Source organism: Lactuca serriola, chromosome 4 (genome assembly GCF_051521515.1).
Source record: "Lactuca serriola cultivar US96UC23 chromosome 4, Lser_US96UC23_V15, whole genome shotgun sequence".
NCBI classification, from domain to species: Eukaryota; Viridiplantae; Streptophyta; class Magnoliopsida; order Asterales; family Asteraceae; genus Lactuca; species Lactuca serriola.
This window is the reverse complement of record NC_136411.1, coordinates 39,480,998-39,553,086: the sequence shown is the minus strand read 5'-3', so window position 1 is coordinate 39,553,086 and position 72,089 is coordinate 39,480,998. Positions and strand designations below refer to the sequence as shown.

The window sequence follows — 72,089 nt, the reverse complement described above, 5'->3', positions numbered from 1 at the left end:
AATATTCGTCCTCAAATTCCATTCACAAAATCACCAAGAGATTTAAACACGTAACTTTTGAACATCTTATCATATGGCGACTAGTTTTGGTCGATCACTAAACATCAACTATGTGAAAATTATTCAGTTTTACGGTGGTGCATATATAACAGCATTATTATGCTCTGTTATAAGTTGCTCATCACTGCTAAAAGAATTCTGATTTCTGCACCTGGTTGACGGGTTAAAATGGGTCCACTGATCGGATATCTAGTAGGTTTTCCAGCCAGTTTTCTGTTTCTGTACGTTATAATGATGATTGTTAAGTTTCTTCACAAAGTGTGGTGGATGCCTATCCGTATACAACATGCCATGAGATCTCAAGGAATCAAAGGCCCTTCTTACATGTTCTTCCATGGAAACACCAAAGAGATCTCGAACATGCGATTAATATCCATGGGTCGACCCATGGATCATTTATCCCACGAAATCTTCCCCAGAATTCTACCTCATGTTCATTCATGGGTGAACTTATATGGTAACTTCATATCCATTCATGATTCATGTATTAAACTTTCATCATCTTGTTGCTAATTAATTAGTTTGTCGTGTTTTGTTTGGAAATTCTTGTTTAATTTTAGGAAGGAATTTCTTGAATTGGTATGGTCCTCAAGCTCAATTGGTGGTTACAGAAGCTGAACTTATCAAAGAAATATTATACAATAAAGATGATGTTTACCCAAAAATCGAACTGGAAGGCCATGCAAAGAAGCTGTTAGGAGATGGTCTCTCTTCAACCAAAGGTGATAAATGGTCTAAGCTTCGAAAGCTCGCTAATGGTGTCTTCCATGCCGAAAGCTTAAAGGTAACTAACTGCTCATTTACTTCCATATTCTCCATGAAAAGATGAGTTTTTCCAGTAGAAACATGCATGTGTACTAATGGAAGTTTGGAGTATGTAGAGCATGATTCCAGCGATGATTTCTAGCACTGAAACAATGCTTGAAAGGTGGAAAGAGTACAACGGGAAAGAAATCGAAGTGTTCCAAGAATTCAGAATATTAACATCCGAAGTCATTTCCAAGACTGCTTTCGGAAGCAGTTATTTAGAAGGGAAGAAAATCTTTGATATGTTGATGAAGTTAACACTGATTGTTTCAAGAAATGTGCATAAAATCCGGCTTCCTGGCATCAGGTTAATCGATCTTTACAAAAGCTTATGATCAAATGAATCTTTAGAGATAATTAAACATGTAAAACTAGTTGATTTGTTCTTGAAGCAACTTGATCAAGACCAATGATGACATAGAATCAGAGAAACTTGAACAAGGAATCAAAGATTGCATCGTTGAGATCATACAGAAACGAGATCAAGAAAGAAACTTGAAAACAATCAGAAGCGATTTTCTTGGAGAACTACTTGAAGCTTCGCGTGATAAAGATGATCTGAAACGGATCTCTTTAGATGATATGGTGGACGAGTGTAAAACATTTTATTTTGCTGGACATGAAACAACCACATCTTTACTTGGATGGACTATTCTTCTTCTATCAATGCATCAAGATTGGCAAGAAAAAGCTCGGAAAGAAGTTTTCGAGTTCTTTGGAGAAACAAATCCTAATCAAGATTCAATCACAAGACTCAAAACAGTAATTATAAAACAAAACCCTTCATTTTTTCTTTCTATTTAACACAAATGTTCAGTAAAATATATCAACCATCTTTCTTTTATATGTTGTTAATTAGATGAACATGATCGTTGAAGAATCTTTAAGACTATACCCACCAGTTCCCGCTATAAAGAGAAAAGTGGCGAAAGAAGTTAGATTAGGGGAGATGACCCTTCCAGCGAACATGGAGCTTTATATTTCGCCATTAGCGATTCACCATGACCCTAGAATATGGGGAGACGATGTTCATATGTTTAAGCCAGATAGGTTTGAAGGGGGCATAGCTAAAGCAACTAAGAACACACCAGCAGCATTCTTGCCATTTGGGTTTGGACCAAGGACTTGTGTAGGATTAAATTTCGCACTGGTGGAAGCCAAGATTGCACTTGTGATGATTTTGCAGAGATTTAGGTTTAAATTGTCATCAAATTACGTTCACTCTCCTGTTCAACTTTTTATGGTTAGACCCCAGCATGGAGTTCAGATCTTTCTTGATGCCATTTAACTGAAAACTCAAAATCGACAATTAAGATGTGAATGTGTGACTTTATTTGTTGTTTTAAGAAAGGTTGTCGTGGGTCAAATGTCAAGAAGAACTTGCCCATGAGGGATTTTAATTTTCGCATGATTGAAATTGAATGTGCAAATGTGTTTATACTTTTTATTGCTTGTTCTTTGATGGTATTTCACTATTTTGTATGGAGTAACCGGAAAAACTTATAAGCACAACAAATATTCCAAATCATTTTAAAAAATCTCAATTATGTTTTGTCTATTCAAAAAAATCAAACGGGTTTAACTTTTTGTCAAAAAAACTCAACTAACTTACACTTTTGTGTAATTATCATTAGGGTCAACCGACTAATGAAAGTCAACAAATGACATGGCTTATGATGTGAAATTAAATATTGGGAAAATGACTTGTAAGACCAACGAAATTTCGAAATAATTCAAAAAACATCAATCATGTTTTGTCTGTTCAAAAAAAATCTCAATGAACTTAACCTTTTGTCTAAAAACTCAACGAACTTACTTTTTGCTCAATTCTCATTAGAGACAACCAGATTCATTAGGTATACAATTATTTGACAAATGACATGTCTTTATATTTAATGACATTGAATAAACATATTAGAATTGCCAGTTATATATCAATTTAGGGCTTGGACAAAAGAAAAACGAACAGCGTCTGTGATCTCTTGTATTGGTTACTTGTTCTTCTTCCTCTCAATCGTTGATGTCCAACTCAACGTCTACAAAAGAAGATATTTGATGATGCAAACTCTTGTGGATGTGGACGCCCTTCTTAGATTTGGACATTCAGGGTTTGTTCGGACAGATAGATAAGTGTAATTGAAAGTTTATCATATCATATCCATCTTCTATCTTTTATCTATCTGTATGGTTCCTTAAAAAAAAACAATAACTTATTAACACAATCATCTAATAGGGACCATTTTTAAAAATTAGAAAACACTCTTTTTACACAAACATCATACGCTTAGACTAAACAGTGTGGGCAACGCCCACACCGTTTTTCTGACGTGGCATCTCCTCAACGCCATGGTAACGGCAAAACACCGCCCCACCCATTTCGTTTACGTCCGTTGTGAGCCAAGCTGTTACCCTTCGTTGCCCCCATAACGTTTCATAATGAGTATAACGGTCCATTTTTTGACTGTTGGCGAATGGCTAATCCGTTAAAAAAAATTAACTTTTTTTTTTTATTTTACATATAAATACACATACAAACATAAGATTTTAACCATACAATCTTTTCTCATCTTCATTCTATTTTCAACTTTTAGGAAAAAAAACTCACTTTTCCTTTCAACCAAATATAGAGAAAAACCTAAACATCCCGTCTCCAAACACAAACACATCCATCCCGATGGGTTTCGCACTATACAGAAGTTATATGAACCTGTTCACCTCAAACTCACCCCCAATGCAATTCCCTACACCCCCTTACATGCAGCAAAACCCAAATCTTCAACAAAACATTTTCAGTGCTTTCACTTCCATGCAACAAACAACCACACAACCACCACCAGAAATTGTTCCTGAAACACAAACAGGAAGCAGTCGAAAAGTGAAAGGGAAAGGAAAAGGAAAAGGAAAGGGAAGGCAGTTGCGGATACGAAAGAAGATCCTCCACTATGGTGGTGGACACCAGAGGAGGAGTATGCTTTGGCGATGGTGTGGTGTTGGACTTTAAAGAATCCAATCGTAGGAAATGATATGCGAAGAGTTTGGTTTTGGGAAGTCATGCTCGGCAAATTCCACACACTTATGAAGAAAGAGGCATATCGCATTAATATCGATATGCTTAGCAGCAAGTGGACACCGATCAGTCGTCAGTGCACCAAGTTTAATGGATTTTCATGAGACTAGAATCGCAAAGGCAAAGTGGTGCAAATGATTTTGATGTTTACAAAGCCACGAAAGAACAATATCAAGTGGAAATGGAGCACGCTTTCGAGTTTTAAAAAATATAGGAGATTGTTAGGCTAGATCCAAAATGGAATAAGACGCTAACATTAGGGGAAGCACAATCAAAGAGGTCTCGCAATTCTAGTTCGTTTGACGTTTCCAACGCACGAATGAACGTTGACCTCAACGCAGGCACAGATGATATCCCCAACGACATTAAAGAGATCCCCCCCCCCCCCCCCAATTTCGACCGATCGGACGCGACAAAGAGAAACGTGCTCAACGTCACGCAGACGAAATTGATAGAATGGCACAAGAGTTGGCGGAAATGAAAACAAAGTTCGACCAACACAATCTGATCACCCAACAAAAGGTTGATGTGCAACTTGAGCACTTGGAGTTTCTTCGTAAGCAAGCGGAGAAAGATTAGATGGCGAAGGATTTAACAATTCTCCAGGCTAGTGAAGCAAATATTGGACCACGAGAAGCGCTAGTGCTCCGGAAGATCAAGGAGAAAACCCAAAGACAATATTTGGATGACTAGTTGATCGGTTTTTAGTTTTTAGGACATTTGTTTTTGTTTTTGTTTTTTTTGCTTTCAACATTGTTTTTTTTTTTGTGTAATTTTTTTTAAGTTTTTAATGTTATTGTTAATCTAAGAGTTAATTAAATTACATGTTTCGTTTTTTTATTAATCCAATGTGATTAAAAAATATATATTAGAAAAAAACAATCAAAAATAAAGAAATTGAAAAAAGTAAAAAATACCGAAAAAATAACAAATAAACAAAAATGATGACATGGAAAATTAAAGATGTTATAACAAGTTGCACGTTTCCTCATATGAGATGGTATTTTTTTAATGTGATAATACTCATTTACCAATGATTTAAAAACCGATTTTTTAGTTCGACCACCGGATTAACTGGTTTCTATATTTTTCTTGTTTTTTCTTGTTTTCATACACATACATACATATATATAAATCATGAATTTAATGTTTACAAATTTAAACATTAAAAATACATATAAAAATAAGTTTTATATAAATCCAAATACATTAAAATAATATATAACTATAACTTATAGTGTTTTACATCAATCTATATACGTTAAAAAAAATATAATACCAAAACGAAATATAACTTTAGATGAATATAAACATATCAAAAACTTTATAATATTTATCATATGTTTTTATTTAGATAAAACTAAATAGATATGAAAAAAAGTAACTAAAGTTTATTATGTAAATTGTTTTTTTATATGTTTTATTCACAGGTTCAACCGATTTATTTTGAACGGTTCAACCGTTTTTTTTTCCCTAAAATCGGCCGGTTCAATCGGTTCAAAAATCAATGTAAATCCAATGAAAGTTAAACCGTTCTTTATCATGTTCCCAATCCAACCGGTTCGACCGAAATGTTAAAAAGGTTTTTAAATCATTGTCATTTACTAGTTACCTACACCTCCACACCCAGGTCTTACCTAGAAGCCACATAGTTAAGCCAATAAAAATTAGCCACGTAAGATTTTAATTTTTATCCGGACTTTTAAAATAATCTCCTCCCAAAACTTGACGCACAAACCATTGTGCGTGAGAAGACCGAGGAAGAAGACTCTCGAATTGGGTAAAATCTTCAATGGCTTACGTCGAAAGAGGTGCGTCCGCTAAGACATCAGTTTTCATAATTGCTTTATCAGATTATGTTTTGTCTATCTATGAATATTTGAATTGATGATCTTTGAATTTCTTGTTTTTTCGTGGCGGAAATCTTCCTCAATTGTTGATAATTTGTTTAAAATCAAATTTCCCCGATCTGGTATTATGAATAATTAGGTTGACTCGAAATTGGGAACCCTTAGTCTCTGATCCTAATTCTACTTTATAAGGATTAGATTAATGCTCTTCTGGAGCATTTGATTTCGTAAATTGGTAAAGTACGAAGTTACATCCTTTGTTAGGTCCTCTTTATCATATTCGTACCTAGGTTAAAATTACATTACGATCCTGAATTTTCTGAAAGGTCATTGGATTTGATAGTCTGATAGAAATCTTAAAAGTTCGGAGAAATTAGGGTTTGTCAATAGTAAATTGTTTACTATTTGGGACACGATGCTGATTAATTTCTCCCAAGTTCTCATTCAATTAAATTTGGATTATACCTGTCGATCGTCATTCGTGTTTATCCTAATTACAGCTGCTAGATCCATTGTACGAAATTTATCTCCTGTTTATTACATTTTCTAAATCAATATGCTTGATTCACATTAGATTATGTTTCAACATACAAGTATTATATACGGGTTGAATTTGAACTTACAGTTACTTTTTGTTTGATTCTTCAGGCGTAGTGAAATCCAATCGATCCTTATGGCGTCTGAGAACAATCACTGATTTCTTTTGGGCAATCATCAATTTCATTTCTGTTTTCTTTGCTACTATGTTTTCGGTAATCTTGATTCTTGAAATTCATCACCATATGAAATGCTAAATTGCTAATAAAACTTCTCACTCAATATGCAATGCATTTGTAATTGTAGATGGAGAAATCTGATGGGTATAAGAAACAATCCGGCTCCGGGAAGAAATGGGATGGTGGTGGCCCCGGTGGCGGCCCATACGGTGGTGGTGGTGGCCCACGTGGGCCGCCACGTGGACTAGACAATGTTAGAGGCATAGACCACAGTATGTTATTTACTTTTTTCAATTTTTTTTTTCTATGACATGATTTATTTATTAATTCTGACATTATTGATATTATCTTTCTCTCTGTAGACTCGCTTCCGGCCTGTGGGTCCTGCTGTGGTGGTTAACAGGTATAGATATAGATATAGATATTCTGATGACATAATCTTGCTCTTGGTATTGTCAAGTGAAAACAATAAAGTTCTGTAAGAAGTTTGTGTTTTGCGTTATTATGAAAAGTGTTTTGAAGGTTCTAAGAATATTATGTGATTACATTTTTATATATCCAAATGTGAAGTCATATGTTCCATTTTTTTTCCTCCCTAACATTGATTATATCAACCTACTTCCATTTTTTTTTCCAAATTGTTTTTTCAAAGAAACCTATCTATTTATGTCCGAATGTCAATTTGGAAGTGTTTAATGTCACTGTATTTCAATCAAATGTCTGATTTTATATCCTAATATCGATTATACTTCACAATTACTACCTGTGCTAAAGTTTTTATTAGATTTAAGTAAAAAATAATTTTTTTTCTCAAAATTCCAGAATTATTCATCGGATTTTTGACTTGTTTTTGAAATTTCAGATTATTTATTTATTTATTTGAACTCCGAAATTTTAGTTCGAAATCCAAAATGTTGGTCTAGAATTCAAAAGTTTTAGTGCTATATATATATATATATATATATATATATATATATATATATATATATATATAGTGATTAGATTATTTAATTTTCCTTTCTTATATAGTATTAATATAACTTAAAAATAAGTAATAAAAGTTGAACTAGGGTAAAATAGTATTTTTAGATTGAATATGTGATAACATGAAATTACAACAACCATCCATACATCTCTTGGAAACTACCGACACCATTCACATCAAAAATTAAAAATGCAACTTTTGATCAAGTACATGGATTATTTATATAATTTTGTCTTTTTAAATTAAAGTGAGCTAAGCTATGATTTGTTAAGTTTTGTTTGACAAAATAGGCATCATGTTTAGGCTTGATTGACAAATCGGGTCGAGCTCGAGTTTGTAGATTATTAATAAGGCGAGCTCGAGTCTCATTTGAAAGACTCAGAGCTTGTGTTTTATAAATTTTAACAAACAGAGATCGAGCATGATTAGGTTTTAGGATCATTTTGGCTTGTTTACACCCTTACCCTGATGTCTGAACAATATAATCATCATTAGATTATACTCTCATATGAAAGCGGGATGAGCTTTGAGAGAAAAGGTAAAAGAAATATTGTATATAACATTGTTGGCATATCAAGGCGTAAATAAGCATTTAACCCTAAGCCAACAAAATTTATACTTAAAAGTGACTTATGGTAAAGTCATACGTCCATATGTTTAACGAGACTGAAATCCCAACCCGCATATTAATAGAAAAACCAAGTATTGTTAAGCCAAGGCCATGTAAACCGCATGGACCACATATTCAATTATTACACACAAAATTTGGTCCACCAAAATCTAAAATATTTGAGTCACATTATGATAATGATTGCATATTTATTCATAAAAAAGGTACGATCAAACTAATCATTGCTTTTAGATATATGATGTTTATTGAGTGGTCCATCCATGATCGCACTCGTTACCAAAAAACACATCCTTTCATCATCCATGAATATCGGTTTACGATTTGATTAAGAGATAACTATAAAATACCAATGTCATATCAATAGTACTACAATAGTATATAATAGTGCACTCATGAGTCATAGTGATGTTAAAGGACAAATATACTCTTATAATAATTTATTAAAAGAAAAAAAAAGTTGAATCATTTGGCTATCTTTTATAATTTATAGAGTTCGAAGTATGCAGGAAATGGATTTAACAATATCTTCATCACCGATCCTTATAACAATTTCTTATTAATAAACAATAAACACAATTACATCTTACAAACATAACAATCAAAACACATAATAACACAAACAAAATCCAATCATTATTCAAACCTTATGAGGAATAACTTGAACACCTTTCTTTGGGGTGAGTATAAACACATCAGCTGGAAAATGAACATAATTACTCGAAAGACTCAACCTATAACGCTGCAAGATCATCGAAAGTGCAATTTTTGCTTCATTTGTAGTAAAATTTAAACCAACACAAGTTCTAGGCCCCATCCCAAAAGGCAAAAATGCTGCAACATTGTTCTTGGTAGCTTTCGCGACACCATTAGCGAATCTGTTGGGTAAAAAACAATGAACATCTTTGCCCCATATCTCTTCATTGTGATGAAGTGCAAGAATTGAAACGAAAATATTTATTTTAGCAGGAAGAGTAAGGTTTCCGAGTTTGATCTCCCTCTCTACTTTTCTTGTCATTGTAATCACAGGAGGGTATAGCCTAAGTGACTCATTGATCACCATGTTCATCTGCATTTTCAAGAAATTTACAATTTACAATTTAAAAAATCGGTTTAATTTTGATGTGAAGCATATTTGAGGATCTAGCAAAAGCATTTATTGATAAATGGGGATGACAAAATTGTAGAAATAGACAAAACCTCAAACATGCATAGTTTTTTATTAGTTAGGAGTTTCGAAAACCATTTTATATGAACAGAAAGTTCTCAACGAGTCGGAGCTTCATGTGATTTTGTTTTTCAAAAAAAAAACATGTGATTATATATCTACTTAGTGTGTTCATTTTAAATTTCTAAAATCCGGCAATATTTATATTTAGTAAATTTAGCTCCGTTGATTGTGAACTTTTAGACACCGCGAAATCAATAAATGATTTCCTTTTATGAAATCTTGATCACTTTGTTGTATTTAATTTCATTATGTGTCAAATTTAGACAGAAATGAAACAATTTTCTTACAGTTTTAAGTCTTGCGATGCCATCTGAAGTTGGGGTTTCGCGACCAAATAACTCGAGGACTTCTTCTCTTACTTTTTCTTGCCATTCTTGATTGGTTGCTAAAAGGAAAACAGTCCATGAAAGCAAGTTTGTGGTTGTTAGATGTCCAGCACCATATATCGCTTTGATTTCATCGATCATTTGTTCTATTGTGATCTTCTTCTTTTCATTAAAATCGTTAGCAATTTTCACAAGTTGTCCAAGATAATCACTTCCAAAATTACCAGCATCTTCGTCTGCATCCGCTTTTCTTTTCTCTACAATGTCTAGAATCGATCTCTTTATCGCCTTTTCAAGTTTTTCAGCTTCAATTTCATCATTCGTCTTCATTATCCAACTAAAAAACCATATGCAAATCATTCCAAAACACTTAGCGACAGATTTAGCGATCCGTTGCTAAACTATGGACATTAGCAACGGATTAGTGACCGAATTGAGATTCAATTTCCATACCTAATACCTGGAAAGCGTAATTTATAGATGTTTCTAACAGTTATTTCTGTTAGTTTCGCAACCATCTCAAATATATGCTTCCCTTCAACATAACTGCTTCCAAAAGCAGTTCTGGATATCACTTCAGTTGTTACTAGCCCAAATTCTTTATGCACATCGATTTCTTTACCTTCATAGTCCTTCCATTTCTCTACCATTTCTCCAATGCTTCTACTCATCTCAGGAATCATATTCTGTGAAACATATCATATTCATCCTAAAATCACTACTAAAAAACCAAGCATTAGCAACAGACGAATCCGTCGCTAAAAATTAAGACTTTGAAAATTGATGATGATCACCTTCAAGCTCTCGGCATGGAAAGTATGGTTAGCAAGTTTTCGAACTTTTGCCCATTTTTCACCTTCGTTAGTTATAAGAGCTTCACCTAATAACTTCTTTGCATACCCTTCCATGTCCATTTTAGGGTAAGCTCCTTCTCGGTTATTTAATATTTCCTTTATAAGCTCCGGTTCATTAACAAAAAGTTGTGCTTGCGAACCATGCCAATTTATAAAATTCATCCCTAGAAAGTACAAAAAAAATGTATAATCGTGTATATAAGTAACATTGGTTTATGTTTTTATAGAAAATTTTACCATAGGTTTTGATCCAGGAGTAGACATGTGGCTGAATTCGTGGAAATATATCATGTGATGTATCCATGGATTGGCTCATGGATTGGTTTCTCATGGCTGTGATTACTTTGGTGTTTCCATGAGGAAATGTAAATGGAAGACCTTTGATTCCTTGTGATTTCATCATCTTTTGTATTGTAATCGGAGTCCACCATGTGTTATTCAAATATGTAAAGAGAGATCGAAGGAGAAATAGACTTGATATGATGATTATAAGAACCAGAACTAGAGCCATGGTTTTGAAGATTTAGCTGTTTTTTTTTTTTGGAAAAAGATTTGATGCATTATTTATAAGGGATTTTAGTGTTTGGAATAAGGACAAAGACTTATGATCCATGGTGCATGACACCATCTGTTTTAACATATTCACGATCACTCTACATTGATTCAATTATTGCCCATATAGAATAACATTGTTGGCATCATTTGAAGCAAATTCAAATTCTTGTTATAATTCATTCCATAAGCATATGATCAAACACGCATTCTGTGTAACAAATTGGTAAGAATTTTGTTCCAAAAGGGTTTCACAAGGTTTGATTGATGAAGAAATGTGACTTTGGATGGATGAAGCAAGATAACAATAAATTATGAGATTTCAATCATTTGTACTAAAAATACTCCAAATTACAACCACAACTAGGGTTTTGTTGTTAAGCCTGGAATTTTAGGAACAAACAACTTGACTTAAATCTAATGATTTTTCGTTGAAATCATAAATCGAACCTATGAACACCAGATGAAAAAGGGAATCCCAAATCCATTATCCATCACAAACGTAGAATATGTAACTATACTGAATAAGAAAAATTATTAGGCTGGCCACGAAGGTCACGGAAGTAACCTCTAGGGTTAGCTTCAAAAGCAGCCCTTGGTAACATCAATGGAGATCTACCTGGTGCTATCATCATCATATATTCATCCGAATCTGATCTTCTTAAGCAGCACAAACACCGACCGAGTGAGCACAGGGCGTTGAAGCAGCGGATGAGAACGGCGGAGATGCACCAGAACAAGCAGTGGGAGACGCACAGGCACGTGATGAAGGCGGCGGCGGCTATGAGATAGGGTGCGGCGACGTCGAACCAGGGGCGAGGAGTGTCTGGTGGGAAATCCTTGTTGAATGCACCGGTCAGATACTGGAAGAAGTTGGTGACGGCGGAGACGATTTGATTTAAGATATCGTCAACGGTGATAGTCAACTTCTCCGGCAAGTCGTCCATGGTGCTCGTATTTGGGTGAACCTCCTTGGCGTCACATGAATCAGACCTAAACACATTTTTGGGGGTAAATCGTACATGTAGACCGCACAAAAGCGGTCTTGGACCCAGTCTCCAGTCCGGTATACTTTAGGCTAGTTTGGTTTTGTTTCCTTTTCGTTTGCTTGGATCTTTTTTATTTATTTTTTATTTTTTATTTTTAATTTCAGTTTCAATTTTTTGGTTCGGATCCATAAAGAGTTGTATTAGATGGGTAGTGGGTAGAAGTCTGTTGATTCCATAAATGGTTGGGTTAGGTTCTTCGATAGTTCATAAATGGAAGTCTAGCCATTTTGACCATTTTAGTATTTTACCCCTCTAGATATACTATAAAAAGGTGATCGTTGGATTTAATTTAAAATAATGGTTGTAACCCAATATTGTTATATCATTTTGTGAAACCCTCATGAGTCGATATTTGACAAACTTTGAAGCTATGCGTTGTTTGACAGAGACTGTATGATTATAATCTGAATCAAATAAAGACTTTTAGTCAATGTTTGACAAACTTTGAAGTTAGGGGTTATTTGACAGAGACTGTATGATTATAATATGAATCAAATAAAGACTCTTAATGAATCTGCTAATAAAACATATTGTTTGGTTAAATTTTGGATGAATCATGGCTTCTTAATTTTGATGACGGTCATTTAACCGCTAAACTTGCATTGATTTACTTAGCTTACATTTGTGTTCGAACTCCTTAAATAACATGGAATTGAACCACCATCTTTTCATAGAGTTTTCTTGCTCCATATTTACATGAAAATACAGTAGATGAATCTCATGGAATAATAGATGATGTTGTTATCTTCTAAGGCTCGAAACAAATGATAATGTCGGTGGTTAGGTCGAAATCGAAGTTGAAGATGATAGTAGCAATAACTCTAAATTTGAACATATATCAACCTTGCTAATTATATTATCACATCTATGTATGTAGAGCTTCTCATGTTTTACCAATGTAATCAACACTACTAATTAACCTACAAAATGTTCATTTTGCTCATTTTCAATAGGCACCCAAAGTACCCAAAAAGAACTTCAAGGTCATATACCCTTATTCGACACTTATGTGCTCTATTTTCCAATCATCCTAGAACATTAAAATATAATTTGTTTACTACTATTACTAAGTCGATAAGTTGGTGCATAGAAATTCATATAGAATTAACATAATGTACCACGAATTTACAAATATAGCAAGATCTTCCTCCATAAGGTCATGTATAAAGTTCAAGTATAAACCTCTTATACATGATATGTATAAGATAACCTTTTGCGAACACTTCAGTTTCTAAAAGTAACGTAAATGTCAAATGCCCAGAAAAGCATCAACGTCAATAAATTAAGATGAAAGGGAAACTCTACAAATTGGTCAAAAAGAGTTGAAAGAAAATGATTTAGTGGAATGTCTTTTAATAAAGTAAAATCCATTCAAAATTCAAATTTAGATTCAAGAAAATGTGAATTAAAATGCATAGATGAAAAGCTAAAAACAAACATGAAAGAATAAAGACAAAAATGGAAAGTTTTGTCCTTGTGGTTTGCAAAAAACTTTGGATAGGGTCCAAAAAGTTTTCGACTTGGATGGAAGGTCCAAAATCAAGGTTTTTCTATGTTTTTGGTCCAAAAAAACTTGAAAAGACGGTTATACCCTTTTACTTTCTTTTTTATTTTTTTTCATTTTTTAGATACTATTTTAATTTAAAAAAAGAAAAGAAAATAACTCTCTCTCTCTCTCTCTCTCTCTCTCTCTCTCTCTCTCTCTCTCTCTCTCTCTCTCTCTCTCTCTCTCTCTCTCCTTGTGAAAGTCAACTAGGTACCACCCAAGCACCCATAAACACCACCACCACAGCCTCCCTGTCGTTCTTGGGGTTGTGCCACCGGGAACCACCCAACTCCACCCCCCTTCTTCCTTGGATTACCAACCAACAGCCCCCACCACCTTATTTCGGTGGTTTCCGTTCACCACCATCCTCTTCCTGCCCTCCTTCTCGTCGAGCTTATTAGAAACGAAGCAACAGAAGCCGTCGGAGCAGCCCCTGCCACCATATCGTCGTTGCTGTGAACCACTGTCGTCACTAGCCATTGCTTCCGTTGATCACATACATCTCCAACCAACCTCGTCACCCCTTGTGACCCCTGTAAGTCCGATTCTGAACCTTATTATTGTTTTCCTGTTCGATCAATCAAGAGGATTGACTGTTTAGTTCGTTCCTTACCTGCGATGTCTAAAAACACAGAAAAACCTTGATTTTGGACCTTCCATGCAAGTCGAAAACTTTTTGGACCCTATCCAAAGTTTTTTGCAAACCACAAGGACTAAATTGCAGTTTTGTCAAGAATAAAAAAGTACATTTTAAATGAAAATAGAAAGCTATGGGTTGGGGAGCAAAGAAGAGTATTTTAAAAGTCACTAGCCGTTTCTATCTTGGTCGATTAGCGAGTATATGGTCTAGATTAAGAGTACTCGTATTTTGTAAATTTAAAAAATAATTAATTTTGGCAAAATTATACTATAACAAATATCATACGTTCAATAAATTTTATAACAAAAATAGATAAATATCATAAATGAATATATAGATTTTATTTAAAAAAAGGCAAACTTTCCGAGTTTGATTGTTTTTTTTTTTTTGAGAAATTAAATTGTTTTCTACTTTTTATGTCTACAAATGTTCCTACCCAATTAAATTATGACAAGGGTCATCATTCCATATTTTTTTAACTAACGCATTAAGACCATATTAGGAATGTATCAAATAAAATTAAATTGAATGATGATGTGTCAATATTTCATTGGATAAGAATAATTTTAAGTATAAAATATAGGAGGTAATTTAATTTCTCTTTCTTCTTTTTTTTTAATTGGACCAATTTTTCTCCAAATTTAACTTATTTTGAAAAAAATAGCATTCCAAATACTTGGCTAAGTAGTAGCCAAGTAGATCGTGTTTTACACTACTATAAATGGAAGTGGTTATTTTTTATCACTTTAGCAAAATAACCATAACCTTACCATTTTGTATCGGCAATTTAGTGAAAAGCTATTAAAAAAAACATCAATCATTAACTTGGTTTGGAACACAATTACAACAACAATAAAAAATAAAATAAAATAAAAACTGTGCTAAACTTGAAACTTGTGAAAGGACAGAAAAAATACGTACTCAATGACAACGATGAGTCTAGAACCTCCAAACAGAAAACGTTAGCCTAATATTGTGCTAAACTTGAAACTTGAAACAATGTTCATAATTAATTATACGAAAAATCGTTAGGCCTGCCACGAAGGTCTCGGAAATAGCCTCTAGGGTTACGCTCAAAAGCAGCCCTAGGCAACCTCGTCGGACGTCTCCCGGGTGCGTTCATTCTCCCAGCCGACCGTCTTCTTCCGCACAAGCAGCGGCAGCAGCACACGCCGATGATCCAGAAGATGGCGGCAACTATGAGATAAGGTGCGGCCGCATACAGCCATTCGTAGATTTGCTCAGCGTCTTTGTCCGGCACCGATTTCGATTTCACGGCGGAGACAAGTTGAGTGAAGATGTTACCGACGTTGTTGTTCGATTTCTCCGGTAAATTGTCGGCCATAGATATTAATGGTTTGCCCTCACAACCACCTATCACCACTGGCAACTTTATATGTGAACTTGAGAGTAATTACTAAAATAGTCCCTTGGTTATTAGTCGAATGTCATTTTCAGGATACTACTCTCTCTGTTCCAAATTAATTGTCCATATTTGACTTTTGAAGTCTTTTTTCTTCAACTTTGACCTTAAATATTTTTATTTGTGTTATATGTTATTTGATGAAACTTATAGCAATGAAAAGACATTTAAAATACAATTCATTCATGTATTTTGCATCAAATATTATTTATCAAAAAGAAAATTATTTAAGGTCAAAGTTGAAGAATAAAGACTTGAAAAGTCAAATGTGGACAATTAATTTGGGACGGAGGTAGTACTATATTATCAAAGCATGAATTTTTTTTCGTTTTGCAAAACTTCAATTTACATAAGGGAAAATGAAAGGGAAAATGATTTAGGAAGGTAACTACCTTTTATTCGTATTCTCATATCGGCAATTTCTTCTTTTTTGTAGATAATAAAACACCTAACTTGTTTTAATTGTTTAAATTACACTAATATTACCGGCTAATATCTGTTTTAATCGGTAACTCAAAGGGAAAATGACTTAGGAGGGTAACTATCTTTTATCCGTGTTCACATGTTGGCAACTTCTTATTTTTTATACATAAGAAAACAACTAACTTGTTTTAACTGTGTAACATCCCAAAAATAATGACCAAAAATTTTGTTTTTAATTTAATACTAAAATCATAATTGTCAACCATTAATTTAATACTTCGACATCGGGCCCCGCCCAGCATCAGGACCTACCTGGAATCGAGCCTTGTTCGGTATACAAGTCTGTCTCTTTTAGGCCCCGCCTGTCTCCGGGCACCGCCCGCTAAACACATACAATCATATAACATGCTGACACATAAAAAAACATACCTTACTATATCCATGTTCTAAGAAACATACTCTGCTAATAATGAGATACGGAACATCGTCCGTACTCAGCTAGTGATGAAATATGAGACCTCGCCCACACTCACCTCCTTACCAGGCACATACAAGTATCATACAGACAACAAGTATAATCTAACATGCAAACATTCCTCGGGCACCCGCCCAACGTCGGACCTTGGTCTGGAATAACATACTAGCATACAATGCCTAGGGCTAACCCCCGTGTCTTCCTACTCATAGACTACATTGGCTGGCATTGTGGCCTTAGACCCATTCACATAGTGAGGAGACTCGCCTTGCACTGTTGAAGCCCTGGCGGGAACTAGTTAAGTACGGACGAAGTTCTATATCTTATTATTAGCAGGGTGTGTTTCTTAGGACAGGGATACGGTGGAGTACGTTTCTTTATGTGTTAGCATGTTATATGATTGCATGTGTTTAGTGGGCGGGGCCTAAGAGAGACAGATCTGTATACCGAGCGGGGCTCAATGCCAGACGGGGCCTGATGTCGGACGGGGTCCGATGCCGAAGTATTAAATTAATGGTTTGGCAATTATGGTTCTAGTATTAAATTAAAAACGAAATTTTTGTTCATGATTTTTGGGATGTTACACAGTTAAAACAAGTTAGTTGCTTTCTTATGTACAAAAAATAAGAAGTTGCCAATATGTGAACACGGATAAGAGGTAGTTACCCTCCTAAGTCATTTTCCCTTAGAGTTACCGGTTAAAACAGGTATTAACCGGTAATATTTGTGTAATTTAAATAGTTAAAACAAGTTAGTTGCTTTATTATGTACAAAAAAGAAGAAGTTGTCAATATGTAAACACGGATAAGAGGTAGTTGCCCTTCTAAGTCATTTTCCCTTTACATAAAAGTCCCGATAGAATAAAGAAGTTTATATTAGGCTGACATTTGTCGTTTCGTGTTTTTTTTGCCTGACATAACATGAATTACTTTTTCTTAACCCGAATATGACATTGTTGTTATGACACGTCACAACACTGTGGATTTGTTCGTTAAAACAAACATGACTCAATAAAAAGAAGAAAAACACAATAAAATTTACCATTTGCATAATCTAATACTACAAATTCTTGTAAAAATGATAATTTAAACATGACAAAAACAAGAAACACAACAAAAAATAACATAAAACATATAATACTACTAAATATACATTACTAGTTTATAACCCGTGAAACCACGGCTACAAAATTAATTAAACTTTAATAGTTAGAACACAAAATTATTAATCAATTATAATCGTTAATTTAAATAAATATGAGAAATTATATCACCTTATAATTTGTATTAATTTTATTATAATTTTTATTGCATTGTTATTAATTTACTATAATTAAAGTGAAAATTTTAAAATTTGAAATAGAGAATTAATAGGTTGAGTGGTTGACAAGTGACATGCATTAATTAAGAGGTTTAATAGGGTGACACATGGTAAAAAAAATATGTATTAATTAGGAGACCTAATATGATGACATATGTCAAAAGGATATTAAAACTATTATTTTATTAGAATAGGGATACGAACACGATGGTTTTTGCTATTATCGTATTATCGTGTTGAATTTTGAACACGGACACAAACACGACACAACACAACTTCGTGTTTCTTATAGATGACATGAATAGGACACGAACAAGAATTTAAAATTTGATTCATCCCATTTTTTCATGTAATATATTTTTGTCGTGTCGCATCGACTTCAACCATTCCTAGTTTATTAATGGGAACTCTTTTATACATTTTACAATTTGTTCGGTAGTAATAATTTCAAGCTTTTAGTTAAAACAACAAATTCAAAATTCAAAAGTTACTTCAAACAACGTCTAACAAAAAACTTTTTTAGAATTTACGATGGTTTTACGAAATACATTGTCGTTATAATTTTCAAAGATATGGTTGGTTTCTTAAAATCAGACCTTACAATTTGATACACGACACGATTAATACGACAAGAACACGATACAAGTTTTTCGTATGTGTTTTAGAAATTCGTGTTTCGTGTTTATTCGTGTCTAACACGTATTTTAAATTTGTGTTTCGTGTCTTACACGTGTCAATGAATTTACTTGTTAAGACACGTATAAGACACGATACAAATTTGTGTTGACACATGACACGTACAAACACGTATATACATATATATTTACACGTACAAACACGCCATTAAAAACGTGTCTATTCGTGTTTTTTCATGTAACACGGCTAAAAAACGTGTGTATTCGCGTCGTGTCACGTGTCACACGAATTTTTTACGTGTCATGTTCGTGTTTGATACCCCAAACACGTTTTATAATCCATGTCGTGTAAATTCGTGTCTGACACGAATACATGACACGCAGACATAAATTGTTAGATCTACTTAAAATGAAACGTACCATTTTTATGATTTTTGACAAACCTTTAATATCAAGGGAGAATTTCGTGTATGCCCTTATTAAACATTAAAATATCATATTTGCCCGGTCTAAAATCTAAATATCATATTTGCCCTTCTTAATGTTTTAAAATATCATATTTACCCAAAATCTATTTTTTTAATGATTTTTATTAATTTATAATTCTTTTTTATAATCTTAAATCATTATAAATAAAAAATTATATCAAAAGGACTATAAGGCCCTTACTTCTCATTCTAAATTAAAGGATATATCACAATTTACAATAGTAGGTTCCCTCTGCCCCACTGTCGCATCACAGCTATTAAAATTGCAGTCATCTTCTTTCTTCATCTGTTGCCGTGCTTTCCTTCTTACAACTATATGCATCAGGTAAGCTTGTATATTTTGATGTGTGTGGTCTGATTGCTTTATATTCCTTAGGATATTGGTTATTTGTTCTCAATATATGGATCCTCTTATAAAAGAGTGGGAAAAGTTATAGAAAATTGGTGTCTTGGTGTTGGAGAAATAAGAATGCAAAACCGCAAAGGCAAAAAGGGAAACATGAACAACGGTATCCATCACCATCTTCATCTGTAGTAATGGAGAAAGTAAATTAATAATACATGCATAGAGCTATGTAATACAAGCTTGTAATAAGGTTTAGAGTTAAACCCATTTTGTAGAAGGACGTGAGTTAAAACTAGCCTCAAAGCTTCTGCAAAGATTGCAAAGATTTCTGTTACTTTGTAAAGTGTCAATTATTTGCGATGTGATCTTGAGGAAGAGGGAAGCCTGCAATTGTAAATCCTCATGTGTGAATTATGATATATCCTAGCATTTAGAGGTAAGGGAATTATTGTCCATTTGGTGTGTTTTGTCAATTATAATGATCTAAGATTATAAAAAGAATTTTAAATTAATAAAAATCATTAAAAAAATAGATTTGGGTAAATTTGATATTTTAAAACATTAAGAAGGGCAAATACGATATTTAGATTTTAGACTGGGCAAATATGATATTTTAACGTTTAATAAGGGCATATACAAAATTCTCCCTAATATCAAATCGTGATTAAGCTAAATCTATTGTATTTTTTAAAGTGTGTTTTTTTAGTACTTTTAAACGAAATATTAATAAGATCTTCATAACACAAATGTTTTTTCTAAACTTTTTTTTTTTTACCAAAGTCTAGTAGTTTTATGATGATCTTTGAAAAATTAATGCATCTTTATTCGGGAGTTAAATGACTTTAATGGTAATCGGTGCCCGCGAGTGAAGATGTGACCAACGTTGTAGGTCAATATCTCCGGCAAGTCGTCTTCCCTCGTAGATACCCTAACAACCACCCACTACCAGACAACAACATTATTTATATGGGTTGTAAAATTAATTACTAATTACTTGTGGAGTGAACACAGTGCGACAGGGGTGAGCGCGTTGCGGATCAGTGCGGTTATTGGCCAAAACTTCACCACTAACTGCAAATGCGATTAATCCATTTTCAAAACCGCTTGGTGCGGTTATTTTTACGGTGCGGTTTATTTTTGTGTGTTTCGGTTATTAATCGCATAGATTTTGTGTGGTTATTTTGTGTGGTTTTTAACCGCACTTTAAAGTTCAAACAGTTTTAAAAGTTTAAACATATTACTTGTAATAATAAAAAATCATAAGGTATAAGAAAATTAACTTAAATTACAAACAACTAACATCTTAAAAACTTTAAATAACTAGTAATTAACCATAAATATCTTAAAATTGTCAAATTTCACCATTTTCAAAGTTAAACATACGAAAAAACTAACACTTTTGTCTTCTAGAATTTTATCTTTCTTTCATCCATGAAAATTGTCTTATTTTTAATATTTAATATAGTAATAATTAATAAAAAAAATTGTATATAGTATACGCGGTGCAATGCGGTTTTTTTTTGTGGTTTTTGAAAACTAATAACCACACCGCACCGTAAATTTGCGGTTTTTGAAAAACAGAGAACCTCAGCATCGGTTTTTATTGCGGTTGCGGTTTATGCGGTTTTTTTGATTAATTTTAGTTGCGGTGCGGTTTTTGCTCGCCCATACAATGCGGTTTTGTGCGTTTTTTTTAACTAAACTGCAACCACAAGTTGCAGTTATTTATAGTCAAAAATTGAAAATTGCGGTTTTAATTCGGTTACGTTTTGGGGTTACCGATTATTTTGGCGCGGTTTCGATTTTTAACCACAAAATGAGGTGGTGCAGTTTTACGGTTAAACCAGTGTGGTTTTTCATGTCCAAACTAGATTTTTCAATTGACTTTCTTTTATTTGTAGAATTTTGTTGACTTTTATTTATTTTTAAATTTTTGTTGTAAGTAAATTACCATTTTGATTCATTTTATTCTTGCAAGTTGCATTTTATTATGTTATATTTGTTTCATTTCATTCAACCAACATGTCTAACACTTAAATAACCGCCATTTACACATCAAACATTAGAGGCTTACATCTTGTTTTTTTCGGCCAATATATTTTTATTAATTAAATAATATTATTATAAATATTTAAATAATATATTAAATTATGCGGTTATTTCGGTTAACTTAATGCGGTTATTCAATATAAAACTGAACTGCACCAAAACTTTTCGACTTTTTATAATTTAAAATATTGTCATCGGTTTTTGTTTCGGTTTTGTTTTTCGGCTTCAATTTATGTAGTTATTCTGTTTTTTTGAGTTTTGGTTCGGTTTCTGCTAACCCCTAATTACTTTTTACTTTTCATTTTTAGCACACTAATATATTTATTTTAACTTATTATTGTTAGGTCCTTTGAATTGAAAATGTGTTTATGTGTTTTTGAAAATTATGTCTGAATAGCGTCACTGATTAAAGTGTCGATAATTAAAAGTTATTTATTAAAATAAGCATATGTTAAAATAATCATATATTAAATAAGCATGTTTAAAAAGCTAAATATGAGAAATATGAGCAAAAGCTAATTCTCATAATTTTTTTTTACAAATTTTAATTAAAAGATTACGATTTTCCAAATAGCCACTGATTCAATAGGTGTTACTTATAAAATTACCGTTGGACCTGTGATCAGCATAAAACAATATCGTTTTAAGAAAAAAGTTATAAAAAAATCATAGATTTAACCTACAAAAACACAAACACAATATGCTAAAAAAATCACATTTAAATAGTAATTTTGCAGTTATACCTACAAAATTACTGTTTACTTGTACTTTTTGTAGAAGAAATCTTCAAACAAATTTTCACAACGAAAGAATGCGTGTTTATAAAGTGTATTGTTAGATTGTCAAACCAACAATAAAAATATGGTATGAAATACAGTATGAAATGCAACTACATATAATAATAAGGTCGGAGGATATCTTTTTTTCACCTTTCATTTTTTTAAAATGTGATGTGATCTCATTTTCTCTTCACTCTCTTCTCAAAACCTAGAAAAATGGTCATCTTTCACTTCCCTTCATTTTTCATTTTACATTTTAAAATATATTTTATACCAATATTATACTTTTTATAGGGTTTTAAAATACAATAACTATAATACATTTTTAGACAAATCTTCTCAAAACCCAAAAAAATAATCACCTTTAACTTTTTTTTCATTCTAATGAAAGATCTATAACACCTACTAGTTGGGGTTACACGTTTAAAGGATAATAGTTATGATTATCCATATTACTGAATAATTAAAATCCTCGATTAGGATAATTGTTCTTTATCTGCGTTACGGATTATATAAATATTTATTCTATATGTATTACCTGGACAAATATTTTGGGTATATAATATTTGTATAAATCTTTTTATAAATTTATCGAACAACAATAAAATAACATTTATAAATAAAAGATTATTTAGTATAAAGAATCTTGACGAAAATTGTAGTAGTCGTGATTACAAATACTGTGAGTATAAAGAATGTTTAAATTTGACTTTGTATAAAAAAGTTATGATTTTTCAAAGTTTCGCTTTCGACAAAGTATATCAGTATGTGTCACAGAATACAAAACGAAAATCGGTTACTCGTTAGACAAAACAATGTAAACTAAAGTTCATGTCTACATAAATACGAATTTGTCAATATAGAGAACGTCGATAACGGAGTTTGTATGAAGAAGTTATGAATTTCACAAAGTCTTTTATAGTGTATTCCTTATAGACTATAAAAATAAAACGAACGGGGTCCGATGAATCAACGAACTCGTATATGTGTCTGCAAGAGAGAGTGTATGTGTGATGTGTGTTCATGGAGTTTGTGCGTGCATATGTGAAATCGAAACTGAAATTGACTCCCAAGTTGGTTTAAAAGGCATCTACATGTGTATGTGTGTGTGTTGGGGGGGGGGGGGGGGGGGGAGGGGTCTGAACTGAAATTCACTCCCTAGAGGGGTCCAACAATGTTTTTTTCTTCGTCTTTTTTTTCTATTCTATAGATGCAATCAAGTACAAGGTGCAACAAGAAGAAGGATAAGCCATCCTCCTCAAAGATCCAAATGGGATTCATTTTCTTGCAAAATTTCCCAATTCTCAGAAACTCGGTTTTTGATGTTGGGTATGTGGATCTTTCTGTTAAAACTCTGTTCTTGATGTGATTTTATTCCATTTTCACCATGTTTTTCCTCATTTTTTTGTTTTACGTTCTATAGATACCAAACCTAATCGCCTTATGATCAAGTTGTGACGTCCCAAATTTCAAATCAAAATTTTCTTATATAAATACTAAGTCAACTATTCAAAACATTTTCCTAGAATATTAAACTTATAAATCATTTCAAACACTATCAAGCCATAGAATAAAATTGTTTCTAAAAACATCATAATAACTAAGGTTAATAGAAGTAAAAAATGATGTGTGTGTCGTACATTTAAGTGGAGTCTTCCTGTAACATCTAGATATTGAGGTATTTCCATTTTACCCTAAAGAATGAGAATTAATTGCATTTTAGCCCTTGATATGAGAATTGTGGCAAATTGGACCAAAATGGCATTTTTGTAATTTTAGGGGTTTTGTTGAGCATGCTAGGCGAACATTTGGTACGCTGGGTGTACATGGCCAGGGTGCAAACCCTAAAAATTAGGGTTTAAACCCAATTTAAACATCCTTACACCCTAAGTCTTCTTCCTTTTATCAGCCTCCAGCCAAATTTCGACCCCTTTGCAAACCCTAATCCATTTGAGAGAATTTTGAGCCATTAGTGTGTGTTTTGGTGTTCATAGAGGAATGAGAAATAAAGGAGAACAACTTGGAAGCTTGGAGCAACCTTGGATTTGGAAGTTTTGCACCTTCATACATCTCCAAAAGGTATAAAGCTTATACCTTGATGATTATTTGGTTAGATCTAGCTTGTATGATGTTATTATGTGCTTTTTTCCCAAATCAATGATGTTCTTGGGTATGACATGCTCTAGACCCAAATGGATTGTCCTTCTAGACGTTTTCGAGTGTATAAGATCATAAAAATGTAATCTTGATTGTTAGTTTCCTTCTATGCATGAGTAAGAGTGTCTTAATGAGTTAAGAAGTTAGGGTTTTTATTGTTGGACACTTAATAGCCATGCAAGATCATAAAGTTGGAAACTTTATGGTTAAGGACATAAGTTTAGGACTAGATCGGGAAATTTGGCAAAAGAGCTTATGGATTAAGTTCTTAATAAGAAGGAAACGAACTTGGTCGCATATGTTCGGCGTAAGCCAGGTACGTTGGGTGTACTAGGTCAACCCAACATGTTTTTGGTCAAGTCTCGTGTACGCCAAACGTACAAGCTGACTACGTTGAGCGTATTCAGCTGTGTTGACCAAGTTGAACTTTTTAACTTTGAACTGTTTTGACTAAGTTTGACCTAAAGGGATTTTGGGTATTTTGAGTTGTATTTGAGATTGAACACTATTTGATGAATAGGTGATGGATAGAGCTGAGATTCATAGCAGAAATCTATTCAGCTATTTGTTCTGACTAAGAGGTGAGTTTTCTCACTGTTCTCATGGGTCAAAGGCACCAATGTCGATCAATTAGTTTATGTATCTTGGTTTAACATCCCAAAAATACAGTCAAAAAAATTTCTTTTTAATTTAAGTAATAAAACTACAAGTCATTAAATCATTATTTCAAACACATAAGTCTCATTGTTCTAAAACATTATTATCAGAGTATAACGTTCCAGTCTGAGTTAACAATGGTGTGTGCCATGCGATCATCCCGAGCTCTTCCCTCCACTACCGGAAGTACCTGAAACCAAAATTGAAAACCATAAGCACGAAGCTTAGTGAGTTCCCAAACCTACCTGTAACATCCCAAGTTCAGAAGCAAGAGTTTAGGGGTGTAAAGTGTTAGTAGGAGGGTGGACTCGGCGAGTTGGAGCTATGACTCGTCGAGTCGGAGCATGTGAAGAGCACGTGATTAAGTGGTTTGACTCGTCGAGTCGGCGGCTGGACTCAACGAGTCAGTGCTGGGAAGAGAAAACCCTAAGATTTAGGGTTTGCACCCTATTTAAAGGATCTATTGCTCACCCCTCCGCCCCTTACTACCCTTTTGAGATCCAGAAACCCTAAATCGTGAGTGAGAGTCCTTGAAAGCAATTTGGAGCTTAGATAAGTGATTTTGTGAAAAGATCTTAAAGATCAAGAAGCTTGGATCATGGGGATTTGTGGAGATTCAGATTATTCTTCAGTGGGAGGTCGTTTTGGAGGTAATGAATCGTTATCTTTGCCTTCTCCTTTCTAGATCCATCTTTCATGGAGTTTTAGGGTTTGTTTGGGGATAACATGATGAGATTTTGGTGCATGAGTTAGATCTGGAGTTGAAACTCCATATCTGAGTTCTATTTAGATCCAATATGCAGAAATCCCTTTGAATTGCTATGCAAAAGCCATCCCCCATGAGTTAAGTTCCTCTCTAGCTTGGTTTTTGAATTATGGGACATGAAAGCACGTAAAGGTAGCAACTTTATGTTGTTAATGCACTCTAGGGACCCAAATCTGTTGTTTGGAGCAAAGGAGTAGCTATGTATTTTTAGATTATGGGAATACCCGTATGAACTCGGCGAGTCTGGGAGATGACTCGGCGAGTCGGGTCGGGGTTTGGTTCGACTAAGTTCCGAGTGAACTCGGCGAGTCTGGGGGATGACTCGGCGAGTTGGTCTGGGGTTTCAGGCACTGAGTCGCGTAGTGATTCGGCGAGTCGGTTAGGAACTCGGCGAGTTGATTCTTGTATGGTGGGTTTCTGAGTTAAGTGAACTCGTCGAGTCACTAGGTTGACTTGGCGAGTAGGGTCAACCAGGAAGGTTGACTTTGACCAGGACTGAGACTTTAACCAAGAGTTGACTAGTTGACTTTCGAGGGTATGTTGGTAATTTGGGTTCTGATGGTTATGGTTTCATTGGAGTAATAGGTGGTGGTGTTCGTGGCGGTGATCGGGAGTTTTGATTCTATCTCTCTAGCTCGGCAAGTGCAAGGTGAGTTATCCTCACTATACTCAAGGGTCTAAGGCACCAAGGCCGACCCTTTGATTTGTATTTGAGATAGTTACGTTGTGATCTGATTGTTCTGTATCCTAGTAGATAGGATGGTTGTTGTGCTGGTATGATTTGTTAGATCAGTATTTTGGTAGAGTGGAAGCGGTTATGCTTCGTGACCTATAGTAGTGATGTGTGTAAAACCAACTAGTTTTAATCGTACTAACTTAAACACAAAGACAAACACACGAAAGGCAATGTACCTATCGATTAGCAGTTTAGTTCAGGTAAGTAGGGTATCGAACACAGGGAACGGTAAACAATTAAAATAAATGCTAATATTATCTAAATGAAACAAGTAATAGAAAGGGGGTTTTCTCTAGTTTTGCAAGACTAGAAACTTAAACAATTAAATAATACTCAAACTAAGCAACTAACAGCTAAGCAAACAAAAATCAACTAAATCTAATAATATAAGAGACTTCTATTTAGGTTTGAATCATTTATTCATATGGTTGATTTTATGACGAGTGCAATGGATTAATTGGCATTGGCTACCGATAAGTGTGATTAGGTTCACGTTCGCTATTACTAATCCTTAGAAAACATATCAATTCAAGCAGTGATCAAGTGATTAAACTAATAGATTTCCTAGTTTATTAATTCAGGTTAAATAAGACTTGTAATAAGCTAATCAAATATGCTAATTCAATTAACTCCTTGTTGATGGTTCGTTACACAAGCTCACACATTAACTTACCCATTTTCTAGTTAACCCTAGTTTCACGTTCGTTATTCCTAGGCATATAACTATGTGTTCACATAAATCATATGAGATTAGCAATTAAGAGATGTTCATACAACTTAATTATTAATTTATTAACAGAAAATAGTTATTGTTAACATATAAGGTTCTTTAACAAGCTTAACAAAACAATATTACCAAATAAAATTAATCCTAACCATAAAATCATACCATAATCATGAAGTCATCTATCCTAAACAGAAGATAATAGTTTTAACTCATGATTACAGTAAAACTAAGATCAAAAATGAAATCAAACAACTCAAACATAGTTCAACTTAAAGAATAAGTAAGAATGGACTTGAATTTGCCTTGATTCTTCTCAAAATTGGATCTAGGGTTGATTTTATGGCTTCCAGCACCTTAGCAGGTATTTTAATCGCAGCTTTACCCCCAAGGGTTTCTCTCCATGCCAGGGTATCGATCTGAAAGCCCCTTTATATAGATTTTAACAAAACAAAGGTGACTCATCGAGTCCAGTGACCGACTTGGTGAGTCCGTCACTTAAAACTCGTGCATGGCAAGTCAGCACGTCCAGAATCGTGAAAGTTCGATGTGACTCGTCGAGTTTATGGCCTACTCGTCGAGTCCGTTTGGAATCAACATTTTCTCAAAACACGAAAGTCGTCCGAAATTGTGTCTAGCTTTCAGAACATTTGAATCTCGTCAATCGGAGTTACGGTTCATGAGATATGGCCTAAACAATAACGATGGTTCAAGCTGTCCAGCAACATCCTTCTTTCTTCAAAATCCAAGATCCAAGCTTCCAATCGCTAGTTCCGCTTCCTTTTCCACCCGAGCATGTCATTGCTATTGAAAAATGAAATTCTAAAGTAATTAAGCACCTTTTGTTCATTAAATGAGACAAAAAAAACATAAAGTATTAAGATAATGCATGAATTTTATAACTAAATATGTCCATATCAAGTAGGTTTGACTGTTTGTATGTTGGTAGGAGATTACCTATTATATGTGCACATGATTGTTTGCTAGTTGTGGGGTATTCCATCCTGAGGATGATAGGACCTTAGTATGTCGGTTTAGATTGTTATATTGTTATCTGATATTGGTGTACATGTCTGATTGATAGTATGTGGGCAATCCAACCAATGGTTGTGGGCCAGGAGTATTCCATCGCGGTAGGATGATTGGACTAATAGTAGATGGGCATTCCAACCCGATGGTTGAGGGCCTGGGGTATTCCATCCTGATGGATAATTGGACCCATAGTAGTTAGAATAGATGTAGGAGTGTGGGCATTCCAACCCGATGGTTGTGGGCCAGGAGTATTCCATCCCGGTAGGATGATTGGACTCATAGTAGGTAGGGTATTCCAACCCGATGGTTGTGGGCCGGGAGTATTCCATCCCGATAGGATGATTGGACTCATAGTAGGTTGGTCTTCCCACCCGATGGTTAAGGACATGGGGTATTCCATCCTGAGGGATGATTGGACCCATAGTAGTTGTCGTTGTATGTGTAGGTGTCCGGGCATTCCAACCCGATGGTTGTGGGCCGAGAGTATTCCATCCTGGTAGGATGATTGGACTCATGGTATGTTGGCATTCCAACCCTAAGGTTGAGGGACATGGGTATTCCAACCGGATGGTTGATTGGGCCCATAGTATGCTATTCATTGTTGTATGTGTATGGTTATGTGTATACGAGTATTTTGGGGGAACTCACTAAGCTTTCAGGCTTACAGTTTCAGTTTATTGTTTTAGGTACATCAGGAGATCGTGGCAAGGCAAAGACATGATCGTACCGCTCCTCATATTTCATGATTTTGTGATTTGGTTCTAGGGATACTCTGATGTTTAAACTGTTTTGAAATCAAGTTGTAATAACTTAATGGTTTTTGAATGGATTAAAATATTTTAAATTGGCGCAAATTTTATGGGTGCTACAAGTTGGTATCATAGCCTTGGTTTGAGTGAATTGGAGGAACATTCGTGTGAATCCAATCTCAAATCAAGTAAGGACTTTCAAATGGTTTTCAAAATAAGTGAAGGAGGATGCAGAGGGTACGATCAGCCGAAGCCAGTAAGTAGACCCCAAAATACCATACAAGTGATTATGTGATATGTTAGAACAACATGCTAGTACTAGGCTAGGGATCTTCAGGAATTGCATGATAGAATTGCCCGATTACATGATGCCTGCTAGCCTAGGGTTCTCTTTATATGGAATTGACATCATTACGGTAGTTATTTAGTGTATGCATCGCAGTTATACATAACTAAGATCTTATAGCCTGAGAATGTTTGATTTAGCCTTATGTTTTGTTCTTGTTTGATTGGGAGCTTAGGGTAGCATTGGATATTCGAAAGTCTATAAGGTCCAGTGTTATGTATGACTAGCATACACTAGTGTTGCAGGGTTGGTGGAAGTTTCATAGGTGAATGGGTTGGGTGGACCGGTAGGTTAGTTATGAGATATTTTGTACCCCTCTAGGAGTGAGGATTGAGCGCTCGTTATGCCTGTATATTTGTATTGTCGGGGTGTTGTGGCGATACTTGAGACAAATATGGGTAGGTGTGGAAGGTAGTATGGTCCCATACTACTGAAAGCACAGGACCCATACACAGATCAAGGAAGTCACAACCCCTAGGGTTTTGGTTGGGAGTTGGTTCCCGAGTTGTTATGAGGAGCATCTGATACTCTTGTGGTGTATTTTCAGTATGGTGGTTACGAGGCGTTTCGGGGCAGGATCCGGTTCGGGATCAGGATCGGAGAGGGTGGTCTGGATGGGACAGTACCATCCGAGGTCATTGGTCAGATGAGTACGGATGAGTTGGATGCCAGGATTCGTGAGATCCTATATGATGAGGTTGCTGCTATGATCCGGGCTGAGTTGTCGGAGATGTTTGGGTCGATCAAGACCGCCGTGGATAATTACTTTGATGAGCGCTATGCAGCTCTTGCAGAGACGGCTTCCGCGACAGCTGCAACGGCTGTAGCAACGGAATGAGGAGGAGCCGGTCGGGGTTTTCAGTATTGGGACTTCGATAATACGAAGCCCCCTACTTTCGATGGAGTTGAGGATCCGATCATTGCTATGAGATGGTTGTTGGATGTGGAGGGTTGTTTCTTCACGTGTTCATGCCCTGCGAATCAGAGGGTGAGGTGTGCTCTAAACCTTTTGAGGATCGGGGCGAAGGATTGGTGGAGGTTGACTACGGGATCTTATTCGGACGCGCAGCGGGATGTGGTTACTTGGGATCAGTTCCGGGAGATGTTCAGTACTCGTTATGTTCCATGGGTTGAGAGAGAGAGGTTGGCTCAGGAGTTCATGGAGCTGAAGCAGGATTCAGAGTCGGTGACGGAGATCACCAGGATGTTCACAAAGAGGGCGATTTTTGCCCTGATTTTGCTTCAGAGTAGGCTCGGATATCCCTGTATCTGAGTATGCTCAAGAAGGATATCAGACAGTTAGTATCTACGCAGAGATGTAGTACCTTGTTGGAGTTGCAGGAGGCCGCCAGGTGACGTGAGTTAGAGATTTAGCTCCAGCTGAGGGAGCAGAGGCAGGCCCCGGTGCAGTTGCAGCCTGCGTCGAAACGGATGAGGGCCGCTGATTATCGACAGGGGAGTCAGAGGAGTCGCACTTGTAGGAAGTGCGGCAAGGTACATGATGGATTTTTTTCGGTCTTCTTCTGGGTTCCACAAGTGTGGCAAGGAAGGCCACATAGCCAGGGACTGCAGGCAGCAGGCTCCAGCTGCTAGAGTCCGACTTTGTTATCATTGTGATCAGGTGGGCCATATGAAGGCCCACTGTCCCCTCTCGGCTGCCAGGCCAGTGCAGGCCCCATCACCAGCCACTTTGAGGCTCACTAACGGGAGTCAGGGCTGGGCAGAGCCTCCGAAGGCTCCAGGGCGTGCTTATCAGCTTATGACCGGGGAGGCCGGATCAGCGCCAGAGGTATCAGCCGGTATGTATTTTCCCTATCTTCTGTTTATGATTGCATTGTTGGTTTCTTTTCTTTGTGCATGAGTGATTCTGGTTAAGGAATCATAGATGGTAGGATCCTGTGGTGCTTTCAAGAGAAAGATATAGGATAGAAAATCGCCATATCAGGATGAGCAGCTGTGATTCAAGGATTCAGAAGTCATCAGTGGTTAATGTTCTAAGTGGGGGAGAATTGGAAATTCTCAGATGAGGTATTGTATTGATAAGTTGCTGCCTTATGCAGTTGGATGTCGGTTTCTAGAGGGACGCGTCGTAGCGACCAGTTGCTGAAGACCCAGTATGGATGGTAGATCTATGTGCGGGTGTGGAGTATTCTGCCATGCCAAACAACGATCAGTGGGTCTGTCTTCAAGTGATGAATATGTTGAGCACGTGTAATGAGGACTCCTTATAGGTTATTCAGTTGTGTGTTCTGGACCTGAGTATATGTGTGCCAGAATAGTAGCATGTTCCTTCAGTAGTTAGTAAAGAGAAAAGTCTTGATGTTGTGGCAATGTTTGATGTTGCAAGGTTGTGGTCAAGCCTCATTGGAGGTGGTAGAGATGGGTATCTCCAGGATACAGTTTTGATCAGCGGAAGTAGAAGTAGCAGGGTCGACAGATTTGGAAGCAACCCAGATCTATGCTAAGAACCACGTAAGGGTATTCCAGCCATAGGCCGTGGACGTAGAGATTATGATAGTTATGTTCCCTGCTATAGCATGTTTGGGATAGACGTAATGTTGAGGTTTGGATGAGTTGTTCGAACTAGAGGAGTTTGAGGGGGGATACAAGGATAGTTCCTTGGGTTTCAAGTATGGTTGGAAGATATGGGTTATGTTGTAGTGGTATTCCAATCTAGGGTATTCCATCATGAGGATGACTGGACCCTATGATTGATTGGACCGGATATGTTTGGTATTCCAACCTAAGGGTTGATTGGGCCAAACATGTGTGAGGATACAAGGGTATACCATCCAAGGGATGATTGGACCCGTCATAGAGGTACCTAGAATTCCAGCCCGAGGCTGATTGGGCCAAGTATGAGTGTTATGCGATTTAGCTAGTTGTCCATCAGAGTTGTTTGGATGCTGAAGGATGTGTTATCTTAGCACAAAAAAGGGATTAGATTCAAGAGGAGAACTAGATGAGTTTCCAATATTGCGAGTACCCGGATTGTCGTCAGTTTTGGCGAGAGAAAGATAGCTTAATGCTATGGTAGATTCCAGTGGTTTATTATGGTATCTAGTTTTCGTAAGCTGCAGAAGTAGGTACAAGACGGGAATATGGTAGCATCATCATGTGATACTTGGTTGATAGGAGTAGTTATCAGGAGAAAGAAGCCGGTGGCCGGCTTGGATCAATTGACAAGGTTCGGCATTGGAAGAAGTTGTTTCATAAGAGATGCTATAAGTAATGTCTGTAGAGACCGGGGGTCGGTTGAAGGCGGGAGATTGCATTGTAGCAATGATATTTGGAATCATGTGTTGCAGCCGGCTTCGAGGACGAAGCCTAATTTAAGTAGGGAGAATTGTAACATCCCAATTTCAGAAGCAAGAGTTCAGGGGTGTAAAGTGTTAGTAGGAGGGTGGAATCGGCGAGTTGGAGCTATTACTCGTCGAGTCGGAGCGTCTGAAGAGCATGTGATTAAGTGGTCTGAATCGCCGAGTTGGCGACTGGACTCGATGAGTCAGTGATGGGAAGAGAAAAACCTAAGATTTAGGGTTTGCACCCTATTTAAAGGATCTATTGTTCACCCCTCCGCCCCTTACTACCCTTTTGAGATCCTGAAACCCTAAATTGTGAGTGAGAGTCCTTGGAAGCAACTTGGAGCTTAGATAAGTGATTTTGTGAATAGATCGTGAAGATCAAGAAGCTTGGATCAAGGGGATTTGTGGAGATTCAGATTATTCTTCAGTGGGAGGTCGTTTTGGAGGTAATGAATCCTTATCTTGGCCTTCTCCTTTCTAGATCGATGGAGTTTTAGGGTTTATTTGGGGATACCATGATGAGATTTTGGTGCATGAGTTAGATCTGGAGTTGAAACTCCATATCTGAGTTCTATTTAGATCCAATATGCAGAAAGCCCTTTGAATTTCTATGCAAAAGCCATCCCCCATGAGTTAAGTTCCTTTCTAGCTTGGTTTTTGAATTATGGGACATGAAAGCACATAAAGGTAGCAACTTTATGTTGCTAATGCACTCTAGGGACCCAGATCTATTGTTTGGAGCAAAGGAGTAGCTTTGTATCTTTCGATTATGGGAATACCCGAATGAACTCGGCGAGTCTGGGAGATGACTCGACGAGTCGGGTCGGGGTTTGGTTCGATTAAGTTTCAAGTGAACTCGGCGAGTCTGGGAGATGACTCGGCGAGTTGGTCTGGGGTTTCAGGCACTGAGTCGCGTAGTGACTCGGCGAGTCGGTTAGGAACTCGGCGAGTAGAGTCGTGTATAGTGGGTTTCTGATTTAAGTGAACTCGGCGAGTCACTAGGTTGACTCGGCGAGTAGGGTCAACCAGGAAGGTTGACTTTGACCAGGACTGAGACTTTAACCAAGAGTTGACCAGTTGACTTTCGAGGGTATGTTGGTAATATGGGTTCTGATGGTTATGGTTTCATTGGAGTAATAGGTCTTGGTGTTCGTGGTGGTGATCGGGAGTTTTGATTCTATATCTCCAGCTCGGCAAGCGCAAGGTGAGTTATCCTCACTATACTCGAGGGTGTAAGGCACCAAGGCCGACCCTTTGATTTGTATTTGAGATGGTAACATTGTGATCTGGTTGTTCTGTATCCTAGTAGATAGGATGGTTATTATGCTGGTATGATTAGTTAGATCAGTATTTTGGTAGAGTGGAAGTGGCTATGCTTCGTGACATATAGTAGGTCTGACTGTCTGTATGCTGGTAGGAGATTACCTATTATATGGGCACATGATTGTTTGCTAGTTGTGGGGTATTCCATCTTGAGGATGATAGGACCCTAGTATGTCGGTTTAGACTGTTATATGGTTATCTGATATTGGTACACATGTCTGATTGATAGTATGTGGTCAATCCAACCTGATGGTTGTGGGCCAGGAGTATTCCATCTCGGTAGGATGATTCGACTCATAGTAGATGCGTATTCCAACCCGATGGTTGAGGGCCCGGGGTATTCCATCCTGATGGATGATTGCACCCATAGTAGTTAGAATAGATGTAGGAGTGTGGGCATTCCAACCCGATGGTTGTGGGCCAGGAGTATTCCATCCCGGTAGGATGAGTGGACTGATAGTAAGTAGGGCATTCCAACCCGATGGTTGTGGTCCAGGAGTATTCCATCCCGATAGGATGATTGGACTCATAGTAGGTTGGTATTCCAACCCGATGGTTGAGGGCCTGGGGTATTCCATCCTGAGGGATGATTGGACCCATAGTAGTTGTCGTTGTATGTGTAGGTGTCCGGGCATTCCAACCCGATGGTTGTGGGCCGATAGTATTCCATCCTGGTAGGATGATTGGACTCATGGTATGTTGGCATTCCAACCCGAAGGTTGAGGGACATGGGTATTCCAACCGGATGGTTGATTGGGCCCATAGTATGCTGTTCATTGTTGTATGTGTATGGTTATGTGTATACGAGTATTTTGGGGGAACTCACTAAGCTTTCGGGCTTACAATTTCAGTTTATTGTTTTAGGTACATCAGGAGATTGTGGCAAGGCAAAGACATGATCATACCGCTCCTCATATTTCATGATTTTGTGATTTGGTTCTAGGGATACTCTGATGTTTAAACTGTTTTGAAAACAAGTTGTAATAACTTAATGGTTTTTGAATGGATTAAAATATTTTAAATTGGCGCAAATTTTATGGGTGTTACAAGTTGGTATCATAGCCTTGGTTCGAGTGAATTGGAGGAACATTCATGTGAATCCAGTCTCAAATCAAGGAAAGACTTTCAAATGGTTTTCAAAATAAGTGAAGGAGGATGCAGAGGGTACGATTAGCCGGAGCCAGTAAGTAAACCCCAAAATACCATACAAGTAATTGATTATGTGATATGTTAGAACATCATGCTAGTACTAGGCTAGGGATCTTCAGGAATTGCATGATAGAATTTCCCGATTACATGATGCCTGCTAGCCTAGGGTTCTCTGTTTTATGGAATTGACATCATTACGGTAGTTATTTAATGTATGCATCGCAGTTATACATAACTAAGATCTTATAGCTTGAGAATGTTTGATTTAGCCTTATGGTTTGTTCTTGTTTGATTGGGAGCTTGGGGTAGCATTGGATATTCGAAAGTCTATTAGGTCCAGCGTTATGTATGACTAGCATACACTAGTGTTGCAGGGTTTGTCGAAGTTTCATAGGTGAATGGGTTGGGTGAGACCGGTAGGTCAGTTATGAGATATTTTGTACCCCTCTAGGAGTGAGGATTGAGCACTCGTTATGCCTGTATATTTGTATTGTCGGGGTGTTGTGGTGATACTTGAGACAAATATGGGTAGGTGTGGAAGGTAGTATGGGCCCGTACTACTGAAAGCATAGGACCCATATGCGGATCAAGGAAGTCACAACCCCTAGGGTTTTGGTTGGGAGTTGGTTCCCGAAATTAGGGCTTCCCAACCCATACCAGACTCGCCGGGTCGGTCATTAAATCCTCGACACGGGACCCGCTCCGACTCGTCGAGTTCATCCATGCACTCGACGACTTGACCCCTTTGACTAATGGTTTCCTTTCCTTTCTTGATGTTGCTGATTTAGGGGTGTTACATAACTAAGATCTTATAGCTTGAGAATGTTTGATTTAGCCTTATGGTTTGTTCTTGTTTGATTGGGAGCTTGGGGTAGCATTGGATATTCGAAAGTCTATTAGGTCCAGCGTTATGTATGACTAGCATACACTAGTGTTGCAGGGTTTGTCGAAGTTTCATAGGTGAATGGGTTGGGTGAGACCGGTAGGTCAGTTATGAGATATTTTGTACCCCTCTAGGAGTGAGGATTGAGCACTCGTTATGCCTGTATATTTGTATTGTCGGGGTGTTGTGGTGATACTTGAGACAAATATGGGTAGGTGTGGAAGGTAGTATGGGCCCGTACTACTGAAAGCATAGGACCCATATGCGGATCAAGGAAGTCACAACCCCTAGGGTTTTGGTTGGGAGTTGGTTCCCGAAATTAGGGCTTCCCAACCCAGACCAGACTCGCCGGGTCGGTCATTAAATCCTCGACACGGGACCCGCTCCGACTCGTCGAGTTCATCCATGCACTCGACGACTTGACCCCTTTGACTAATGGTTTCCTTTCCTTTCTTGATGTTGCTGATTTAGGGGTGTTACAACTCTCCCCCACTTAAACTAGACTTCGTCCTCGAAGTCTACTACGGCGAACTGCCCTGCAATTTGCTCTGATACCAACTTTTAACATCCCAAAAATACAATCAAAAAAATTTCTTTTTAATTTAAGTAATAAAACTACAAGTCATTAAATCATTATGTCAAACACATAAGTCTCATTGTTCTAAAACATTATTATCAGAGTATAACGTCCCAGTCTAAGTTAACAATGGTGTGTGCGATGCGATCATCCTGAGCTCTTCCCTCCGCTACAAGAAGTACCTGAAACCAAAACTGAAAACCGTACGCATGAAGCTTAGTGAGTTCCCCAACCTACCACATACCCTGCATAATCACATACTGCATATATACTGGGCCACACCAGCTACTTCGGGCCTTGCCCGCTACAACGGCCCCGCCACTCGAGGCCCGCCTGGCGTCGATCTCCGCTTGGATACATATCTGTTTCTCTTAGGCCCCGCCCGCTAATCACATAATACAAACTAGCATATAACATATAACTAAACATACCCTACTGTATTCCTGTTCTAAGGCCTCGCCTGTCTTGGGCCTCTCCCATATCCTGTTACTAGTGAGTCATGGAACCCCGTCCAAGCTCCTGCTGTAAGTGAGATACGGGCCCCCGCCCACACTCACTCCATTCCTATCTCGGGCCTCGCCTCTACTCTGATACTAATGAGATACGAAACTCTGTCCATACTCTGCTAGTGGTGAGATACGGGACCTCGCCCACACTCACCCCCTACTAGGCACATACAAGTATCACATCAACAACATGTATAATCGATCATGCAAACATTCTGGGGCTCCCGCCCCACATCGAACCTCCGTCCGGATTATCATACTAGCATACCGTGCCTAGGGCTAACTCCCGGGTCTTCCTACTCATAACTACATGGGCCGACATTGTGGCCTTAGACCCATTCACATAAAGGGAAACTCACCTCACACTGCTGAAGTTCTGACTGATGCCCCTTTGACTGCGACAATTCTGGCTGCTAACTAACAACCTCCCCGAACCGCTGCTCCTCTAGCTCCCCGAGCTACTAATATCAATATAACACTTAATCCCAAACTGAACTCTAGAATTCAAACTAAGTCAAATTTAGTCAAAGTCAAAGTCCTGGTCAAAGTCAACATTCTAGGTTGACCCTGTTGGATTAGTGTCTAAGTCCATAACTGTTTTGGTATGTCGTTGACCCGATGGTGCATGGTCCTTTTGGGTTGCCTTCACCAAAGCAACTTGATAGGATGAATTATGGAGAAAAAGGATTAATTATGATTTATTAATATATTATGAGAATAATATATTAAAGGAGAAATCATATTTTTTAATTAATATTAGTCAAGAATTAATTGATAATTAATTTTGTGGCTAAAAGAGATTAATTAAACTTTAGGGACTGGAACTGTAATTATAAGATAGTTGCAATTGGGCTATGGATTACTTAATAATATATAGGTTGGACGAATTCTATGGGGAAGCCAATTAGAAATCGTCCAAGGGATATACTAAAAGAATCCATGGACTGCTTAGGGCTTAAGCAGTCAGTTTAGGGTTTCCTAGTTGAAAACCCTAATAGCCTACATGTATATATAGTACCCTTAAGCCCTAAAAACGTGGCTAAGAGTTCCTCTAGGGTTTCTAGACATTTTTGGGCAGCCTCCTCTCTCCTTGTTCTTCATCCTCTTGCTATTGGTGTTTGTGAGCCATTAGAGGAGTGACAATTGTGACTCTAAGCTTTCTAAAGTCATTACAAGGAGGAATTGAGATTGCTATTGCTACATAACAATCAAAGGTAATTCTCTAAACCCTAATTTCAGTTTATAATATGTTAGATCTAAGATTGTAAGTCTTGGATACATTGCATGTACAATAGAGAAACCTAGATCCAAGCATTGGGGTTTGTATGAGCACATAGGATTGTTCTTGTGGCTAAAACCAATCAGTGGTATCAGAGCCTTGATTGGTTTCTATTGTATGTGATGCTATGTTGTATTATTCACTGAAAATTGATTTTTTGGCCTCTGCCCGACCTGACTCGGCGAGTCTGTCTGACTCGGCGAGTCCAGGGGTCAGACAGAGGGAATATCGGGATTTCTTGCTGTTTTGCTGAAGGATTAATACCAAAAATGTATTTTTATGATAAAATCCGATTTTTATTATATTTGGATGATTATCCTTCATAAAACAAAAGATAATTTCAAATCTTTTGAATAATAGTTTCCTTATATGATAAACATGGATTATTTAAATTATTTGGTAATTATCTTATGGGATTAGGTCAAATATAGATAATGACAAAATTAATTGTTTGATTTCTATTATTTGTTATTTGATCCTTGTGTTGTGAAAAAGTTTTAATTATGCCCGTGTAAGTTTTATAGTTTAAATTAGAACTTAAAAGTTTTGGTTTTGAAATTTAAATAGTTAAAACACTAATGTTTTGAAATGTTTCAAAACTTGCCCTCAAGTTTTGGAATTTAAAAGTTGATTAAAAATTTAATTTAGAAATGTTAAATTCTAAAACCCTAGTATTGTTTTGAAAAGTTCAAATCACACCCTTATGTTTTTATTTATTAATTAAAGTGTATAATTAAAGGAGGTTTAATAAATCCATAAAGTTTTGGTTCAAAATTTAATTAAATTAAAAGTATAATTGTTAAATTTGACCACCTAATATTTTTAAAAGTGTAAAATACACCCTATACTATATATAACATTAAAAGTCTAATATTATATATATGTTTGAGTAAACAGTCAGTCTTACCGTTAGTAGGCCTCATTCACGAAGCTGGTCTATTAGGGGTGTTTAAGGAAATTGCCTATAAAATGACGATTAAATGGGTATCCACTCTTATCCACCGCACTCTTGACTAGTGGAGGGTCGTTAGCCGAACGGGTAGGATAGGACAAAAACCTTCCATTATAAGTATAATACAAAAGTAACTAAATGCTTTTATAAAATTCCCAAACTTAGTTACTCTAGGCAAAAGTGAATTGATGCAATTCCATGAAATTACACTTTGTACCCTTGCAAAGACGTTAGTGGAGCATGTGTGGTGAACCGGCACACTAAATGGGTCTAAGCAAAGGGTGACTCAATGTTTGTCATAGTTCGGTGGAGCGTGTGTGGTTAACCGGCACATCGAATAGGTGACTGTAACATGTCGGGGCACCATGTAAGTTTGCATGGTTATTCACACCCTGTTTTGTGATCCTCGGCATCCCAGTCACAAATCGAGGGGCATATTGAGATTTAAACATGCCATTGAAAAGTTCAATGAATCTCAAAGGATCTAGGAGTTTTCAAAGCATTTAAAACTTAATCTGTTTTTCGTTTTTCATGATGGAAAATTAGTGAATCGTCATTCATTTACCTTCAAATGTTCTACAATTTGGGTTACGACATCCCTCTCCCAAGTTGTGAAATATTGTGTTGGGTGCTAGCCTTAGTATCTCATTTGGGTGATTTATTAAGGACTCAATCAATCAACTAACTTGAATTTGTTTTCTCCCGTTTTGTAGATGTCAAAGTATGACAACTATGGTATTCCCAAATCCCGTGGAACAAGCTTTCCACATGAAGATGATATTCCACGATTCGATCGAGGAACAAGAGATCATGCTTCACTTCCTCCACCTCCTCCAATTATTCTCCCTAACCCACAAGTTCGAAGGCTTGAAAAGTTCAAGCTCACTCAAGCCCTTTTGGCAAGTAAACATGAAGAAGGAAAGTCGATGTGTGCACACGTCCTAGAGATGAAGTCACACATTGATAGGTTAAGAATGTGGGATCCGTTGTCTGTGAGGAGCTGGCTGTTGACTAGGTTCTTCAGTCACTTCCTGACTCATATAGTGAGTTCGTAAGAGAGTATTATATGATGAACCACGACGTAACCCTCATTGATCTCACCTATATGCTTATTGATGCTGAATCAGCAATGATTTGGCGCACTGGAAAAGCAAAGTTGATTGGTGGATCTGTCTTCTAGACCTCTATGGATATAGGCAATGGCAACGAAAGGCATGCTATGATCGAAAAGTTTGATCATAAGAGAGAGGCAAAGTCAGAAATAGTTCCGTGTGCTGTTCCAAAGAAGTCAATTTACTTTTATTGCCAGGAGAAGGGGCATTGGAGACGAAGCTGCCCTATTTACCTAAGAGATCTAAGTGATGGGAGAGTCAAAACGTATGGCTCTGCTTTAGGTAAAATCCATTAACTAACTCTTTTAAGTTCCTATTCTAGATTCTTAATACATGATGTGATAAGATTACATTTCGATGTCTTGTAGGATCGAAGATAAGAGAGGAAGCTTAAGGGAAGAAGTGAGCGGAATCTAATCGTGAAGAAATGGATTTCGATCGCATTACTTGAAGATTAGAATCTTGAGCTACTACTTAGAGTTAGAATAGAAATATGTATTAACATAGTTTTTCAATGAATTGCATTGTAAGGACAAATTTTTCCGCAATAGAATAAAATTTGATTTTGTTTATTTATTTATCCTTGCATTGGTGTGTATGAAAAATTGATGTTTGAATGTTTCTATTATTAGTAATAATGGATTTGATTCTTAATTATGTTATTTGTAGAAATGTCAAGAATTTACCAAATAGGGAGAGTTTCTCATCGCCCAAGTTTCAATTGGACAGAAACTTGGAATAATGCAATTTGGTTGCATGATGAATGAGAAATTTCATATTTAGAAATTGGACTAATTCGTTGACAAAGTGTCAAGTGAAGGACTAGGAGATCGAATACACAAAGTTGTGTGTTGATCAAGTCCACCGCAAGAGTAATAAAGATATTCATCATGATTTACTAAAGGCTTAGTGAATATGATTATACTTATAAGATTAAGTATAATTCTGAATTGATTGAAAGAGTTTAAATCAATGGCAGAACGAATAAGAAGAATCAAGTAGGCAGAAAGATAAAAGTTTTTCTATTCTAAGAAGAAGGGAGAGTACCTTTTATCATGTTTTATGATAGGTCTTAATGAGTAAGAACCATATATCAATTGATCCTCTAAGTAAGTCTTGGTACAATTGTATGTCTGAGAAGAGGAATCAAGAATTGAAGAAATAGTTAAATTAAAAGGCCAATCATACTTCGTTCCAAAACAAGTATTAAAGTTAAGATTGTGACATTGAGTGACAAATCTTAAGAAGGTTTATAACATTCATCAAATGTATAAAGTTGTGATGTCTTGGATAAGACAAAGACCAACTAGGACCAATTTTATGAAGCGTTTTGTTTTGATAAAAGCTACACTAACTCTTGAATATTTGTTAGTCAAGAAATGTTTATTGACAAGAGAATCTTATATGTCAAGGAGTCAGTGGGAGTCTTAATGGTCTTGAAAAGTTTCAAGAACTATTCAAGAATAAACCTTATCGATCATCACTAGCACACGACTTGAGGTTTACAACCTATCGTGTTGACACTATCTTGTTTCTGTGCCGTTCCAATTGAGTTAATTATGCATGTAAGTTCTATGAGTTCTCATTTAAACGCATAAAAGGCGAGCACTTTGATCAATGAAAAGTACATTGATAAGAAAGGATGAGCTGCTTAACTACTTGGAAGACATGGTTGGCAGCCGCGTTACCATAAGGCAAGAAATCAAGATTGAGAAGGTTCGGTCCATATGAGTTTGGATTTGTCGCAAACATTGGTTTTGACAAATTCGCATGGATAGGAACACATACACCATTAAAATCTAAGTGTCATAAGATTCCCTCCTTCATGAAAATGACTGTGAGGAAATGCTTTCACTAAGAGAGATTTTAAGAAGATAGTGATTGTGAAAATTGCATTCTCGAATTCGATTATGGTTACGGTATCCCTTTCCATGCTTCGAATTGTGAGATTTGGCAATTAATCTGAATTGTTTAGACACACATATGAGCTATCTAAAGGCAAAGGTGTATAAGTTTAAGAAGCTTACATAAAGGATTATCATGTCAAAGCTAGTGGGAGCATTAATGTTATGCTTATATAATAATAATCATCATGATAGTGGGAGCATAAATGTTGTGCTTGTATGATTATTAAAGCAAGTATTGCAAGTTAGCAATATTAATTATAGAAAACAAGAGTTACACTTTGCAAAGTCATAAGCGTTAAAAAGTTGTTTTGCTATAATTAAGGGAGAGAATATTATGCTTCATTTCAAATCTAAAGGCTTAGGTTGTGGAATGTTAACAAATTTTGTCGAAGATACATAGTGTGTTCTTAAATTTCGATTATGATTACGGTATCCCTCTTCATAGTTCGAATTGTAAGAACGAGACACATTAAATATTATGGCAGAAGATTGATAAAGTATCATATCTTTATGTAAGACATTATGCATCGAGTCCTATACACTTCGGGTATAGGATTGATTGCCAGTGCTATTATATTTGACCATTCTAAAATTTTCCAAATGTCTAGTGCATTTAGAGGGAAAAAGGACAAGAATCGGTTTTGACTAAGATAATTAAACAACTATCAAAGGGCGATCCAAAGTTCGTCGAGGATTGGTCGCTTGTGAGTAGTTGGAAGTATAGTATTGGATGGACCATATCGACATTATTATGAATAGATAAGATTCTATTAAGAATGAGTTGTCGTATGGAAAATATGGAAATGTTTCCATATTGGGAGTTGGGTATTGAGAGTCTATGTCTAGATTAGAAAATTTTATGCAAAAGGATGCTCAAAGGAAAGTACTTTGAGTGAGAGACATCATATCTATAGAATTGTTTCTGATAGAGATTGGCCAAGTCTTGATGATTGTGAGCTATGACTTTACGAAAGGATCATTGCATAAAATGTTAGAATCTATCATATTCTATAAGTGGCAAGAATTTGATATTCTTACGCTTGTGATAGTGATTGGGAGTTGTGAAATGAGTGTGATTGGAAATGTGTTCATTTGACCTATTTCACAAAGTAAGGACCATAGGTAAACATTGTGTGCATGTTAAGAGCATGGGACAAGTATAATTATAATTCAAGTAAGAAGTTGATTACCCGAAACAACAAATAATGAGTAATCGATATGGTGATAAATAAAAGGTGTTTTATTTATACTCAAAGGTTTGAGGCCATATGGGATTAATATTATTCTTGTGTTTCACTTTGCATGTTTTGACTTCCTGAATAATTTAATTGGTTCAGAACAGTCAAATTATTCGAACGGGCCACAGTCGTTCATATGTTGGAAGTAGGTATGGATGAAGACTATCATGAATTGGTGTGTGGATTGTCTAAAGTGTATTAGACATAAGCAAATGTTTGTTGCAACGTTCATGAGTGCTTATGAATATGATTTGAGCATTGGATTAAACCCACGCTCACTTAGATCACTTCATGGATTTTATCATGAGTGATTGGTGAGACGATAACATCTTATATTCTTGAAACCGAGATGTGTGAGTTGTATCTTGCGAATCGGTTGCACATTGATAATACGTAAACGCACCAGTAACTTGGTGTTATAAAACATATTGTTGTGTGTAATTCGTTAGGTGAGTGCAAGCAATCATTGATTCAAAGTTTATCCGTTCCTTTTATCCAAAGTAGGATAAAAGCGATATCTTTGGGCCCCTCAATGATTTAGTGATGGCACCTAAGTGCTTGGCCAAGCCGGGACTAAATTGATAGTTCAATTGTAGTCTGTTGTCAGTCGTCATAAATCGGAAGTCGGGAAATAGTATGGAGAGAATGATTAAGTTCATGTCTCATATCTATACGATATCTAGAATGGAGGAATATATGATCCCTTATCTAAAGGACACGCGTATCTGATAAGATTAGAGTTGACAACGGCTTTGGAAAGCTACGATTGCAGATCAGGATCTGAAGTCATACACATAATAGTTATTAGACTTATCCAAGTGGGAGACTGTTGGATTAGTGTCTAAGTCCATAACTGTTTTGGTATGTCGTTGACCCGATGGTGCATGGTCCTTTTGGGTTGCCTTCACCAAAGCAACTTGATAGGATGAATTATGGAGAAAAAGGATTAATTATGATTTATTAATATATTATGAGAATAATATATTAAAGGAGAAATCATATTTTTTAATTAATATTAGTCAAGAATTAATTGATAATTAATTTTGTGGCTAAAAGAGATTAATTAAACTTTAGGGACTGGAACTGTAATTATAAGATAGTTGCAATTGGGCTATGGATTACTTAATAATATATAGGTTGGACGAATTCTATGGGGAAGCCAATTAGAAATCGTCCAAGGGATATACTAAAAGAATCCATGGACTGCTTAGGGCTTAAGCAGTCAGTTTAGGGTTTCCTAGTTGAAAACCCTAATAGCCTACATGTATATATAGTACCCTTAAGCCCTAAAAACGTGGCTAAGAGTTCCTCTAGGGTTTCTAGACGTTTTTGGGCAGCCTCCTTTCTCCTTGTTCTTCATCCTCTTGCTATTGGTGTTTGTAAGCCATTAGAGGAGTGACAATTATGACTCTAAGCTTTCTAAAGTCATTACAAGGAGGAATTGAGATTGTTATTATTACATAACAATCAAAGGTAATTCTCTAAACCCTAATTTCAGTTTATAATATGTTAGATCTAAGATTGTAAGTCTTGGATACATTGCATGTACAATAGAGAAACCTAGATCCAAGCATTAGGTTTGTATGAGCACATAGGATTGTTCTTATGGCTAAAACCCATCAGACCCTACTCGCCGAGTCTGCCTATTGACTGGTCGAGTTCACAACTCAGAAATCCCCATAATTCACTACTTGACTTTCTAAGTCACCCCACGACCCGTCGAGTCCTTCAACCTCCGAGTCCTAGTCCTGGTCCTGACCAACCCACTGAGTCACCGCCTTAACTCACTGACTCGACTCGCATCTAGAATAGGTTAGGGTTTCGACCCGACTCGCCGAGTCCAAGAACAAACTCATCGAGTTCACCTTTATCATTTCCATTCTGTCGATTTCAGTCCAATCCATTGCTTTCCGACCGTAGATCTGGACTCCTAGGGCTAGCATTACACGTAAAGTTGCCAACTTTACGTGCATGCAAGGAGCTATGAAGCTTGAACATCAAATCTAAGTTAAAATGGAGGTCCAAAAAATAGAATGAATCCATAGCTGAATAAATCTTCTCACTCAGAGCTCCTAAGGATCAGAAATGATCAGATATGGAGTCCATCACATCCACAAGGATTGTATCTCGAAATAACCATGGAAATGGCACAAAAGGGACAAAATCTAAGCTAAGAAGGGGATCTAGATGAACAATATACAAGGTTTAAGCTTCATACCTTGAGATGGCCTGAAATTCCACACCAACACTGGATCTATAACTTCCTCCTTACACCACAATGAATCTCCTTCCTTCTCCAAGCTTCAAATCACTCACAAGGCAAGAAACTAGCTCAAAATCTCTCAATGATGATTAGGGTTTTGAGAGTAGGTGAGGATGGTGATGGAGGCTGGTTTGGAGTCCTGAAATTAGGGTGCTGAGTCCCGAAATTAGGGCTTCCCAACCCAAACCAGACTCGCTGAGTCAGTCTCCCGACTCGCCGAGTCGGTCATTAAATCCTCGACACGGACCCGCTCCGACTCGACGAGTTGACCCGTTTGACTAATGGTTTCCTTTCCTTTCTTGATGCTGCTGGATTAAGGGTGTTACAACTCTCCCCCACTTAAACTAGACTTCGTCCTCGAAGTCCGCTACGGCCAACTGCCCTGCAGTTTGCTCTCAACACTCATGCCCGATGAGTACATCTCCTGTTGATCGCTTCCAATGACTTCCCGACCAATCCCTCTGCAAAATGATCCCTGAAGATAAGAACCCCGAGAACACTCTAATTACCAACACTCCTGAAAACACGGCTCTTACCCGACCGACAATCCCTTGCAGTACTCCCGAGTACTTATGTTGGACACCCTAGTGATTCACCCCTTTTTCCATGCGTGATCACTGGCCTTACCAAGGAAAGTTCCAAAAATGACAACCTCCTCTAATACTGCGGGGATATACCCTTTGCTGTATCTATACCTCCGGCTACTCCCAGTGCTGGTTACTTCCCTGACACTCACTGACTGCTTCCTCTTATTATATCTTGATGCTAAATCCTTTTCCAGCGAAATGGATCAGATAATCTTCGAGTAAAAGATTCATCCCTGCAACGGTTAGACTCATACAAGATCTGCGCAACAGGACCAAACCCTTCCCTCTGAGATTATTTAACCCTGTTGTGAGAGGCGTAGCACTTCTTTGTCCATTATCTGCCCCACGAAAACTTCTCATAGCATCGCTGCCCCTGACTAAGGTTTTGTTGTCTCTTATCCGCCTTCCGAATGAACCGAAACCACCCTGGTCCTAACTAATCTGCCAGCAACTGGTTTACCAGACTCTTACCGGTTACTGAAATCTCAGCTCAATCGCTCAGTCGCTCTCAGTGACTCCCGAAGAAATCTTCGGCCATCTAAACTAGTTTATCCACTCTGCAACTCTGGCTCTACTAGTCTTGGGATCCTTGATCCCCTATCTTGACCACAAGGTCTCTACCAGGTCCCACCTGTACTGCCACTCACATACGTGCCTTTCCCACGAGTCTCACCTGACTACATCTTAGAGTGGTTTCCCCCTCTAGTCTCACATGTCTAGCTACTGATGCAAGGGCCTCACCCACGAGTCCCACCCAAACCATACTACTGAGCGACCCTGCCCCCAGATCTCACCTATCTAAGGCTACATGGGTCCAAAACCTTCCTGAAACTCCATGACTACTCTCTATCTATCTCTTGTCATGCTAACTAGGATACACGGGCCTCGCCCAACTTTACTATCTAGGAGATACGGGCCCTCGCCCATACTCCTCTGACTTAGGAAGAGATACGGGCCCTCGCCCACACTCCTCTAACTGGCCTCTACTGAAATGTTGTGGCTATCCCGTAGTATTACATCCTAGCTATTCTCGCGCTCTGCCAAGAAAATCTCCGATTTGGTTTCCCCAAACCAATCATCTACTAAAAACAATTTCATGAACCCAATGTAGGGAAGTTCCCCAAACTCACAACTCTTACACTTCTCTATCCACACAACCCCTCATACTGCTTTCCTTTCCTCCTCGAAGGTCACTAATTCCTCCAGATTTTGCATGCTACCTCTCTTGAATACTCGGAGGGTTCTCCCCCACTTTGATCCAGCTAATCCCTTACCAATCCTTGCTTGAAACAGATTTCTAATCCTTCCTATCTTCTGAAGTGTCGATCAGCTGTCAGCCACGTATACTCCTTCTGGTGCTCCATCTAACCTTTACCAAATCCGAACCAATCTTGCCAACTAATAGAGCACCTTCTCAATCCCAATTACACTTGTTACAGTGACTGCATCCTGAAAACCTGGCCTAAGGGAAACATCTTTGGACTGCTACTTTATCATCCATGGCATGCAGATGGCATATAACTCACTCATAGACAAGCAATACAATACTCCAAAATATCCACTTACTAACATCAATGCAGTACCATAACAATATAAGCAAGAATAAAATTTATCAGGAGAGAAAAAGATACGCACCTACAACATCCGGTGCTACTCGCGGCTCCATTGTAGACAACTGAAAAGCCCTGCTTCCCACCGCAGGCGCCTCCGCGTGGCCCTGACGGCCGTCGGTGATCCTCAAAGTCGTAAGGGCAGGTGCCATCACCTGTCCTGCTGAAAATAAACTTGGACACTAGGCCTTCCTATGGACCCTCTAACTGTAGTGAAAACATATCGGTTCTGATCCCTGAGCGGTGGTAGCAGTACAATCCCTGCTGAAATGACCGCTCCGGCCGCACTTGAAGTAGCCTGAATCACCACCACTACCACTCCTACACGCACCCTCATGCGTCCTACCGCACTTGCCACAACGACTGCGGCCCTGAAAATCCCCCGATCTTCCATCTAGCCCCTTGGGCTTCTTGCCTGAACCAGCGGCTGTCTACACCTCAACCGACTTCCTCTTCATCTCAATCTCCAAATCGATTCCTCTCTCCCTGGCACGAGCAATCATATCCTCCAGTGTCTTGCAGCTGGACCTGCTCACAAACTGCCTGATGTCACTCCTCAGCATCTCATGATATCGGGCCTTCTTCAATTCCTCGTCCGCCACATACTGCGGAACAAGAAGAGACCTCTCCATAAACTTGGCGGTGATCTGCGCCACAATCTCAGTCGTCTGCTGTAGATCCTGAAACTCACGTGCCAACTACTGCACCTCAATAACCGGTGCAAACTCAGCCCTGAACCTGGTCGAGAAATCACTCCAGGTCATCGCGTCCAACGCGAGTCTGACCTTGTCCCCCTCGGGACACCGACTCGTACGGAAAGCGTTGGCAACATCAGCCAACCATCTGCTACTAGCAATGGGGTCCCTATCCCCATGTTAATATGGTGCTCCACAAGCTCTAAACTCTCGAAAGGTCAAGGTACGCGCCCCTACCAAAGCCATCATCTGAGTGCGAAAAGCTCCCAGCTTCTCATCCAAAAGCTCTAAAATACCCTCCTTGATCGTACCAACGATCACAGGAGTCTGGTCTAGAATACCGCACGTAACCTCAGCTGAAACAAACTCCCTCATCCGCTCCTTGAGCTGCTCGGTTCCTGAACCCGAGCCTGATCCCTCTCCGGCGCCTGATCCGCCCACTGGTCTCTCACGCAGCGTCACCATGCTGAAAACACATAACACCAATCATCAGATCACATATCACTACTGAGGGATCAAACCCACACCACAAGTTTCCTAGTCTCATCTCGGCCCTTCTTGAATCGAGTACGGATCCTCTGCTTTCAGAAGTACGGGCCCATACTACCTTCCACATCTATCCGTACTTTCCTCAAGAATTGCCTCAACTCCACCAAGTCCCTTATACTACTACTACCACTGCTCCCAGCACTAACCCCATCCTAGGCTTGCCCTAAGGTATCCTTTTACTCACTCCGTCCTCAGCTGCTGAAGACTTCATAGTAATGTTAACTAGCTACCTCATGAATATAGCCACATGTAACAGAGATCAGATAATCTTTCGAGTAAAGGACTCGTCCCTAGAATAGTTGGACTCAGATAAGAGCTGCGCAATAGGGTCAAATCTATCACTCTGAGTTTATCCAGCCTGTGCTACATGTAACTTAGCATATTCACTTAATATTTAGCTCTCATCAACAAGATTCCCATAAAGCACAAAGCAAGCAGGATTCAGACAGTGGAAAAAACTAACCACATAAACCAATCAAACTGTTCTATCCTCTATACAGGAATCTGTACTAGCATGCAATTCATAAAGCTCATACACATATAACAGGCACATAAGGCATCCTTCTTAGGTCCTTAGTCCTAATCTAGCATGCAGTTTTACTAATCATATCATAGCATAACATAACTTGTATGGGTATTTTGGGGTACTTACTTGAGCTCGACTGATTGCATGCATCATACCCTTTTCACTTTTTAATTTCTTTTGTCCTTTCATATTCTTTTCCTTTTTCTCAAAATATCTTTGTAAAAATGATTTTCCTTTGAAAACTTTCATACCAAGTCCTCAGTTTGAGTTCAGAGACACCCGAGAGTATATCTGACTCCCTCAAACCAAAGCTCTGATACCAACGTTTAACATCCCAAAAATACAGTCAAAAAAAATTCTTTTTAATTTAAGTAATAAAACTACAAGTCATTAAATCATTATGTCAAACACATAAGTCTCATTGTTCTAAAACATTATTATTAGAGTATAACGTCCCAGTCTAAGTTAACAATGGTGTATGCAATGCGATCATCCTGAGCTCTTCCCTCCGCTACAAGAAGTACCTGAAACCAAAACTGAAAACCGTATGCACAAAGCTTAGTGAATTACCCAACCGACCACATACCCTGCATAATCACATATTGCATATACTAGGCCACGCCCGCTACTTCGGGCCTCGCCCACTACAACGGCCCCACCGGTCCAGGCCCGCCTGGCTTCGAGCTCCGCTTGGATAAAGATCTGTTTCTCTTAGGCCCCGCCTGTCTCTGGGCCCCACCCGCTAATCACATTATACAAAGTAGCATATAACACATAACTAAACATACCCTACTATATTCCTGCTCTAAGGCCTCGCCTGTCTTGGGCCTCGCCTATATCCTGTTACTAGTGAGTCATGGAACCCCTTCCAACCTCCCGTTGTAAGTGAGATATGGCCCCCGACCACACTCACTCCATTCCTATCTTGGGCCTCGCCCCTACTCTGCTACTAATGAGATACGAAACTCCGTCCATACTCTGCTAGTGGTGAGATACGGGACCTTGCCCACACTTACCCCCCCACCAGGCACATACAAGTATCACACAGACAACAAGTATAATATATCATTCAAACATTCCTGGGGCTCCCGCCCGACATCGAACCTTGGTCCAGATTATCATACTAGCATACCGTGCCTAGGGCTAACCCCCGGGTCTTCCTACTCATAACTACATAGGCCGTCATTATGGCCTTAGACCCATTCACACAAAGGGAAACTCACCTCACACTGCTGAAGTTCTGACTGATGCCCCTTTGACAGCTACACTTCTGGATGCTGACTAATAACCTCCCCAAACCGCTGCTCCTCTAGCTCCCCGACCTACTAATATCAATATAACACTTAATCCCAAACTGAACTCTAGAAGTTAAACTAAGTCAACTCTGGTCAAAGTCAAAATCCTGGTCAAAGTCAACCTTCCAGGTTGACCCTACTCGCTGAGTCTGCCTATTGACTCGTCGAGTTCACAACTCAGAAATCTCCATAATTCGCGACTTGAATTGCCGAGTCACCCCATGACTCGTCAATTCCTTCAACCTCCGAGTCCTAGTCCTGGTCCTGACCAACCCACTGAGTCACCGCCTTAACTCACTGAATCGAATCGCATCTAGATGAGGTTAGGGTTTCGATCCGACTCGCCGAGTCCAAGGACAGAATTGCCGAGTTCACCTTCATCATTTCCATTCTGTCGATTTCAGTCCAATCCATTGCTTTACAACCGTAGATCTGGACTCCTAGGGCTAGCATTACATGTAAAGTTGCCAACTTTACGTGCATGCAAGGAGCTATGAAGCTTGAACATCAAATCTAAGTTAAAATGGAGGTCCAAAACATAGAATGAAGCCATAGCTGAATAAAGCTTCTCACTCAGAGCTCCTAAGGCTCGGAAATGATCAGATCTGGTTCCATCACATCCACAAGGCTTGTATCTCGAAATAACCATGGAAATGGCACAAAAGGGACAAAATCTAAGCTAAGAAGGGGATCTAGATGAACAATATACAAGGTTTAAGCTTCATACCTTGAGATGGCCTGAAATTCCACACCAACACTGGATCTATAACTTCCTCCTTACACCACAATGAATCTCCTTCCTTCTCCAAGCTTCAAATCACTCACAAGGCAAGAAACTAGCTCAAAATCTCTCAATGATGATTAGGGTTTCGAGAGTAGGTGAGGATGGTGATGGAGGCTGGTTTGGAGGCCTGAAATTAGGGTGCTGAGTCCCAAAATTAGGGCTTCCCAACCCAAACCAGACTCGCTGAGTCAGTCTCCCGACTCGCCGAGTCGGTCATTAAATCCTCGACACGGGACCCGCTCCGACTCGTCGAGTTTATCCATGGACTCGACCAGTTGACCCTTTGACTAATGGTTTCCTTTCCTTTCTTGATGCTGCTGGATTAGGGGTGTTACACCTGGTATAGAGGATGTTGCTATGCTAGAGTGATCTGTTAGATCTGTATCCTGGTTTATAGGATGTTGCTATGTGGTAGTGATATGTAGATCTGCCTGTTTTTCTGTTGATTGGTTGTATGATTATCTATTGTTGTATATATGCTATTTCTTATTTATATTTCGAAAACCTTTGCTTGTTTATTTACACGCGATGCCATCACACATGACGTATTCGTGATCGTTGGTTGCTAAGCCCGATCCATTTCTACGCAATGTCATCCTGTGTGACATATTCGTGATCATTGGCTGCTAAGCCCAATCAAATTCCATGCAGTGCCATTCCACGTGAAGTATTGATGATCGCCGAAAGCTATGCCTGATCTTTCCCAGGTGACGCTCTCATGCTTGACATCTCCACGATCGCTGCCTGCAAAGCTTAGTCCATTCGGCTAAGCTGCGCACCACGACCGATATGGCGTTCTCTATACCCCATCCTAGTATGGCGAGGACACTTTTCGACAGCATGCATTTCATACAAGTCTTGTTGCCTTTATTTATGCCAAAAACCTCGCAGCCCAGCTCTTAGAAGTCGTGCAACTCATCCCTCACTAGCAACTTGCTTCCTAGATTTCAGCAGCCTCGCGCAAATTGTCACTACAACTCATAATGCGACAGATCATCAGTGATCGCAAAGTACCAAACCTGGTCAATTCCGTTAAGCTGTGAAATATAATTCGTGCATCATCACACACCACTGGAAGAATCTGTCTAGGCATAACCCAAGAAAGAAACACCTTGAAGATGGCTATCAATGCTCATTACAAGACAGACTATGTAGGTGATTAATTTGTGACATCCCACCAAGACATGATAAAAACACCACAACATCGATGTGGCATACTCACGTAGCAGCCTCGCTCTATATGTTATTATTGAGAAGACTTGTTGATGTCGGGCCCATTAGCGTGGCCTGGATAGCCTTGGCATACCGACTGGATAGTGGAGATGCATCAGAATAAAGCATGCGTCCTCAAAACAAAAAACGGAAGGCCCATCCCCCGGACTTGGAACACGCACAATTCTCGCCACTCTTACTCCTAGAGCAAGGAGAAAAAACAGAGTAAGACAAAACAAGGGCGAGGGCAATGTGATCTAACTCCAAATGGATAATCACACCCTAACAGTTAGCTCTTTTTTTGGGCTCATTTTCGTGTCAAAGTTTATTACTATTCGATCTTGATATCATCTTAATAAGAGGATGTGCACATTTGCCAAGTGATAACAAGGAATGATCACCCACATTACTAGAGCGAAATCGATGCGAGAATGCAACCAACAGAGTTTAAAGGCTCATAACATTTCCCTAAACATGTCAGTCTAATTTAATGGTCCACGACCTTTGACCAGGACATGAATAAAAGCTTTAAAGGCTCACAAACTTTCCCTTGACATAAAAACACCTAAGTCCTAAACACCTCGAGGTGATGATATCGGCTTAACTTAGAGGACCAGGTCTGGAGTGCAACACTCATTGGCCCAAGACTTAGAGCAATTTCTTAAAAAGGGTAATCAGATAACTATAGCTAAAAAGAGTACCCTAGAAAAATGGACCAATCAAGTTTCATTAGAAGGGACCAACTAAGGTCTCAACCTGAAAACACAAGCTAAGGACTCCAAGGAAAGACGAGCCTCGAGCTCGCGAGTGTGAACTCATGGGATAAAGTCAAAGAACTTTGGCTAAGTACAAATAAACTCTCACTTAGCATAAAGAGAGAATCCTTCGAATCTTAACATCCCATATAGCAAGTAGGAATCACTCCTAGTCAATTCCTAAGGCTAACACAAACCTTTGTAAAGAAACCCCTACGGTAGGAAAAACATGAACAGGTTAATCTCATGGACCAACATTATCCTTTGATAAGAAACCAAACCAGCATGAACCGTCTAGGACCAAAGCAAGCAATTTCAAGACAACAAACAACCCACTAACTCGGCAAGACAAAAATCAACCTCGCCCAAGCGTTCACACGCCACGACCCCGCTAAACAAGATACGCTTTCAGAATAAGCGCTGCAGCCTGGCCCACTCGATTTTTGAAGAAAAAAGGGAAGGGGGACAAGAGCAGTACACAACTACTGCTACTCTGCGAAGCATTTTGAAGCAATCATGAAAGAAAATTCAAATCGACTTATAATTTGATCGTGTCGTCTCTTTGGATAACCGCTCCAGTGTTGCGGCGGTCAAAGCCATACCATCAAGCTTGGGAATCCTCTCTTAATTACTAAGTACATGCTTTCGAGACAAACCTCTGAGAAACTCGTAGATTGAGCAAAGCACAAGTGTTGTCGGCCTAGACACCCAAAGTTAAGTATGAAAACGCTCTAAGGAACCTCCCGCATATCACACTCACAAAGCAAATCTCCGCCTGAAAAGCATTTACATGGGACTTGCAAATTGTACACTGCTGAACAGTCACCCAAAGTTTCCCCATGGGCGTAAAAATATAACCTGCTACCTGGCGCTAGCCGTGGATCTCATCCCCCATTGGCGAAGCATGCACGTTTTCCTTAACGATGTTTTTATGGACAACTTTAAGACGTGACTAGGAGGCAATATTTATGGATCGAGTACGTCGCAATTGCTTTACGAACTTCGAAGCTTGGTACAACAACCGCGCCAAATAATAATTTCAGAAACTATATGGCGAGGTCACACTTCCTAGCTACCTTGGCCTAACATCTTTTCGACACCATTGTCACATAGTATCCCAACATGTTAGGGAATGCGGGGAGGCGATCCAGTGGGGGGAAATCCCTCACTCAAACCACACTCAAAGTATGGTGTTCCAAAATGCAGTTTTTATCCCAGTCAGCAAACCGCTATGTACAGTGTTTGGTATACCATCAAGCCTAACACATATCAAGTGTTAAATGTCTTTCTTTGCATAGAACATAAGTCTTTGTATGGGACAAAGCAACTAGTTAGAGGAGGTTTGGAATTGTAATGGACTAAAAAGTGATGATTAATATCCACAATTTGAAAATCAAATGGGTGACAAATATCTAGATCCAAGTTCCATTTATCCATTTAGCCCTTTAGATTTCCAATAGCTAGGAGACTTATGTGGTGTTTGTTTTTTTATTAAAAACCTCTTCAAACTACCTTGTGTTGCGCGACGCAGCACACAGGCAATACTTTCTATCCCGCAACTGTTTTTTTTTGTAGACTTCGAAGTTAAAAAAGCCTCTTCCCGTCCTCTGCTTGGGACATCACTTGGAAATTACTTCTAACCTCTTCAAACCTAAAGCTAAAAAATAGCGGCCAACACACCCATTCTCATTCCAGGAAATTGATCGCAAGAGAGCCTCTCTTTTCCCACCTCCCGTCGACCACGCTCCTCCTCCCAGCGCAGCCACCACCGTCGCCTCTCCTTCTGGCAGTCCCTCATCTCAGGTATGTTTTTTTTTTTCTTTCTTTTTTTTTTTTCGTTTTTTGCTGCTGAAGGAAACGATTCTACTTAGGGTTATTTTCAATATTTCAATTTTGTTGGTTGAGTTACTTCATCGTTCATTCTTGATATTAATTTTTCGATTTTTTTGTTGAATCTTTGTTCTTGCTTAATCTTGATGCTAATCTTATCAAATAGTTGATGATGTTATTTCTATCTTGATTAATGATAAGTTCATGTTGCAATGTCTTCAATTTGTGCTTAAAATGTCACATATTGTTGCTTAATTGTCATGAAATATTGTTAAAATATCATAAAATTGTTGCTGAATTGTCAAAATTTTTTGTTGAATTGTCACAATTTGTTGCTAAAATATCACAAATTGTTGCTGAATTGTCACAAATTGTTGCTGAAATGTCACAAATTTTTGCTTCATTGTCACAAATTGTTGCTGAAATGTCATGAAATATTGTTCAAATGTTATAAAATGTTGTTGAAGTGTCATAATTGTTGCTGAAATATGAATAATCTTTGCTGAAATTGGTTATTTTAATCAATACAAGTTGTTGTGCTGAAAGTTGTTTGTATAAGGTTATGTTTGCTAAAGTATGTATTTCATATGTTTTTTTTTATTAGCAATGGCAGATAAACATACATGGACCAATGAGCAAACAAAATTCTTATTACACACTTGTATTGAAGAAGTACAGACTTTGGGTAGAAAAGGTTTGGGTTTGCATAAACATACATGGAACAAATTAGGAACAATCATTAATGTGAAGTTTGGTGTGGATTTGAGTCAAAGACAATTGAAAAACACCTATGATAACCTTAAAGCCAAATACACGGGATGGTTATACTTGAAAAACAAAACCGGCAACCTTTACAATCCTCAAACAAACACTTTTAACTTAACAAATGAGGAGTGGGAGGACTTTAAAAAGGTATATATATATATATATATATATATATATATATATATATATATATATATATACACACACACACACACACACACATATTTATATGTATTTTGTTTATATAGTTGTCATTTATTCTTATACTGCTTTTATTACATTGATTGGGTTTAGGGACATCCGAAAGCCGCTTCTTTGAAAACTGTTCCTTTGTTGTTTCCAGAGCTTTGTGCATAACTCTTTGATGGAAATAGTGCCTCTGGTAATCTCAGTTATGCCACATCCCAAACACCATCGGGACATGGATCATCTTTTTTCCATGTCGCACCACTACAACTTATGGACACCCCTAGGGGTGAGCATTTGGACCGGTGGACCGGACCGGACCAGTTTTTTGGACCTCGGGCCGGTTCTCGGTTCTAAGATTTCATCAAAACTGGTCCAGTTTTTTTCCCGGTTCGGTCCGGTTTTTACCGGGTTTAGAACCGGTTGGACCCGCTTAAAAAAATTCAATTTAATCGGCTTTGCTTTGAGTCTTCGATGGCTTAGAGTTGACGCCTTGACGGTCCCTTTCCCATAACTACGTAAGACGCAAAGAAAGATCACTTCGATCATCAAAATCCTAGCGTGAACTCGGACGTAACCCTTCTCCAAGTCTCAAACTCGCAAGTGACAAGTCTCGATTTTATAGGTTTTGTTCCTTCCCAGTTCTCTCAATTCTCAACGATCACTACCGTTTTGGCTTCTCCCTCTCTCAAGTGAAAATGGATTTCTATGAAATTCAAATGTCGATTTAGAAGTAATGGAATCAAAAATTCAGAATGCTAATTGGATTGGAGATGATGATGATGAAACTCAAGTAAGGGTTACGATTTTTGGTTCTTTTTTGTTAATTTTTGTTGAATTAACAAAGAATGTTGTTATATTTAGTTGAATTCTTTTCAAAAAAAAAATCATTATTATTATATGTAAACTAGGGTTATGATTTTTTGTTGATTTTTGCTAATTTTTATTGAATGTCATAAAGTATGTTGTTATATTTAGGTTATTTGTTGTCAAAAAGTTTTTTTTTTTGTGATTGTATGTAAACTAGGGTTACGATTTTTGGTTGAATTTTGTTAATTTTTGTTGAAAGTTATAAAGTATGTTGCTATATTTTGTTGATTAATTGTGAAATTTTTTTTTGTGACTATATGTAAACTAGGGTTACGATTTTTTGTTGATTTTTGTTGAATGTCATATAGTATGTTGTTATATTTAGGTTATTTGTTGTCAAAAAGTTTTTTTGTGCTTGTATGTAAACTAGGGTAACAATTTTTGGTTGACTTTTGTTAATTTTTGTTGAAAGTTATAAAGTGTGTTGCTATATTTTTGTTGATTAATTGTGAAAACATTGTTTTTGTGACTATATGTAAACTAGGGTTACAATTTTTTGTTGATTTTTGTTGAATGTCATGAAGTATGTTGTTATATTTAGGTTATTTGTTGTCAAAAAGTTTTTTTTTATTATTGTATGTAAACTAGGGTTATGATTTTTGGTTGAATTCTATTAATTTTTGTTGAAAGTTATAAAGTATGTTGCTATATTTTGTTGATTAATTGTGAAAATATTTTTGTTGTGACTATATGTAAACTAGGTTACGAATGTTGATGAAGAGGAATTTATTGAGAATACACCACAAATTAATTTAGTTGACAATTCAGCAAAAAATGATCAATCAAATTTTAACAACCGAAAAAGAACAAATGGGAAAACGAAAACAAGTCGCAAAAAAAAAAAAAAAAAAAACAAGTGGCAAAGAAACATCCTCTTGTTGGGACACATTTGATAAAGTTGTGATAGAAGAGGATGATGGTGTCAAAAGAAGATATGGTAAATGTCATTGGTGTGAAAGACTACTAAAGGTGGATGTGGAAAGAAATGGGACTTCTAGTTTACTCAAACATGTAGGTAGGTGTCAAAAAAACCCGGATAAGCTACAAGATCAAACTCAAACCAAATTGAATCTAAAGAAGGAGTCAAATGGGGAGACTAGTGTTAAACATGGAAACACGACGACGCTAGGATCAAAAAAGCATTACTTAACCTTTTTGTGGTAGGCGAACTACCTTTCAAGTTCATTAAAAATGAAGCTTTTGTGGAATACACTAACGCACTTAATGCTAAGGCCATGTTGCAATCTAGACATACGATATCCCGGAGTGTTTCTAAGTTTTACATAGAACAAAGAACCAAAATGCTTCAATTTTTAAGTAACACAAACCCCGATATACATTTGACAACGGACACTTGGACATCTTCTTGTGAAATGACTACTTACATGGTGGTCACGGCTCACTTCATAGATGAGAATTGGATAATGCACAAGAGAATTATAAACTTTAGGGAGATAGATAGCCATAAGGGAGAGGATATGGGCCGAGAATTACTCGATTGTATTCGTGGGTGGGGTATGAAAAATGTAATGTCCGTTACCTTGTACAAACGCTGCTACAAACAGCAAGGCAATTGACTTTTTTGGTCAAAACGTTGCCCAATCTTTTCGATGGTGGAAAGCATTTCCAAGTTAGGTGTATGGCCCACATTTTAAACCTTATTGTAAATGATGGACTAAAATACCAAAACTATCATGTTGAGTGTATCCAAAAGGCGGTACAGTATATTAGATTGTCACCACAAAGAATAAACAAATTCAAGAAGGCGATGAAAGATTGTGGCTTACAAACGAAGAAGTTTCTATGTGGTGACACCCCTACCCGATGGAAATCGACTTTCGAGTTATTGAAGTCCGCATACCAGTTATGAGAGGCATTTATGGAATTTGGCGTAAGAGGTAATATTTATTTTTAAGTTATATTTCAGCTTTTCAGCAACATTTTAAAAATTTTGTAATACGTGGGATTCTTTAAACAACTATAACTCATTCGTTTTAAGTTGGATTGACACGCGGTTTTTTCCAACGTTTAATTTACAGTTTGCAGATGAATTTAGACTATAATTTTTTTGATTTTGGTATTATATTCAATGAGTTATTGTCTTTCAAAGTTGAACTATCAAAGCTGAAAAATTTCAGCTTTTCAGCAACATTTTAATAATTTTGTAATCTGTAGCATTTTTTACACAACCATAACTCATCTGTTTTAAGTCGGATTGACATGCGTTTTGTTCCAAATTTTAATTTACAGTTTGTAGATGAATTTAGACTATAATTTTGTTGATTTTGGTATTATATTCAGTGGCTTATAGTCTTTCAAAGTTGGAAAAGTTCAGCTTTTCAACAACGTTTTTAAAATTTTGTAATCTGTGAAAAATTTTAAACAACCATAACTCATTTAGTTTACAGTTTGTAGATGAATTTAGACTATAATTTTGTTAATTTTGGTATTATATTCAGTGAGTTACAATTCTTCAAAGTTGAGCTATCAAAGTTAAAATATTTTAGCTTTTTAGATATTATTTTAGACTATTATTCTGATTTTTATGTATCTTTGACAGATAAATCATATGAAATGGATCTAAGTAGAGTACCGGAAAATTATGACTTTGAAGTTGTAACCGAAATGGTGAAGTTCTTTGAAAAAATCAAGACAAAAACAGAGCTTGTTTCGGCTACATCAAAACACCAACGCGAGGAACGGTACGATCACGCCTTTGCCTTGCCACAGACTCTTGAGAACCTGAAACATAAAACCACAACTGTAAGCCCGAAAGCTTAGTGAGATACCCCCAGAATACCAACCACATATACGCCTTTCCAGGCCCTGACCTTCCGGTCCATGTGTCTCAGGGGACTTCCGTCCCTGCTGGGTAAACCTTCCGGTCCTACCCACGCCGACCTTCCGGTCCATCACACAACATAATCGCCTTCCGGCCCATAACATATTGCCTTCCGGCCCATAACATATCGCCTTCCGGCCCATAAGCATGAAATGCATATATATAAAATAACAAACAATCATATAGCAGTTCATAGACAACAATCGATCAACAGATCACATATCATAGCATTACTCTAACAAGATATCGGTCTAGCCGGTCACTATCATAACATTACTCTATGAATCAGTCAACATACTAAGTGCATACATACGCCTTTCCAGGCCATGACCTTCCGGTCCACATAGTAATGCCTTCCGGCCTGTAACATATAATGACAAATACCCGGATTTCCATCCGGTAAAAAGGGTCGGCCTTGGTGCCATAAACCCTAGCGATATAGTGAGGATAACTCACCTCGAAACTGCCGACTGAACAGATAGCTCAAGCTGCTCCGATCACTGATACGATCTCCACTCCTGGATAGCCGCCAATGCACTGATCTCAAACGATAAACAACAATTACCAAAATACCCCTGGAACCACTGGTCAATCCTTGGTCAAAGACAAGGTCAAAGTCAACCCCTGACTGACCCTACTCGTCGAGTCAACCCTGTGACTCGCCGAGTCCCCATACTCAGAACTTCACTTAACCCGCGACCTAACTCGCCGAGTCACCCCAAGACTCGCCGAGTTCAACGACTCTGAGTCCACTCGCCCTTGACTCACCGATTCCTTGAGATTCCCTTTCCACACGTCGAGTATCCCCTTTTTACTCGACGAGTTCCTCCTGGAAGAATCGCGGGGCCACCCCGACTCAACTCGCCGAGTCTGAGGAACAACTCGACGAGTCCCAGTTATTCTTCAAGCTACTCGTCGAGTCTGTTCATCGGACTCGGCGAGTCTATGCCATGCAGTCGATCAAACTGCTTCCTGAGATAAGTTTTGTCCCGAAATACACAAACATGGGACCTTCTGGACCTCTAAAGGTCCTAATACAGGGTTATAGTCGTTTGGGTAACAATGCAATAATCCATCTAATCACCAAATGGGTTCCATAAACCCTAGATCCATGCACACATCAACAATACAGAAAGAATCTGAGATAATACCTGAATAACACACTCTCTGTGTCCCCAAACCGCAGAACTCGAATCCCTTGCTGTTCCTTTAGCCAAAACTCTTCTCCTCCTTGCACAACAATTTCTTCAAAGCCCTAATACCCTTCAATATTGCTCTAGATGCCCACAGCCGTTTAGGGTTCTTCTCAGTCGACTAAAGACGGACAATGACGGCCTATAAGTGCCTTATATACGACCCAAACCTGAACGGTTAGGGTTTCCGCTGAACAACGTCGACTCGCCGAGTCCATATCTGGACTCGTCGAGTCCAGTCGCGATCCCGCGACCAAGTCTGCGATCCTACTCGGCGAGTCTAGGCTCCAACTCGCCGAGTCCCCTCTTAAAACACCCCCAAAAATCATAATTATATCAATATTTGAAATTCCGGGCTGTTACAACTCTCCCCCACTAGAACTAGACTTCGCCCTCGAAATCTCACTCTGAAAATAGCCCCGAATGCTGCTCCCACATATCACGTTCCAGATCACAGTTCATTTCCGATCCCCTCCGGTGTTGCCACTGAACCAACACCAGAGGTACCTCCTTGTTCCTCAGAACCTTGATCTTCCGATCCCTGATGGCTACTGGTCTCTCAGCATAATTCAGGCTCGCATCCACCTGAATATCCTCTAATGGAACCACTGCCGACTCATCGGCTATGCACTTCCTCAATTGCGACACATGAAAGTGTCGTGGATCTGTCCCAACTCCGCTGGCAACTCCAACCGATAGGCTAGCCGGCCTATCCTTGCAATCACACGAAATGGTCCAATATACCGGGGCCCCAACTTGCCCCTCTTCCTGAATCGAATCACTCCTTTCCAAGGAGAGACCTTCAGGAGAACGAAGTCACCGACCTGAAACTCAAGCTCGGACCGGCGTCTGTCTGCATAACTTTTCTGTCGGCTCTGGGCGGTCAATAACCTCTGTCTCATCTGCTGAATCTGCTCTGTTGACTGCAGCCCGATCTCTGTACTGTCCATCGCTCTCTGTAACCAAGAATTACCCAAGATGCAACTCTGCTCTAAATCTCAACAATCACTCGACCCATAAGGGTTAGGAAACCATGAACCACCGGATCCCCGATCCAAAGCCCACTTCGTCCATTCCGGACCGACTGAGAGATCCATTCTCACTCTCAGAGCGACTCTCACAAGTTCTCCTCCTGCCATCACATACACATGCTGAACTAACCCCAACACCCGCAGGTTGGAAGACCCGATACACTGATGATATCCTCGAACATCTCCCAAGATGAACCACTACATCCACCCTACACTCCGATCAGAATCACACCGAGAATTTAAGATTCTCTCTCCCCCTGCATCCCTTCCGAGCCTCAACAGACATCCCCAAACCGGATGGGTTCCTACTTCGCTGCCGCAAACACGATGCTCGAAGCCATACTCGAAATACTTTAACCATAACTCTGCTCTGTAGCTTTCATTCTTGTGAACTTGCACTCCCCTTCGGAGTTTCACACCTTTCTCTTTTCCTTCCAAGGGACCCTCTTGGCCATAATGCCACTCCCACCGGTGCCACGGTGCTTGCCCCAAGCGACACCACCCTTGATGCGTAACTGCTATTCACATACTCTGGTTCTCATTGCAGGGCTCTCAATCCCATGCACTCTCTCCACTCATCAAAACCATTTCCTCAGCTAAACAAGATCACTAACCCGGGGCCAGACCTTCCAATGCAATCACACTGCAACATACACAATCCGCAATCTCAGACGGATCCAACAATACCAACAGAGTCTCCAGCATGACTGGACCGACTCTCATAACACATACTAGCCACTCGAGGCTATATCTCTGTGGGTCCGTACACCTAAAATCTGCGAACTCTCAGGTTCTAACTCTGAGAACCTTCCGGTTCCAGCTCTAGAAACATGCACAACATAATCCCGTGGGATTAATGCAGTACAACCCATCACGTACCTCAGACATACCAATACTCTGATCGCATAACCCTGGTTACTTACTCAAGCTTGATCCCGACCTTCTCTCAGGCCTCCACAAACAAATGCCCTAGGTCTGTATCCCGCCCCGCATACCCGACACTCGCTCTCGTCGGCCTATACTCTGAGCTGACAAACACTGCTGAGTCCCAACAGCTAAGCACCCTCACATACTCATCGATCTCCCGGAGAATTCTCCAATTCTCCCCCACTAAAGCACTGACTAACTGCCACCGACCGTCATTAATGACCTTTCAGAACAATCCTGCACAAAGAGAACATTTACACACTGACTGCTTCCTACCAGCATAAGCAACCCTCAGCAAAACACATCTCCTCCCTGATCAATCCACTCAAAAGAATCCGGTCTTTCAATTATCCACTCTACGACTGCAGATGCTACCCGACATTCAACCCAGTGCCGCATCTCCTCTATCAACCCTCACGAATGATAACCAACGGAATTCCCAAACAATAACCCATAACCAAACCCACAACCTGCAAAAGGATGAATATTGCATCGAAAACCGCACAAGGATACCGGCACCAAAACACCAACTGTAACCATACTAAACCCTCAGGGAACAACGAATGCCAAAGCGAAAAACCTGAAGCACCAATCCATAACCATGCCCAATCCGCGAAACAACGAATACCGCATCGAAATCCACACAAGATACCAGCACGAACAATACGCCACAATCAACGCAAGGCAATCAAGACATCAAGAAAGCCTCATACCCGCAGCTGCCTCCGGCACTGCTCCGTCTCCCTCTGCCGCAAGCTAATAAGCACGACCCTGAGCCCTTGGGGCTCCGCTCCATCCTGTCCTCCTCCTGAACTCCTCAAGGTGGTCGGTGCTAGAGCCTGCACCGGTCCTGCAGAAACCTGTGGACAGTTGACCCTCAAATGTGCAACCTGCCGACACTGATACAAATCCTCAAATTCCGAATTGGCACTGACTGCCGACAATCCCGTGCACTGTGCCCCTCCTTTCCGCACTTGTGGCATGCACCACCGGGCCAGCAAGCTCCGGTGTAACCCCTCCCACACTTCCCACAAGTGTGGCCGCTCCGATCCCCCATTCTAACATCTACGGTCCTGGACCGTTTCGGCGCCGACTGCGACTGCATCGGGGCCTGCCTCAGCTCACGCAACTGCAACTCAACCTCTAACTCACGCCACATGGCGGCCTCCTGCAACTCCAACAAGGTTTCACACTTCTGCGCAGACACGAACTGTCTGATATCCCTCTTGAGCATACTCAGATCTGAGCCCGCTCCGAAGCGAACGCAGGGCAAAACATCGCCCTCTCAATAAACATCCTGGTGATCTCAGTCACCGACTCCGAATCCTGCTTCAGCTCAAGGAACTCCCGAGCCAATCTCTCCCTCTCATCTCGCGGAACATAGCGAGTACCGAACATCTCTCTAACTGATCTCCCTGAAACCGCAGCCCTCTGCGCGTCGGAATATGACCCCATGGTCAATCTCCACCAATAGGTCCAGAGCACACCTCGCCCTCTGATCAGCAGGGCATAAACTCGTGGAGAAACACCCCTCCACGTCTGATAACCATCTCATAGCAGCAATCGGGTCCCGAACTCCATCGAATGTGGGAGGCTTCGCATAATAGAAGTCCCGATACTGAAAACCCCGACTAGCTCCTCTCTTTGCCGTTGCTACAGCCGCTGTAACTGCCGCGGCAGCCGTCTCTGCGAGAGCCGCATATCGCTCATCAAACTACTCAATCATAGCGGTCCTGATCGACCCAAACAATTCTGGCGACTCAGCCCGCAACAATGCAGCAACCTCATCACGCATGATTTCGCGAATCCTCGCATCCCGCTCGCTCGTGCTCATCCGATCGATAACCTCCGACGGCACCGATCCACCCGGAACTCGCTCTCCAGCTCCCGATCCTGATCCGGATCCACTATCGTCATGCCTCGAGATCTCCATAATGAAGACACCCTACCAATCTCAGACACTTCCCAAAATCCTGGGATCCAACTCCCGCAACCCTACCCTAGAGACCATGGTTTCCCTGATACGCGTATGGGTCATGTGCTTTCAGTAGTACGGGCCCATACTACCTTCCACACCTACCCATATTTGTATGAAGTACTACCACAATACCCTAGGGAACATTCATAACAACTATCAACCCTCACCACTAGAGGAACACTGAGAACATCCCATAAGGGACCCTAGGCTACAGGCATCACATATCAGGCAACATTATCATGAATTCCTGAAGATCCCTAGCCTAACTCTAGCATGCTGTTCTATCAAGCTCAAATAAACGAATATCATGTATGGTATCTTGGGGTTACTTACTGGCTCCGGCTGATCGTACCTCCGCGTCCTCCTTTTACCAAATTTGAAAACCATTTTAATTTCTCATTTTAAAATCCTCCTTGATTTGAGACTGGAGTCACACAAATGTTTCCCCCAATTCACTCAAACCAAGGCTCTGATACCAACTTGTAACGTCCAAAATTTCGAAACAATTAAAACTTTTCAAAAACCACTCATTTTAATAACGTTGTTACAAAAAGGTTTCCAATACATTATTTAACAAAGTATTTTCCCAGGTTCATATCATAAAACACCAACGCGAGGAACGGTACGATCACGCCTTTGCCTTGCCACAGACTCTTGAGAACCTGAAACATAAAACCACAACTGTAAGCCCGAAAGCTTAGTGAGATACCCCCAGAATACCAACCACATATACGCCTTTCCAGGCCCTGACCTTCCGGTCCATGTGTCTCAGGGGACTTCCGTCCCTGCTGGGTAAACCTTCCGGTCCTACCCACGCCGACCTTCCGGTCCATCACACAACATAATCGCCTTCCGGCCCATAACATATTGCCTTCCGGCCCATAACATATCGCCTTCCGGCCCATAAGCATGAAATGCATATATATAAAATAACAAACAATCATATAGCAGTTCATAGACAACAATCGATCAACAGATCACATATCATAGCATTACTCTAACAAGATATCGGTCTAGCCGGTCACTATCATAACATTACTCTATGAATCAGTCAACATACTAAGTGCATACATACGCCTTTCCAGGCCATGACCTTCCGGTCCACATAGTAATGCCTTCCGGCCTGTAACATATAATGACAAATACCCGGATTTCCATCCGGTAAAAAGGGTCGGCCTTGGTGCCATAAACCCTAGCGATATAGTGAGGATAACTCACCTCGAAACTGCCGACTGAACAGATAGCTCAAGCTGCTCCGATCACTGATACGATCTCCACTCCTGGATAGCCGCCAATGCACTGATCTCAAACGATAAACAACAATTACCAAAATACCCCTGGAACCACTGGTCAATCCTTGGTCAAAGACAAGGTCAAAGTCAACCCCTGACTGACCCTACTCGTCGAGTCAACCCTGTGACTCGCCGAGTCCCCATACTCAGAACTTCACTTAACCCGCGACCTAACTCGCCGAGTCACCCCAAGACTCGCCGAGTTCAACGACTCTGAGTCCACTCGCCCTTGACTCACCGATTCCTTGAGATTCCCTTTCCACACGTCGAGTATCCCCTTTTTACTCGACGAGTTCCTCCTGGAAGAATCGCGGGGCCACCCCGACTCAACTCGCCGAGTCTGAGGAACAACTCGACGAGTCCCAGTTATTCTTCAAGCTACTCGTCGAGTCTGTTCATCGGACTCGGCGAGTCTATGCCATGCAGTCGATCAAACTGCTTCCTGAGATAAGTTTTGTCCCGAAATACACAAACATGGGACCTTCTGGACCTCTAAAGGTCCTAATACAGGGTTATAGTCGTTTGGGTAACAATGCAATAATCCATCTAATCACCAAATGGGTTCCATAAACCCTAGATCCATGCACACATCAACAATACAGAAAGAATCTGAGATAATACCTGAATAACACACTCTCTGTGTCCCCAAACCGCAGAACTCGAATCCCTTGCTGTTCCTTTAGCCAAAACTCTTCTCCTCCTTGCACAACAATTTCTTCAAAGCCCTAATACCCTTCAATCTTGCTCTAGATGCCCACAACCGTTTAGGGTTCTTCTCAGTCGACTAAAGACGGACAATGACGGCCTATAAGTGCCTTATATACGACCCAAACCTGAACGGTTAGGGTTTCCGCTGAACAGCGTCGACTCGCCGAGTCCATATCTGGACTCGTCGAGTCCAGTCGCGATCCCGCGACCAAGTCTGCGATCCTACTCGGCGAGTCTAGGCTCCAACTCGCCGAGTCCCCTCTTAAAACACCCCCAAAAATCATAATTATATCAATATTTGAAATTCCGGGCTGTTACAATAGGGCCATGCATGCACGTAAAGTTTGCAACTTTACGTGATAAGCATGCCCTAGGAGCTTAGATCTATGGTTTGGAACCGTTGCATGTCTCAAATTTGGTCTGTATGGGAGGAGAGTTGAAAGGACTCGACGAGTTCCAAAGTGGACTCGGCGGGTTCTATGAAGATGGTCTTAGACTCGACGAGTTGGATGAACAACTCGGCGAGTCCTATGAAGATTGCCTGGAACTCGACGAGTTATTCTTCAAACTTGGCGAGTCATATGAGCTGTTACTGAGTTAAGAAGGGTTTAAGTGTAGAAGGTCCAACCCTTCGTACTTGCACGCGGAGTTAGCAATTTAACGTGTAGCAATAGTCCCAGAAACCAAATCCTCAAGATGGATGCTCTGGTGAGGATTTGGAAGCGAGTAGGAGATCTGCTCGTGGGACTCGACGAGTTCTTCTCGGACTCGGTGAGTCGGATCACGAGTCAGTCTAATCATCCCTAGAAGTAAGTTAAGGGTCACTCAGTGAGTGGCAAGAGGGACTTGATGAGTAGAACTGGGATAGTAGGAGAGGGACTCGGCGAGTCTGTGCCATGACTCGGCGAGTCCAGTCAACTGGAAGTTGACTTTGACCAAGGACTTGACCTTGGACCAGAGGGAGGTCAGTCATTTGACCTAAGGGTATTTATGAGTAACTAATCTATTTTTATGGATTTATAGCGGAGGATTACCGGTACACCAGTCAGACGTCTAGCATGCAGACTTTCGGTAGCTACTTTTCGAGGTGAGTTTCCTTCCAGTAGGAACGGGTCTAAGGCACCAAGGCCGACCCGTATAGACGATATGTAGTATCGGAGTGTGGGAAGAGCCGTATCTCATAGTTGAGTTTGATTATGATATACGCTAGTATGATAGAATTGTTTATACTCGTTGTCTGTGTGATACTTGTATGTTATGGCTTAGTAGCTGAGTGTGGGCGAGGCCCGTATCTCTCAGATAACGGAGTGTGGTCGAGGCCCGTATCTCCCAGATAGCAGAGTGTGGGCGAGGCCCGTATCTCCTAGCTGTTCATTATATGGTTGCATGGTATGAGGTATTATGGGGGAGCTCACTAAGCTTCGTGCTTACAGTTTACTGTTTTGATTTCAGGTACCTCTTCAGCTAGGGGGAAGGAGTTGGCGCGGTAGTGGCATATCACACACACACACACACACACACACTCTTGTTTTCCGCATTATGGATTTTTCTGGGATGTACTCTGACATATTATTATGATGTGGCTGGTTTTCAGACATGAAGCTTTATTATGAAACTTTTATATCGAAGTTTTTATGAGTTGACCTATTTAAAAAAAATGAAATTTTTGGTCTGTATTTTTGGGATGTTACAGGTAGAGCTGTAAGTGATTATCGGACTAGTTTATCGACTTTGATAGTTGAAGCTTTGTTATACACCCAAGATTGGGTGAGAAAGTCTACAAATCCGATAATTGAAAATGTTGATGACATCTTGAACGATGATGATATAGCTTTGGGTAAAAAGAATTACAATCTTTGTTCGTTTTTATACAATTATTACTTTTTATTGAATACTAACAACATTTTCATTTGTGTTTATGTAGAGATTGCACAAGCTTTAAACATGTTAGATATGGATAACAATGATATGGGGAAGAGGCCAATGCAAGATTAGATTATGAGTTTATAAAGTTTGTTAGTTTGATTGATTTTAAAGTTTAAACTATCATTTTTGGTGTTACGGTAATACTTTTGTATGTTTATCTTATGATTGTTAACTTTTGCTAGTAAACTTGATTTATATGTTAGTTGCTTTTATTTGGAAAATTAATTTTGCAAGTTATGCATGAAACGGAAACGTAATTATTTTTACAAGTTGTATCGTATTAATATTAAACTCAACAACATATTTGTTTTAACGAGTTCTATGAAACCCAAAACCTTATTTTAATGACTTGTACTCTATGCAATTAAATTTGCACCGGTCAAAACGGGTCCAAGAACCGGAAAACTCGGACCTATACCTGGGCATAGACACGGACACGACTCATCCGGTTCGGTCCACGGTCCACAAAATTTTCCATAGCCGGTCCGGTCCGTTCTAAATGCTCACCCCTAGACACCCCTTCTATTGACATAGATGAGGATGGTTTCTTTTCTAATCATACAAGTGAGACTTTTACTCAGCCACCACCTTCTGTTGCTTCACCTTGTGCTGATTTATCTTCTGCTGCTTCACCTTCTGGTAACCCTAACAAAAGGGCTAAACCCTCAACTCCTGGACCTCGAGCAGCTAGTGCCTCACCTGATCCACCTTCTAGTGCCTCCCCTAAAGCTTCTATTATTGCTGATGATTTAGCACTAGAGATGCAGAAATCTCTACGTCATTTGACTCAAGGGCCAACAATTCCCCAATGTTTAGAGAAGCTAGAGTTGCTCGAGTTAGGCCTAGTAGACCCTCTACGATTTGCTGCTCATCATATTTTTGGAGGGACCATGAATATGAAAGAGATGTGGGTAAATTTGCCTAATGATCCACAAATATTAAGAGGATGGATCGAGTTGATAACTACAAGTTTAGGAGTATTGAAGGATGGAAAGATTATCCGTTAAGTTTACATATTTGAATTGTTTAGGTTTTAACTGCATGTGTTAGAACTATGTGGTTATGTTTTTTGATTATTTGGTACTTGAATGTTATTTGCAATATGTGGTTATTTGGTACTTGAATGTTATTTGCAGTATTTGGTACTTGAACTATGTGGTTATGTATTTTGGTTATTTGGTTATGTTATTTGGTACTTGAGTTTTATTTTATGTTATTTGGTACTTGTGTTGATTAATAGGTTCCTAGTGGATCATGACAAAAAAAAAATACTTCTCATAATTCTAATGTACTTGTACGTCCGCTACTTTTGGAAGAGGGGTGTGAAACGAGTACGGGACAACGATGAGGAAATGACGGGACATGAATTTACGTTAGAGTTACTTCACTGTAATCCTCTACAATGTGTTGAAGTACTACACATGTCTCATGAATCATTTGTCCAGCTATGTGCGCATTTTAGAGTAAATTACACGTTAAAGGATAGCAAACATGTATCAGTTGAGGAAAATATGGATATGTTTTTTATGATGATCGGTCATAACCAACGATACATAATTATCAAGCGAACATTTAAACACTCAAAGCAAACAATTCATAAATTTTTTCATGAAGTGTTGGACCAAATGTTGCTTTTTGCACATGACATTATAGTACCAACTTCTTTTAATCCGAATCCAAACATTCTGGGACATAATAGGAGGCTACGACGGGTGTTAAAAGGAGCAGTTGGTGCACTTGATGACACTTTGATATATGTTGTTGTCCTTGCAAACAAACGAGATTTATATAGAAGTAAGGGAAAAGGTGATTGTTACTAAAACGTATTGGCAATATGTGACTTCAACATGATGTTTACGTTTATTATGGCCGGTTGGGAAGGAATAACACATGATTCTAGAATTTTATCAGAAGCATTAGCAAATCCACATGCACCATTCCCGTTTCCACCATCAGGTGAATTTATAGTTATTTAAATAGTTTTATCTTAGTTTGAAAAATAAATAATTTTTTTTACAGATAAATATTATCTTTGTGCTGCTGCCTATGCAAACATTCGAGGTTTTATTGCACCGTATCGTAATGTGAGGTATTGGCTTGGAGATTTCCGTCGAAGACGTGCATTAACAAATAAAGAAAAATTTAACCATGCACACGCAAAACTTCGGAATGTCATTAAGCGTGCTTTGGGTGTCTTGAAAGCATGATTCCCTATATTGAAGAGCATGACACCCTTCTCGTTTGTTACACAATGAAACATTACCCTTGTATGTTTCGCGCTTCATAATTTTATAAGAAGAGAGAGACTACGTGATGAATATTTTGCACGATATGATGAACCAAATGTCTCGGTTCAGATTAACAATCCAGTCATTGATAATGATGAAGATGAGATTCCAACACATGGTACTGCAGTGGACCCTGAATATATAACCAAGGATGAAATTGCCGAACAATTGATGCAAAATATGAAATGAGAATTATTAAAGTTTGGTTGTATGAATTTTATTTAAAAATGTTATTGTAAGACTAATTTGGTTATTTGAATTTTATTTCAATATTTTAATACTACAATTATTAAATTTTTGGTATTAAAAAACTATTTTCGATTTATTAAA

The 72,089-nt window shown here is 38.8% G+C and overlaps 4 protein-coding genes across 4 annotated transcripts; 3 read left to right on the top strand and 1 right to left on the bottom strand.

Moving 5' to 3' along the window:
• The first annotated feature begins 19 nt into the window (after nucleotides 1-19).
• LOC145101360 (cytochrome P450 CYP749A22-like) lies at nucleotides 20-2,314 on the top strand. Its single transcript, XM_079038547.1, has 5 exons — nucleotides 20-517; nucleotides 621-844; nucleotides 942-1,174; nucleotides 1,260-1,629; nucleotides 1,727-2,314. Exons 1-5 carry the CDS (start codon nucleotides 229-231, stop codon nucleotides 2,153-2,155), a joined length of 1,545 nt encoding a protein of 514 aa, XP_078894673.1. The 5' UTR covers nucleotides 20-228; the 3' UTR covers nucleotides 2,156-2,314.
• Nucleotides 2,315-5,587: 3,273 nt separating this feature from the next.
• LOC145101359 (glycine-rich protein) lies at nucleotides 5,588-7,082 on the top strand. The gene is made up of 4 exons (XM_079038546.1): nucleotides 5,588-5,745; nucleotides 6,433-6,536; nucleotides 6,628-6,772; nucleotides 6,863-7,082. The coding sequence occupies exons 1-4, from the start codon at nucleotides 5,727-5,729 to the stop codon at nucleotides 6,898-6,900; spliced, it is 306 nt and encodes a 101-aa protein (XP_078894672.1). The 5' UTR covers nucleotides 5,588-5,726; the 3' UTR covers nucleotides 6,901-7,082.
• A 1,558-nt stretch (nucleotides 7,083-8,640) lies between these two features.
• On the bottom strand, nucleotides 8,641-11,071 carry LOC145101358 (cytochrome P450 CYP749A22-like). Its single transcript, XM_079038545.1, has 5 exons — nucleotides 10,762-11,071; nucleotides 10,465-10,688; nucleotides 10,124-10,356; nucleotides 9,632-10,007; nucleotides 8,641-9,182 (listed from the first exon to the last, which is right to left on the bottom strand). The coding sequence occupies exons 1-5, from the start codon at nucleotides 11,033-11,035 to the stop codon at nucleotides 8,754-8,756; spliced, it is 1,536 nt and encodes a 511-aa protein (XP_078894671.1). The 5' UTR covers nucleotides 11,036-11,071; the 3' UTR covers nucleotides 8,641-8,753.
• A 45,288-nt stretch (nucleotides 11,072-56,359) lies between these two features.
• On the top strand, nucleotides 56,360-56,875 carry LOC145098256 (L10-interacting MYB domain-containing protein-like). Its single transcript, XM_079035908.1, has 2 exons — nucleotides 56,360-56,665; nucleotides 56,813-56,875. The coding sequence occupies exons 1-2, from the start codon at nucleotides 56,360-56,362 to the stop codon at nucleotides 56,873-56,875; spliced, it is 369 nt and encodes a 122-aa protein (XP_078892034.1).
• Nucleotides 56,876-72,089: the final 15,214 nt, after the last annotated feature.

What these genes read in the sequence shown, in the direction of transcription:
- LOC145101358 (XM_079038545.1), bottom strand. Translation starts at nt 11,035, where the DNA reads ATGGCTCTAGTTCTGGTTCTTATAATCATCATATCAAGTCTATTTCTC. An exon ending in CTCCTGGATCAAAACCTATG is followed by an intron (nt 10,689 to 10,761) that starts GTAAAATTTTCT and finishes TGTACTTTCTAG; the next exon opens with GGATGAATTTTATAAATTGG. An exon ending in TCCATGCCGAGAGCTTGAAG is followed by an intron (nt 10,357 to 10,464) that starts GTGATCATCATC and finishes TATGTTTCACAG; the next exon opens with AATATGATTCCTGAGATGAG.
- LOC145098256 (XM_079035908.1), top strand. Translation starts at nt 56,360, where the DNA reads ATGGCAGATAAACATACATGGACCAATGAGCAAACAAAATTCTTATTA. An exon ending in AGTGGGAGGACTTTAAAAAG is followed by an intron (nt 56,666 to 56,812) that starts GTATATATATAT and finishes GATTGGGTTTAG; the next exon opens with GGACATCCGAAAGCCGCTTC.
- LOC145101360 (XM_079038547.1), top strand. Translation starts at nt 229, where the DNA reads ATGGGTCCACTGATCGGATATCTAGTAGGTTTTCCAGCCAGTTTTCTG. An exon ending in TCCATGCCGAAAGCTTAAAG is followed by an intron (nt 845 to 941) that starts GTAACTAACTGC and finishes TGGAGTATGTAG; the next exon opens with AGCATGATTCCAGCGATGAT. An exon ending in CAATCACAAGACTCAAAACA is followed by an intron (nt 1,630 to 1,726) that starts GTAATTATAAAA and finishes GTTGTTAATTAG; the next exon opens with ATGAACATGATCGTTGAAGA.
- LOC145101359 (XM_079038546.1), top strand. An exon ending in TCTTTGCTACTATGTTTTCG is followed by an intron (nt 6,537 to 6,627) that starts GTAATCTTGATT and finishes TTGTAATTGTAG; the next exon opens with ATGGAGAAATCTGATGGGTA. An exon ending in TGTTAGAGGCATAGACCACA is followed by an intron (nt 6,773 to 6,862) that starts GTATGTTATTTA and finishes TTCTCTCTGTAG; the next exon opens with ACTCGCTTCCGGCCTGTGGG.